The sequence below is a fragment of the Lactuca virosa genome, chromosome 5, assembly GCF_052849685.1.
Source record: "Lactuca virosa cultivar CGN04683 chromosome 5, Lactuca_virosa_CGN04683_v6, whole genome shotgun sequence".
Classification (NCBI taxonomy): Eukaryota; Viridiplantae; Streptophyta; class Magnoliopsida; order Asterales; family Asteraceae; genus Lactuca; species Lactuca virosa.
The window spans coordinates 386321653-386393741 of record NC_136430.1 but is presented as its reverse complement, the minus strand read 5'-3'; the positions used below and the strand labels follow the sequence as shown (position 1 = coordinate 386393741).

Sequence of the window (72089 nt, the reverse complement as noted above, 5' to 3'; positions counted from 1 at the left end):
TGTTATGCCTCAATTGTTTCCGTTTCCTTCATCTCGATGATCTTGTATGCCTCAACGAATTAAATAGTTTTGGGTTAGAATAAAAGTCAAAATCCGGGCAAGCTCGTCTTTTCAGATGCTTACAGATGGTCCTCGATGGATTTGAAGTGTCAAAAACAGAAACATAGATGGATCTAGGATTTGAAGGAACATGCTCTGCACAAGATCAAACATGCAATAATATTCACAGCAAAAGAAACACATGCAATCTCAAGGTGGGATAATTTTATGTGTATCACTCATTCATTAGAAAACAGAAAAATTATACATACACGTCCAACTACAACTAGGAGATAAACCCTACTCTATTTATACTAATTAACATCCTAAGAAGAAGGAAAACTAACAGCTAAGAAACCTTAAAGATAGGACTACTAAGTCCACGTTGATGAAATCCCACCAAACCAGGTCTTTCATTAGACCAAGTCCTGATTATCCAACTTGTGGATAAAGAAACTGGAGCGACCCATTCGAATCCGTACCATGAACAACTTAACCCATCAAGATTACCCAACATTTACCCCCGTAATCTTGATGCTTCTTGACCCGTTTCTTCACCACAACAAAGTCGGTTCTTGCTCTTGTCCTAATTCATGCATTTTCTGGTATTTCTTGCTAGAATTTCAAGTTAAAAAAAAAGTCAGTTGCTTGATCTCGTTCTTGCCTCTTTCGATATTCTTGCTTCTTGCTACCCTCTTTCTTGCTATCTAGTTCTTGCTTCTTGCATTAAGAACACACAGTTCTTCTATCTTGCTCAGACTTCTTGCTTCTTGCTATCTCATGCATTTTGTTTCTTGTTTGCTACCTGCTACAAACCCGAAACTCTCTTCTTGCTATGATTGTCTTTCCTGCTACTTGCTATAGACTATGCAACAACCCTTCTTGCTTGTTACTCTTGCAATTGTTCATACAGAAAAATTATGCTGCTTCTTTCTTCTTGCTTTCATTCTTTCATTCTTTATTCTTTCTTTCTTGCTTTCATTCTTTCTTCTTTATTCTTTCTTTCATTCATTCTTCCTTTCTTTCTTTCTTGCTTTCTTTCTTCTTTCTAATATGCTGTTGTGCAGCCTTTCTTCATGCTTTCTACTTGTCACGAACTTGCTTCTTTCTGTTAATCAGATTATGATCAACCCTTCTTTGACTAACCCACGCTATGAGCCTAGGGCTCTGATACCAATTGAAGGAACATGCTCTTCACAAGATCAAACATGCAATAATATTCACAGCAAAAGAAACACATGCAATCTCAAGGTGGGACAATTTTCTGTGTATCACTCGTTCATTAGAAAACAGAAAAATTATACATACACGTCCAACTACAACTAGGAGATAAAACCTACTCTATTTATACTAATTAACATCCTAAGAAGAAGGAAAACTAACAACTAAGAAACCTTAAAGATAGGACTACTAAGTCCACGTTGATGAAATCCCACCAAACCAGGTCTTTCATTAGACCAAGTCCTGATTATCCAACTTGTGGATAAAGAAACTGGATCGACCCATTCGAATTCGTACCCATGAACAACTTAACCCATCAAGATTACCCAACAGGATTTTGGTGAGGGAGAGATCTCAGACATTATAAGAAGCTTGCTAGTGAGGGTATTTTGAACGAGATGGAGAACAGTGATGATATGTGGGTCTGGTTCAGTGTCGACAAAGATAAGAAGAGTGGCATTATATGCATCAATGATTTAGACATCAGATCCTGAAGCATTAGAATGCAGGTGGTGGAGATCGAAAACGATGATGTTGGTAAAAGCCATCATCGGTGTTCCCGTCATCAATTACCATATATTACATTATTTCTCGTTTTCACTCCTCTGTCGATCGATTCTACAGTATCGCCTCTCTCTATCATGGTTGTAATCACCATACGTAATTATAATATTAGACGGGGTTAGCGTCTCTACAGTATCGCCTCTCTCTATCATGTGCTTTACTCACTCTATATAAGGCACAACTAACAAGTGAAAGTGTTGTTGGTGATCATGGAAACACACAAAACCGTAAATAAAAAATAATCCTTAGGGCATAAACTTGCTTTTGAATTTTTCAAGTGCTACTTTTCATTGTAACGCCGGACGGAATGGAGTGCGGGGAGAGGTGCGGGACTTTTCCCGCACAGGGGAACACCGCACCGTGGGTGCGGGAAGGTTGGCGCGGGAAGAGGGTGGGGGTGGGGATCCCGTGTTCTCACTCCTCACATGATTGGTCCGTTTATTTTATTTTTTTTATTGCAACGGTTGATTCCAACGGCTATATAGCCGTTAATATATATAAATTGTTTTTTTTATTTTTTTTCCTTTTCTTAAACTATAAATACCACAACATCCAATCATTTTTTTAAACCATACCTTATACTTCTCTCCAAAAAATATTATTCAAAATGTCATCATCTTCATCATCCGATTCGACGGCTGTAGAGGAGACTAAGTTTATTGGTTCCGTCATGGCGAAAACGGTTGCATACTATCAAAACCGACTAGGCGAAACATCACGTGCACGATCTAAGCTAAGAAAGCCGCGGTTGCGTAGAAATCACGAAGCCGGTCACGATCGCCTTATAGAAGATTATTTTGCAGATGACGCCATCTACGCTGTAAAGTTTCGACGTCGGTTCTGGATGAGGAAGGAACTATTCTTACGTATTGTTGGCGATTTGGAAGGCCGCTTTCCATATTTCCAATGGAAAATGGATCCAAGGCGGGTAAAAGGTTTCTCTCCCGTTCAAAAATGCACGACTGCAATTCGTCAGCTAGCATACGGCATGGGCGCAGATAAATGGGACGAGTATTTTAGGATGTCAGAACGTACCGTGCGGTAGTGTGTGTACAAGTTCTGCAAAGCGATCTGTTTGGTTTATGGGCAACGATATTTGCGCAAACCAACTATCAACGATATCCACCAATTGTACATGGTACATGAAGGCAAGCATGGATCCCTGGAATGCTAGGTAGTATTGATTGCATATTGGAGTTGGTCATTATGCCCCAACGCATGGCGTGGTCAGTACATGAGAGGCGACCACAAAGAGCCGACGATCATTCTAGAGGCTATCACATCACATGATCTTTGGATATGGCATGCATTCTTTGGTCCAGCTGGTGCAAACAATGACATCAATGTGCTAGACCAGTCGCCAGTATTCAACGATATCTACCTTGGAAAGTCGCACGGTATACCTTTTCAAGCAAATGGGGTAGCATATAAGCGTGGATACTATCTTACTGACGGTATATATCCTCCCTTGTCTGTTTTTGTGAAATCGTTTACATGTCCTAACGACCAGAAAAGGAAAAAGTTTAAAGAGGCGCAAGAGTCAGCTAAGAAGGATGTGGAGCGAACATTTGGTGTACTTAAGAGACGTTGGCAAGTACTAACGGTCGGGGCAAGGTCATATGAGGTGAAAAGGTTACAGCACGTAATGTATGCATGTATCATATTGCAAAATATGATTCTTGAAGACGAAGGAAGAACGATATGCCGGTACAACGAAAATGAAGTTTTACCAAATGTCGAAGGAGTAGCCGTTGGTACACAAGAGTATAGGGTGAATAGAAGAGAGGTACACAATCGCGACATTCATCACGCCCTCCGTGCTGATTTGGTGGAGCACATTTATAGGGCTCATATTCAGCTCGCGTAAGAGTTTCCTCACGATGATTTGTTTGACGAATCAGACGAGGATTCTGATATGTTCGTCGAGAGTGAAGATTCCGACGACGAGAGTGACGCTGGGGAGAATGATGAAGACGATCAAGGCGATGACGAGGACGATGAGGGCGATGACGAACACGATGATTCTGAGTGACGTATTTTGGTTTATATAAAATTAGGATATTAATTATTTTCTACTTATTCAATATTAGGTTTAATGTAATTTTTATTTTAATTAATGAAATGCTTTTTATTTTTAATTAAATTTTATGTTTAGTATTAATTTAAAAATTATAAATCATAAAAAAAATTAATTTTATTTAATAAAAAAAATGAGGGAATGGCTTCCCACCCATTCCTTGGGTTTTAGGTGAGAGGGAGGAGGATATGACCCACAAAAAGTAAGGAAAATTTCCCTCCCATACCCTCCGGTCTAATAGGATAGTAGAAGAATCACGTATGTTTTTTATTCCACACACTACAAACAAAATTACATTTAATAGCATATTTCTATTGTGTCGCACTATATTATGTTTGCAGTGGCACGATTTGTTTCCACGTTGCGGCTTCGATTTGCCCTGAAAGTTTTCAATTTCTAGGTTGCGGCTTCAATTTCCCCAAAAGTTTTCATTTCCCGCTTCTAATTCCCCAAAACTAAAAGTTTCGCGACACCCCCTAAGTTTTAGTTTTTATACGCCCACACTCAACTTTCCTTGCCCTAATTTTGTTTTTAGATCGAATATTACATTGAGCAAGAGAGATCGATAGGGAAGATGGGATTTCGGCAGCAATTAGGGCCGAGAAAGAGGGAAGACGGTGAGATTGTAAGGGGAGTCAATATAAAACACACGAGAGAGGTTCATCTTGTGGTCGATCGATCTTTGGTGGTACCGATTAACGAATCTGGAACAAGAAACAGAACATGAAACAAAGTTGATTTAGTTTCCATTTTCATGAGGTTTGTTTTGTTACTTCAAGGGTTTGCTGGAAATTGTGTTGTTGACGTTGCCAAAGAGTAATGTCATTGGAGGGTGCTAGTAGAGGAGGATGTGATGACCACCATTGAGACTCCAGTCGTACCCATGGCAAGAAATGATGCCATCGACATACTGTGAGAATAATAATCAGCTTCTTGTGGTGTGTGAGACTTCCACTAGTATTCCATTTATTATTTAGCATTTGGATGTGAATTCATTATTTTAATTTTTGATATCGTTTTTCTGGTGGGTAGTTGTAAATGTCCTCCCCCAAATGAGAAAAAAAAAGATTGCAATTGAGTCAGGAGTTGGGTTTGTCGCCTATACAGATAATGGTTTTGTTTCAAAATTGAAGAAATCAAATGAAGGTTTATTTTTTCCCAAATAATTTCTACAGAGCACTACAAAGTGTTGTTGTGACATATGCTTACAATTAATATATATATATATATATATATATATATATATATATATATATATATATAATGGAAGCTCTGGCTGACTTGACTATTCAAATCAGCCAATCAGTAATAAAATATATAATTTAACCCTGAATTTATCAAAAAAAGATCATATTATGTTTTAATTCATGTGAAATTCATGGGACAGTGCATGAAAAAATCGAAATGGTGGGTAATTCTTTGCTAAAGGTGGAGAACGATAAAATTCTCAGCAATTAAGTAGGTTTTTAATTATGCCATATGTTCAACTTGTATTCCATCCAACAAATCATTTTGAGCATTATTTATGTTCATACCTAATATAAAACAAATCGGAGATTTGAGAAATCTAGGTAGGATAATATTGTTGTATGTATTAAGGTTGTCAAAATCGGGACCTTACGTAAAATTGTTTTTGGGTTTACAAGATCGGGATTGGGATCTTAAGATTCTACAAAATAAAACACAATTTTGACTTATAATTTTAAAACATGAAAAATATCTCAAACATTTAGTTTTTCGTTTAAAAACTAAAAAAACTTCAAAATATTAGTCACAACTCACAATACAAAATGACAAACGGTAAACTGGTAAAGGTAAAAGACATAAAATGGTAAATTCATTTTATTTTCATTTTCAAAAACAAAATGAAGGGAAGGTAGGATTGGATCGGATCCCGATTCTATTATCCTACCTACGATCCTACAATCTTACCTGTGATCCTACCCAAATTGATCCATATACGATATGACTCATTTGTATACTTAGGATTGTAAGATCGTACAATCCTATGATCAATATCGTTATTTGTTTCATAATCTTTTTTCATATTATTACAACTTTTTCTTCAGGGAAAAGAATGCAATTCCAAAAGGGAATACTAAAAAAATCTGAATCTTAAGGTTAGTTGCCTTGATTTCAAATATTGATGCTACTATACATAGCATCATCATGTGGTGCACTTTTTACTGGTATGGACAGACGACTTCTTTAATATGTCCAGGGGCGGAACCATGATTTCAGAATGAGGGCTTATATCATAATATAATATGAAATATAATTTATATCTAAACCACGTTTGTGGCTAGTATAGCTTAAGATCATAAGTCGTTTTCATGTATTATGAATAAAATAAATAAATAAATAAAAAATAAAAAAATCTAAATTTATTTATTTTAAAATTTTCATTTCAAGTTAAATATTAACCGACTCTTGACTCTTCAATATTATTATGTCTTAATTAATAATTAACATAATTTATATGAACAATTTAGAAGATGGAAATACTAACTACATTGTTAATAACTAACTAGAAAGGTTACCCCCGCTACGCGGGGGCCAGAAGGTTTCAATGTTGTTTCCGAATTGATAAATATGACAGACATAGAAAGTGCAAGGATGAAAAGTCCGGGCTTTGTCCCGAACAAAAAAATGTAAAAGTTTTAACTGCAAGGACCAAAAGTGTGAAAATGGCTAAAGAATTAAAGGGGTAGGAATTAGCAACTTTTTAGAAAATGGATCAAAGTTGTCAAACCGTTAAAGTTTTGTGGCCAAACTTTAAATATTAAAAGGTTCCAAAAAAGTGTAAAAATATTGATTGTAAGGACCAAAAATGTCAAAATGGGTAAAGAATAATGAGCAAAGTTGTCAAAAAACATCCAAATTTAGTATTCCTAACTTCCAACAATAATACAGGGACCAATTCTGTCAAAAAAATGGGAAGTTGAATGGAACACAAACAAAAGGACATGAATAAATTAATTAAAGAAGTACAGGGACCGGATATGTAAATCAAGGGGCCAAAGCTGGACAAAGTATGCCAACTTTACTATTCCTTTCTTCCACAACTTTAATATATATATAACTAGAGGGTTACCCCCGCTCCGCGGGGGGCAGAATTTCAATCTCATCTAGCTAAAAATAAATCAGAATCGGTGCGAAAAATAAATCAGAATCGGTGCGACACTAAAGAGAGAAAAATGCTTGATTGGTTATTTCCTCAAATGTCCTTGTCTCCCCCTGTTCAATAAAAAAAATTGGCTTTGAAATTAAAAGGGAAAGAAACAAAGAAACTCACCGAAATTGAAATTGAAATTACCTAAACTCCCATTTGAAGATTGTTGTTGGTCAAATAAAGGTCAACAAATTTAAGGGAATTTGAGACACCTTCGGATATGGAGATATGATTGTCCTTTATCATCACCATATCAAATAAACCCATTATGTGATTCTTCCCTCGACCTATCAATACGTGTTGGCGTGTTAGTAAAAAGATCATATAAAAAATTAGGGTTTATGTAAATAAGATCAAAGGGTAAAAAAGTAAAAGAACACCGCCCGGTTATCCTCCAAACATAATGCTAGTACAGTTTTTGTTGTTTCCAATATGCATGCAGGGTTTGCAGCTTCTACCATCGCCTATAACAGTTAAAAAAAAACTAATATTTTTTTTTAATGGTTATAAATTATTATGTAGTATTATTAATTTTTATAAAGTTATGGAGATGTTATTGTTACCTTTGTGAGTGTGGCAATGCAACTCATTCTTTGCATAAGATTTTGCACAACTCTCTCGGCTAACACAATACAATATGCTCTTCCTAAAAATGATTAAAAATTAAAAATCAGTATATCATCTTGCTAATAGCAAGAAATAGCAACCAACGTGTCTTCTTACCTGCGTCGTTTGCTGGCGGACCCCGGTTTATGTACAGTCATTATCAAGACGCGCTTTCAATATGCAGGGTCTATGGCAATCCACAGTACTGTTTACCTGCGTCGTTTACTGGCGGACCCCGGTTTATGAAAATGCACTTAACAGACAACACATCGGCTATCAAGTCTAGCAAGATCGAACACATTTCAAGAGATTAAAAATAAAAATTCAAAAAAAAAAATTGGGCCTTAAATATCTTAACCAAAACAAATAAACGTCAAGAAAAATGGGGATTAGTATGTGCTAAACTGTTATATTATGAATCTAATAATTGCAGTGAATTATTTGTCTATTTGGAGATTTTTGTGTATCTGTTAAAAAATGTAGTTTTTCAGTCATTGGTTTGCTCACTACTTATGTAATTACTATTATGAGTGATTAAGTATTTAAAAATATATTTACATTATGATAAACATATATGTAGACAACATTTCTTGAGTACCTCTTCCCTCTTCCTGAAATTGGCTTCCCTAGCTTGCAGCTTCTCTGTTTGTTCTTGAAATCCTTCAAAAATAACCATAAAAAACCAACAATTGTTATTAAAAAGAAGCCACAATACTTCAGAAATAAACATATAAAGAGAACCTATAACCAAAATTATAGGTGGGTAGTGATTAAGCAAAGGAGGGAACAATGATCTAAGATAGTGCTATTTTTTTCAACGACTAAAATCAAAATACAATCTTTGATGTTTGCCTGCTCTAAAAGAAAGAAAGTACACTGGTAAAGTTGATTATTAAAACGTTATATTTAGGCATATTTTCAAAAAAAAAAAGTAAATAAAGAAAATAAAAGATGAAAATAAAATGTTATGTATAATTTTTTTATAAAAATCAGACCTTATCAGAATAATGTTTTAGTGTTGTTTTCCGGTATGCCATCTAGACTTCTGATGCATCAGCAGTGGAGTCAAGTTCCCTGGTGTTTTTTCATGGGTGGTCCAAATAAGAGGTAAAGATTTAAAGGGTTCCCGCAAAAGGCTGCAATAACTAAATTTATTAAGTTTATAACAAAGTGTAGGTATGATAAAACAAATATCCTTTTTATGCCACATTCTCAAAGGGGTGAATTCATACAAAATTAGACCCTATGACAACCACTTTCAAGCAGGTATTTGATGTGCCTTTTGAAAGTAATCATCTCCATTCTTACATGCGTCATTTACTAGCGGACCCCGGTTTGATTGAAATTTTGGATCTTTCCTAATTTACCCCTGTGTTTTGTATTATACTGTTTCCATTACAGAAAAATAACATCCACTTAATATGCTAATTTTTTTTCCTTTCCTAATTTACCCCTGTGTTTTGTATCCTACTGCTTCCATTTGATTCACCACGTCATAATTTATTCCTTTTTTTATATTGAATTTTCCTGTTGTAGTTCTCTATGAAAAAGTTTACTATTTGAAGGATTGGCCATCCTGTTATTGCTATTTCAACTGTCCTACTGATTTCTTTTTTCGTAATTTTTTTATCATTTCCTACAGATTAAACTTTCCACATATACCCCTCTCATAAAATAAGTTGTTGGATACTCTCATGCGATTGATTTATGCTTTTTAAACATTTCCTACTTTGTTGTTGTCACTAATAAGAAATTATTTAAACAGAACCCCCAATATTCTCCAAATGATTAAATAGGTAGTATACAAAATCATACCTTTAATGGACTGCAAGTGTCCTCAGAACAAAGAACAAAAGGCGAAGACAGAAGGTTGGGCGTAGCTTGAAGAATCAGTCCAATCAGTAGAATCCATTACAGGCGAATAAGGCAACCATTTATACCGTAAGCGGTGGTAAACAATTTGTTGATGCAATAAGGCAACCAAACAACATCAGTCCCGATATAAATGAAAAACCTGTCAAATAGAGTAATGATGCAATAACCGTAATGCATACACTATGCAACTACAGTAATGATGTCAATTTCATATAAGGAAAATCCCAGGCTAGCAGGCATCATATAATCAGGGAATTCTATCATGCAATTCCTGAAGATCCCTAACCTATCTCTAGCATGATGTTCTAACATATCACATAATCAAATAACTGTATGGCAATTTGGGGTCTACTTACTGGCTCCGACTGATCGTACACCCTGTATCCTCCTTTACTTATTTTGAAAAAAACCATTTTTAGAAATCATTTGAAAACCTTTCCTTGATTTGAGACTGGATTCACACGCATGTTCCTCCAATTCACTCAAACCAAGGCTCTGATACCAACTTGTAATACCCATAAATTTTTTTTTCCAAATTTAACTTTAAAACTCATTCCAAATTCATCAAAACATTACACACTGGTTTTCAAAATGTATAATATCAGAGTTTTCCCAGAAACATAAACAAAACATGAGGAGCTGTACGATCACGCCTTCGCCTTGTCGCGATCCCCTGATGTACCTGAAACAATAAACTGAAACTGTAAGCCCGAGAGCTTAGTGAGTTCCCCCAAAATACCGATACACTGCACATAACACATATATAAACAACAGCATGTACTGGGTCCACAGCTTTACAGACGATATACCCCCTGGGTCCACAGTGTTAGTCTGGATTGCCTTACGGGCTCGGAGCTCACATCTGGCTTGCCATCGAGCCCACAGTACGAGTCTCCCTCAGCTCGTAACTGGAATGCTCTCGAGCCCACAGTACGAGTCTCCCTTAGCTCGCATCTGGAATACTCCCGGGTTTGTTGGTTACCGCACGGAGCAGTATCACCTCAATCCATCCCACATAATATGTCCACATATAAACATAACCATTGTGCATGCAAATAATCATATAACAACACAGGTAGTCCTACAGATCTACCTAACTGGCATAACCACTAGCATGCAATACTAACTCATACTCAATATCTAACACTGCTAGGATAACATATCCAATGGGTCAGCCTTGGTGCCTTAGACCCCTTAGTATAGTGAGGATAACTCACCTCGCAACTGTCGTCTGAAACTAGAAAGCTTAACTCCTGGATCACCACCACAGACTCCACCACCTATATCCGACACATCACAAAGTTCATAGGTTTCCCAAGATACTTCCAGAAGTCCAATAGTCAACCCTTGCCCAAAGTCCAAGCCAACTTTCAAGGTCAACAGTCCATGTTGACCTCAACTCGTCGAGTACCCTTAGCTACTCGCCGAGTTTCTGGCATGACTCGCCAACTCGCCGAGTCACTCGAGTGGCTCGTCGAGTTCCTAGTGTCAGTGGCCGAAACCCCTTGGCCAACCCGCCGAGTTTTCCCTTTACAACTCGCCGAGTTCATACGTGTCCGAAGGTTGGGAAAACCCTAACCGACTCGCCGAGTCCTTCTACTGACTCGTCGGGTCTACGACAATCTTCAACGGACTCGCCGAGTTGTTCATCCAACTCGTCGAGTATAGGACCATCTTCATGTGGCTCGCCGAGTTGACTATGCAACTCGCCGAGTCCCTTCAGACCTTCATCCATACAGGTACTTTTTAAGCCATGCAACGACTCCATATTGCAGATCCAAGCTTCTAAGGCATGTTTATCACGTAAAGTTGCAAACTTTACGTGCATGCAAGGTCCTAGAGACTCTAAATGACCAATCTAAGCTTCTAATGGAGCTTTACACCTTAGGAGAGTCTCATTCTTGCAAAAGATGGAAACTTTATGGACTTAGAGACCCAAGAGAGTTCAGATCTGAGGTTGCAACCTCAGATCTTAGCTCAAACACAAGAAAGGCTTCCTAATATGCTAGAAAAGCCCTAAAATTTACCCAAAAGGGATCTATAAATGAAATGAGGTCAAGATAGCGATTTGATACCTTCCAGAAGATGCCAACTAAGAGAGATTTCAGATCCCACATGTTCCTTGATTCTGGATACTTGCTCTCCAAGCTCTTTTCTCCAAAATCCTCTTCCAAAGCTTAAGAATACACAAATGGGAGCACACTCACACGAATTAGGGTTTCTGGATTATCAAGAGGCTGTAAGGGGAGGCTGAGGAAGGCCAATGATCCTTTAAATAGGGTGCAACACCCCGAGATTTAGGGTTTCATCTGCCAGCTCCTACTCGTCGAGTCCCTTCTTGGACTCGGCGAGTAGGTCACTAAAATACGTGGACCAACCCGCTGCTACTCGACGAGTAGGGCAACCAACTCGTCGAGTAGACCTTGAAATCAAAGAAATTCTTATATAAATCAATACCTGAGAATCGGGGTGTTACATAGACAGGAGGTAATATCGTATTTTTCATAGAAATCTATTTATGGGCCTACTCTAATTGGGGGTGGCAATGGGTAAAATGAATATATGAAACTATGAGAATCTTATAGTCTAATTAAAAAGGATAAGGGGGCTGAACACCTGTTGGCCCTGGACTCCCTCCGCCGCTGAATATGTCAATGAATGTTTGTTCTCACATGGTAATTCAGGTCTAAATTTCATCATTTAAAGTTGCTATCTTTATCTTGAGATTGATAAATTGAAAGCCTTTAATAATAGAATTACTTGATGAGGAATAATTGTGGCAAATACACTTTACGCCTAGTATTAAAATATGAACATAAATTTTGTGTATATGTTTATTTGTAAATTACCATGTGGCCAATGTACTTTATGCCTTGTATTGAAATATGAACATGTATTTTGTGCATATGTTTATTTGTAAACTACTTCATGGTGCTAACATTTCCTTTTGCTTTTATTTACATGTTAGCTTCCAAAGTGATCAAGAACCAGGTTTGGAAACCGGAGTCGGTAGATTTTATGGTTATTTCCAACAAATCAGTCGCAAAATGTTCAACAACGTTGCCTCTTAAACAAAATGTACTGAACGCTCACTTCAACATCGTCAAATTAACTTTTAAAGCTTTTGAAGACAATTGTTGTAACGTTTCGATTTTCACCATAAACTTTTCATTTTTAAAACATACATATAATAACTCCAAAAGCCCATTTTCATTAAAAGATCAAAGTCATTACATTTATTAAACATAAAAGCGGAAGTCTAAAACATATTATTTTTTCGATGTGAGTACATTTTCGAGCCTTCCCAAGAGGAACATCCTGAAAATAGTTAATTCGTAACTATAAGTCAAGAGAGTTTCCCAAAATACCATGTATCACAAATACATATACAATGCATACAAACAATGGTTCACGACCTTTCATCTTTCCACCAATAACATGTGTACCTGGACTCACAGCCTATCACTGCTCTGTCATCAAAACGAGTCTATAGGCTCACGACCTTTCGTCGTTCCACCGTCAACTTTTCATATAGATATATCAACATATATATAACAGACAAACAGATAAACGGCCCAACCCAACAGGCAACTAAGGTAGTGTACTTGCCTAAAAGCACACTACAATATAACTACCTCCTAACGTATAGATGATACATATTGTAATATATCGTATAGTGAGCAAACTCACCTAAACAATCTCAAAACAACTAAGTAGGTAGTTTTGCAGACAGTTCATCACGAACATAACCTATAATATACTATACTTGTTACTGACCATTTGAACATAACAACTATATAATTAGATCCTTCACTAATATAAAAATATACTTTCATGGCTATCAAATAATAGTTGGGTAGGCAGGACCATTTCAACATATAGTTTTTCTGAAATCCAACAACCTCGACAACGTGTCTATCCTAGACACATCTCCCGTACGTAGACCATTTCGACATATAGCTTTTCTAAAATCCGAATATTCGCGAGCAGGACTTCGATGCCTACTTTCTTATACTTTTCTGAAACTTCCAAAGCTTCTCTACTGAACTACTAAAACTACAAAACGAGAAGTCGAATCACGACGGACCGAAATGCTCGAGGGTGAGAGAGAAAGACTCTTGAATCAAGAGAATGGTGCAAGAAATGAAGGAGGGGTGGGTTTGTATTTATAGGGGTGATTTGTGGTACTATTCACTATTCATCCGTCGACATTGGGTGAGCATGGTGATGGCTCGGAATCTGCTATTTTCTCGATATCTTCGGAGAGGCGTAACTTTTGCATACGAACTTCGTTTTCGACGTTCTTTATATCTACGGTTTTTTAATTTCGAGTACTATGACTTCCCTTTAAATATTAATAGCGAATTCGCAATCTGTTTCCACTTTATATATTATAAGGAATACATAATGAATGTTCTTACAAAATTCATAACTTCTTCAAGCGAGTTTCGTTGTCGACGTTCTTTATATCCACGAATTCGTATTCACGTGGACATCAATAGTTATTAACATTACTTTAGCTAACACATAATATATTTTTGTTTCGTATTTTTTAATAAATACTGACATAATACATCGTAACGCGTAACTTCAAAAAATCATAAATAGATTTCTATGAAAAATACGATATTACCTCACGGGTTCGTATATTGCAAAAGTGAAAATAAGGTGTCATATTTGTATTTTAAATATTGATTATATTGTTGTTAGACAAGTTAACTTTTATTACAAGTAATGATACAATGTTGTCTATTTATTATCTTAATTGTATTTTCATTATTTAAATTTTAATAAAAAAAAAAAGAATCACACCTAACTTTCAAATATAAATGTTTTGTGGTAAAACAATACCGTTTAAAAAATTCTTTTATTTTACTAATTATACAGTAGTATAGGATATATATATATATATATATATATATATATATATATATATATATATATATATATATATATATATATAGAGAGAGAGAGAGAGAGTGAAGTAAGTTCAATTGAGAAAATAAAAAAAGTTGAGAATGGGGAAAAAATCATCCTCAGTCACTCATTTATTTTTGCCGCAAAAACCTCCATCGTACCAGCGGAAATTGGAAAGGAATGCACATCTGTTTTCTAACAAAACATGTTTCCTTCAACTATGTTAATCATTACCTTAATATATACAAAAAACATAGTTTTTTTTCGTTTTTTTAATTTTTAAAAAACTATTTTTATCGAAAAATAATTTTAAATATACCAAAGTTCATGATTTTTTATTCTCTACAAATAGACATCAATATTGATATAGTTTTAGGATAAAATAAAAAATTTATTTTTTTATATTTTCAGCTATCGTTATTCATAAGTGAATAAAAATTCATCAAATTTTTGCTACAGTACATTCGTTATTCACTTATGAATAAAAATATATAATTATTTTTTTTTACAGTTTAAGTATCATTTATACTACTTATTCATATATGAATAACAAATTAACTGTAACAAAAATCTGATAAATGTTTTATTCATATATGAATATAAAATATGACGATAACTAATACACGTTTTATTCATATATAAATAGAATATATGACGAAAGATGATGTAAAAAATATATTTCAAGTAAGAAAACTTTATTACGTGTCATATTCATATATGAACGATACTTAAACTATAAAAAAAAAATTAAGCATACGTTTTATTCATAAGTGAATAACGAATGTACTGTAATAAAAATCTGATAGGTTTTTATTCACATTAATAACGAGAGCTGAAACTCTAAAAAAAATTTATTTTATTTTAAAACTATATTAATATGGATGTCTATTTATAGAGAATAAAAAAATTATGAATTTTGATATATTTAAAATAAATTTTCGATAAAAATGGCTTTCTAAAAATAAAAAAAACAAAAACAAAGTATGTTTTTTGTATATTAAGGTAATGATTAGCATAGTTTAAGGAAACGTGTTTGGTTAGAAAACACATGTATCTATTTCCGCCGGTACGCTTAAGTGTTTTGCAGCAAAATAAATGTGTGGCTAAGAATGATTCCCTCATTCTCAACTTTTTTTTTCCTCAATTGAACCCTCCTCTCTCTCTCTCTCTCTCTCTCTCTCTCTCTCTATATATATATATATATATATATATATATATATATATATATATATATATATATATATATCCCTAGCCTTTATGAATAGTGAACTTTGCTACTTCAGAATTTGGCCACCACAGTTTTTAGACTTAGTCAATCAGTCTCCCTCTGTTAATAAACAGACGTGCATCTTAACAACCACAATTCCGTCATTAGAGCACCACCCGTCTTTCTCCAATTGATTTCCGACACTGCTTTGTTCGTAGCTTTGTGTATGTCTTCCCCTCCAATCAAATACTCCATTTGCTGTTTTTTCTTCTATTTGCTCCAAATTTCGTTCAAACCTGTTGGGGAAAAAACAACAACATCGAACACCGGTGGAGAAAAAGAACCGGAAAAACCATCGGTACGTTGAAATTTGGAAAGCGGAAAAATACCACGACAAAGAATCGTGCCCTAATTTCCTATAGTAAATTTTGATTTAAGATGCTCTTTCTTCATACTCCTTTTTAGTGCAAATCAATTTGTTTAAATTCTTGCATTTTGATTGGGAACGAGAGTCATTCCGATTTTCCCTTTCGACTCGGCTCTGATTTATGCGTTACTTGGATAGTCGTCGTATTTGTTGCTCTTCAGGTTTGTTCTCAAAGTGTTGTTTCCAATTAAATGACTAGCATAGTGTCCAAATTCACCATAGCATCAATGACCAAGCGAATAAATAGTTTCTGATTCTTCTTCTACTTTTGGTATGTTTTTTTTGTTACTTTTGATTTTGGTAGGATGAGCAGCATATAGTCCAAATTTGCTATAGCATCAATGGCCAAGCGAACAGGTAGTTTCCTTTTCCGCTTCTACGTTTTTGACTTGTGTTTCATTCCACTCTTGAAAACCACTTACCATTTCTCATTTCAATATTTATGTAGCACTGTGCATCATAATTTGGCAGTTCTGATGATGAATTGGTCTTCTGATGAGGAGCCAACAAACCCTCAGGCTATAAAAAAAAGGTAGGTGGATTTTATCTTGCTCATTTTCTGTTTGTTTTTGGATTACAGGTTACGGGAAAACAAAGTGATGTTGAGGAGAAATGGTAAGGTAGAAGAGATAAATAGACCCTAACTATTTTAAAAATAGAGTAATTTGTTGCACATTTTTTTGTTTGCTTTCTGATTGTGATAGTTGGTGCTACGAACTTCTATTTGAGGTTTGTGTATGATTTTAGTATTTTTCACCATCTAGGGTTCTTCTATTGAGCAAGTACACAATATTTAGAACATGGAAGGTGAGGGGGCCAAAAGTGCCAACTCCACAAACTAATGTGGCAAAAACTTGAGGTGTTATATTTGGTAAATACGAGGACCAAAAGTGACAAACTCTTGAAACCTTTGTGGCTAGCAGTAGAGAATATCGAAGCTTGTGGATTGTGATACATCTTATAATGAAGGATGCAATGGTGGTCTCATGGACTATGCATTCGAATTCATTATCAAAAATAGTGAATTGACACTGAAGCAGACTGCCCCCACACTGAAAGATATGGCAAATACGACACCTATAGGGTTTGTTTGTACCCAATAACTTTCACCATCGTTACTTTTAAGTAAATCCGGACATACTTTATTTAACTTTGGGCTTTTGTTATGTATTTTTGGTTTATCCAAAATAATGAAAAGGTTATTTATGAACATGTTACTTTTAAGTAAATCCAGACATACCTAATTAATGTGGTATGATGCCAAAATAATTCCAAAATGAACAAAAGAAGTAAAATAGTTGGTAGAGATTTGAGGGTGTAGCCTCTTCCAATGTAAATGATACCTTGATAATAGACTTAAATGAAAGTGTGGTTCCATTTTGTAAGTTTCAGAAGATCTACATTGAAGATGAATGTTTGAAGGAACGAACACTGTCAACCCTGTTATATCGTTTCAATTGATGTTGTATCCAACCATAAAATGTTAAATTTGAAACTTAAAAAAAAATGAGTGTGTTTGTTTAGTTTGAGCAGGTTGTTATACTGGATCAAGTGACTACTAAATATTCAGATGTTTAGCCCTTACACTCGGTAACATCTAATCTCAATTTTTTCTTTGTTTGTTTTCATTTTTACAAAATTGTCTTCCACAAATTGGATCATTTTACATGGGAAAGGAATGAATGTTATGCATACATCGACAAATCATCCTCTTTACGATTAGCATTTGTCCAAGAGGTTCGATTTCTAATAATAATGAGACGGTAAATAATTTTGTAGAATCTAATAAGTTTTAAATTGTTGTTGTTGTTATTGTTATTATTATTATTATTATTATTATTATTATTATTATATGATAACTCTTTTTTACCACAAATCATCTTGAACTTTTTTTTCTTCTTAGAACATTTTGTGAAAATTGTTTTGTATAAGAATGATATTGCTATAATTTGGTATATTTCGAAAAACGCGATGCTATAATAGGGAAAAAATAAAAATATGATGTTATAATAAATAAATCGATTAACGTACAATAAAGAAAGAAATGATGACCGTGTAGGAAAGTTACCTACATGATCCATGTATAACAAAGTTACAGAAACGGTCCCTATATGTGGTACAAATTTATAGAAATACCGTCGTGTGGTTCACCACGGAATCACCACCTAGTATATATTAATTCTCATTGTCTTATGAAACACTAACTTTTCTATGCATTAGAGATTGGCCACAATATTTTCGACGCTTTGTCAACTTTCGTCCCTTGATTACGTTTATAACCAATCGTTCTTTATCCTGCTCAACCTTTCTATATCTTTCTTTCTCGATGCTTCCCATCACCATTATCTTCTTTCTACATCTTCTTCATCACTACGAGTTCATTGCAATATTCCGATGACGGAAGGACTCGACAAAGGCGGAGAAGCAACCCGGGAAAATCGTCGCAACATCGAAACGCCGACATAGGCCACCGCCATCGTATTTTTTGAACCTTTGCACGCCCTACTACTATCTTATTCTCTTTCTTTTTTATGGTTTTTTCATAAAGAACCCGGAGAATCGCATCTTAGACGGAAGAAGGATGAGGGAAATTGATGTCGGTGATCAGTTGTGTACACCGCTCCTCCTTCATCCAACCGCCAGGCCATCGAACCACCAATCTCACAACCATCACACCGCTCTGACTTTCAGTCTCTGTTTTGATTGCGGTTAAAAAACTGCAACCCATAACTACTTGAACAAAGTATACACGCCAATTGATACAAAGGTACATACTTCTTTTCATTCTCATACACTGTGTTTTAATTTGTCAAAATGTGTGTCTTTTGTAATTTTGGGTTCTAATTTTCTTATGCTTGCTTACCGTGTTCAATTAGGCACACAAATCCTGCCCTATTTCCATAAAATTCTGAATTTCAGTTCACCTGCTTCTATATCTACTGCTGATTCGTTTGATTCTCTTTTTTTAGGGATTTAGAAAGGCTGATGGAAGTGGATTTACAATATAGAGTGACTGATACATGCTGTACGTAATGGAACTATCAAAATACCCTAATTTTGGATATTCAAGCTGCCACAAATAATCATGATATTTGCCTTTTGTTTGACACTTTTTATTATAGTGAACAAGAAAGGAGAATTAAACATCAGGTATTTTTCTTCATATACCTGACATTTTTGCTAACTTTTACATATGAAGTTTCATATTATAATTTTTTTTTATTCTTTCTTTTAGTTTCATTCGATCAGGATTGGAGAACGACAATACAGGAGGACGAAAGAGACAAGCAACAATTGCAGGATCGTTGTCAATTTGGTGTTGCAATATAACTCTCAATGCGTGCGTCTATGATCTTTGTTGTGTATGATGCGGATGTTTAAGATTTGATGATGAGATTAAAGGAAATAAATGATAATATTGATGAGAAAAAAAATTAACGATATGTTGTTAAAATGTGTTGAAGCGTATCTTATTTCTATTTCTACAATTTCAAATTCAAATTTTTTCATGGTATGTTTTTTTTTTTTTTTATATTTTGCAAAACATTCAAATTCAAAGCTTATTTAAAGAATAGATAGTGAAAAAAAGTTGTACTCAAGGAAAGTAGGTTCATGCAAAAATATAAATAAGTTGCGAAAATGAAAAGAACCAACCAGAACAAGACACATGTAATTTTAAAGTAAAAATAATTGCTAAATTATGTTAATATTAAAGATGACACGTAAGGGTAAATTTGGAATTATGCATATGATATTGTTTTTATGGATGAGCATAACCGTCGTTAACCACTATAATCGTCGTTAACCACTTCTATCTTCTAGATGGGCCTTTATAGCCATCATCGCTCTTTATATTTGGGCATCATGAAGCAGAGGGCATAATTTGTAGCCCCAATGAATCCGTCGCTCCGAACAACCACTTCTACCCCCTTTTTCATCTTTTCCTACTCGCAATTCATCAAGAAATCGGTTTCCTCATTTCCTTTTTCATCACCGGTTAATAGCTACCTGACCGGCGGTCTGAAACGGCCTCCACCTTCACCAGGGCCGATCTAAGCACTAAAATTGTTACATTCGACTGAATTTAATGATAACAAGTTCGATTTTCCATGAAGATGGGCGATTGTACGTTTAGAATAAACCTTTCGGACTTCATCGACCATAGCTTGACTCAGTAGTTGCTGCCCCACCACTCATACCACAATCTTCCCCCAACTCGTCCATTGCCTAGTCGTCCTTTCGTATGCATTTGTTCTATATAGAATTTTGATGTTGTAGAGTGATGAACTTCTTTTACTTGTTGGTGGAGTTGTCAATTTTGGTTTTTTAGGTTTTGTGATTTTGTGTTTATCTACACGTGAAGGTATCGCTAATTTTGGTTGGTTGTAAGCTAGACTTACTTGATGAAGACTACCACATGAGTCGAGTACACGTGATGGTTCCAATAAATGGAATAAGAAGGGTGAAGTGGCAGATTTGGGTCCTTGTTCTTGGTTCAGGGTTGAATGTTCTGATGGAAAAGTCAGCTAGACTAAACCATCTTCATTGTAGGTTTCTATTCCTATACATTTATAATCTCTCCTGAAGTTATGGCATCCCTGCGACTCTTAATCAGTTCAAAACCTAAGACACAGTTTAGTCTGTAGAGGTATTGATTTCTTACATCTTCAATTCCTTTAAGATGGTCCTACATGCGTTTGATGAAATTCCCCCAAACAGACACAATATTAATTCTTTAGTAAACAAATTATGCTTTCTTTGTGGTGCAAAGTTCCTTTTTAATGTGGACCTATTATTAGTCCATCAATAAGGCTAACTACATGTTATGTAATGGATTTAGTCATTTCAGGTTCAAGTGAAATACAAATCCTGTTGATCTATTGCATTCTTGGAAAGATGGAACACTTCCAATCCAGCTAAGCTCTGTAATCAGGTAAAGTATGAGACTTTCAGTATGTTTATTTGCTATGATGATGATTCTTACTTTGACCAATATTGTATATTTGTATTTGAGCAATAATCATGATAGGGTCCCCAATACCAATGTGATGTGGTTCCTTGAAAGATGGAACACTTTCAGTTCATGTAAGCTCTGCATCAATGAAGCAATTGGTTTTGGTGATTTTACATCGATGAACCGGCCACCTTCTCATATACATCTAGGAAGTACCGCTGAAAGAGGTTAGTAGGAGTGTTTCGACAAGGGTGGCAGTGGATAATGGTGGTTCCACGAAGGCTAATGAAGCGGCATAACGGACGATATTGGCGCCAAAGATGTGACTGGATCATTTAAAATTATTTTGGATGTACGTATAAGCAATATATGAATAGAAGTGATGAAACATGCAAGTAAAAAATTTACAAATTCAATGAAATTAGCTTCAGCTAAAAATTATTACTTAGTTTTAAATTTTCTTGTGAACTTGGTTTTAGATGTATCATGATTTTTCTTGTAGAATTTGTGTTTAGATTAAAATTTAGGTGGCATAATGTCTAAATTAAATGGGTTTTCAAGATCTGTATAAAATTGTTGATTCCATAAATGGTTATTTATCCTGTTTCTCTAAAATTTCAATATGTGTGGAAGAGATATAGATATCTTAACCATTGAAATTATGTAAATTTTGAGTAAAGTTGTTTGATCATATGCTTTGAAACCTCTATACTCTTTGTTTGTTTATTCAAATACAATGCATTTTATATGTTTAAGAGACTGACAGGAGGTTATTGAACGGTTGGTTGATTTAGCATTAGATTTAAATTTAAATCTGATGCTCTACATATTAATTAGAAATCGACATATTAGTGAAATAGTGCAATAACATGTAGGAAAACCGATTCCAGAAGTTACAATGCGGTTTTTTTTAATGTAATTAGTTTAATAAATTACGTATTTATCCTTCATGTCTGAAATTAAATTTGAATTTTAATTAAAATATAAGGCTGAGGTGGCACAACCTCATTGGTTATCTTCATTTTCGTATTTTCGCAAAATATTTGTATTTTGTCTTATTGATGGTGCAAATATTTTCAGCTTTGTGAAATTGATCTTACTAGAATTTTGCCCTCGAGTTCACTTTCTCCATTTAAGGATGAACTAAAAAATAGGAAAAAGCGGAAGCGCGTTGCCAGAAAGGTGTCTATGTGCTCTTTTATCCTTTTAATCTTTTATACCTTTGTTTCATTTATTTATTGTTTTAATACACACAATATATCTATCTATCTATATATATATATATATATATATATATATATATATATATATATATATAGAGAGAGAGAGAGAGGTAGGTTCAAATGTTTCTCACATCTATTGTGTGTTAGAATGCACCAATAGGAATTTAGTATTAATTATATGTATATTAAATGCTATCCATACTTATAATTCATTTTTATGGAAACTAATTAAATTCGTCATTAATGTCAACAATAATATTCTTTGAGAATGAATTCATATCTAGAAGAATGAGAGTGTATTCCAGCAGATTTAGAGTGTATTCTAGTAGAATACACTCTCGTTCTTCATATTCCATGCAACTTTATTGTATTTTAAGCGACTGAGTCCTGAAACAAAATATGAATTCATATATAAAAACCTGGATGCGAATTCATTCTGAAAGAATGTTATTGCTGACATTAATGACGGATTTAATTAGTTTCCATAAAAAGAGAATTATAATTATGGATATCATTTAATATACATATAATTATGGAAATCATTTAATATCTATATTTATTTAATTAAATAATTATTTAATTAAATAATTATTTAATTTACTAAATTCCTATTGGTGCATTCTAGCACTCAATAAATGTAAGAAACAAAATAACCTAACCCTATATATATATATATATATATATATATATATATATATATATATATATATATAAAATCTAAAGGGGCTTGATCTTCAAAAAAAAATCTCTGATGGAATGTGGAATAGAATAAAGAAAAGCTGTTAATTTTCATTCCTTGATATCAGTTCAAGGTCATGACCATTGGAGAAGGGGAATGCAAGGTATGATCATGATCTTTAATTAACATGTAGTGGTTACAGCCCTAAAAGTGATGAATGAATGCAACCCCGGTCGATGATATACATTGCCACAACTTAGCAATAAAAAAAAAACAAAAAACAAAAAACAAATGTAATGTCCCAAAAATAAGACCCAAAAAATTCATTTTTAATTTTATAAAAACAGTAATCCAAACATTGTCATACAACCCAAAAAGACCAAAGTATGTCACTACATCATATCATATCAGAGTAAATCTCAAAATGCGGAAAAAGGTGGTGTGTGCTCTGCAATCATCTCGGGCTCTTCCCTTTCGATCTTGAAGTACCTGAACCATAAACTGAAAACTGTAAACCCAAAGCTTAATGAGTTCCCCAAAATACCACATATCATACATAAATAAACACATATTGGGCCCCGCCTGGCATCAGTCTCACTCGGCCTTGGGCCTCGCCCGACATCGAGCCCAACTCGGATTACAGATCTGTTGTTCATTAGGCCCCGCCTAACATCGGGCCCGCCCCGTACACATAATAAACGTATAAACATATAATCATGCTAACACATGCAATAATCACAAACCAATAGCATAGAATACAGTCATCGGGCCTCGCCCGACATCGAGCCTTGCTCGGTATACCAACACATAACACATGCAAAAGTCACGCCGACATCTAGCATCCTATCATAATAATCATGGGCCGGCATTGGTGCCTTCGACCCGCTAAACACAGTGAGGAAACTCACCTCAAACTGTTGAATCTCACAAAATAACATCCAATTAATAATTGGATCCCGACTCACACTAAGAGTCCAAACTAGGGTAAAAGACCTTTTTACCCTTTACCCAACTTGGCCCAAGGCCAAGGCCCAATCCAATCGTCCAAAAAGCCCGAATTCCAAAATAATCACCCAAAGCCCAAATATGGCCTAATTTTCCAAATTTGGCCCAAATCCTTTTCATGGGCCTTCAACCAAAAGAGTCTAATAAAATAGCATTAGCCCAAAAATAGATTTTTGATGGCCCAACAAGGCCCAAGACAACTAAGGTCCAACATGGCCTAATACCGAGAAGCCCACAAATCCGAAGCCCACTGCTGAGTACACAGGGTGTACTTAGCTTGTACGCTTAGCGTACTCGCTCTGGGGCTTGTACGCGCAGCGTACCAGCTTGTACGCCCAGCGTACCCCCAGTTTGGCCAACTTACCACGTTAAGCTCTTATTTGGTTAAGAGTTTAACCCAACTGTTGGGGGTCAGAAATGGCACAACGGCCATCGTACGAGGACTTGGTCGATGCCATTTCTGGGTCAGAAATGGCATCGACCAAGTCCTCGCACGATGGCCGTTGTGCCGCAATCGAATGCCTGGTCCTGGAGGGTTGAATGCACTATATGGTTTAGGTTGCGCCCTTTCTAACACCAATTGGTTTTAGATCAACCGGTAACGCTGATGTCCAACAAGACCAGACATTCGATTGCGGCACAACGGCCATCGTGCGAGGACTTGGTCAATGCCATTTCTGACCCCCAACACCAACACCCAGATCTAACTTCCTTAAGGTGGTTTATCACATAAAGTTGGCAACTTTACGTGCACGCATGGCTTAATGGGGTTCTATAGCTCAAAAGAACTTAATAAAGGGTCTTAACACATGCATGAGTCCATAAACACCTCAAAACTTGCATTTTTATGGACAAAGGGACCAAAAGAACCCTAGATCTACCATCAATCACCTCTAGAGTGAATCAAGAGGCTCAACAATCATTCCAAGGACTCAAAAATCACAAAATGGCACCAAAACTAGATCTAGCACCATAGATTAGCAAGATTGGAGCCTTTTACCTCACAAGGAAAGCAAATGATGAACGAATCCCAGATCCTCAAGCTCCAAGCACAACTTTGAATGGTTCACTTCTTCTTCTCCTTCACAAAGCACCAACAACCACATTTTATGTCTCAAATCTCTCAAAAACTCACTAGGGTTTCGATTTCTTGACAAGAGGGGATGGAGGTCATCTAGACATGACCTAGTGAGGCTATCACAAAGTTTAAATGGGGTGAAATACCCTAAAAATTAGGGTTTCATACTTGCTCACGTACGCCCAGCATACGTGGATGAGCTCCGCGACCATAACAGGCTAGTACGCTAAGCGTTCCTCCCAGTACGCCCTGCGTACTAGCTTAAGGACCAATTTGGCAAACTTTTTAATATGGAGGGTTAAACATGAAACTTACCAAAATCAAGTGTTACAATTCTCCCCCACTTGAATCAGACTTCGTCCTCGAAGTCCGCTGCTCCAAATAACTCTGGGTAGTGCTCCCTCATCTCATCTTCTGGCTCCTACGTCCATTCAGAACCCTTGCGATGCTGCCACTGAACTTTCACCAACTCAACAACCTTGTTCCTCATGGTTTTCGTCTTCCAGTCAAGAATCGCCACCGGTCTCTCAATATAATTCAGGCGGCCATCCACCTGAATATCCTCCAACAGTACCACTACGGAATCATCCACTAAGCACTTCCGTAGCTGAGAGACATGGAACGTGCTATGAATCTGACTGAGCTTATCTGGAAGATCCAAACGATATGCAACCCGGCCCACCTGAGCCAAAACCCTGAAAGGACCAATATACATGGGGCCCAGCCTTCCCCTCTTCCTGAATCTATGACACATTTCCAATGTGACACCTTCAGGAGAACCATGTCCCCCACCTGGAACTCTAAGTCTGATCAGTGTCTGTCGGCATAACTCTTATGCCTACTTTGAGCTGTCTGGAGCCTACTCCGAACCTGGTGAATCAACTCAGTGGTCTTGAGTACCACCTCTGTACTCCCCATAACCCGCTGACTGACCTCGCCTCAACAAATCGAGGTCCTGCACTTCCTCCCATAGAGCATCTCGAAAGGAGGTTGATGAAAGTTGGCGTGATAACTATTGTTATACGAAAATTCCGCTAACGGAAGATACGTATCCCAACTCCCACCAAAGTTCAAAACACACGCCTGCAGCATATCTTCTAGGGTCTGAATATTCTGTTCGCTCTGACCATCGGTCTGCGGATGAAATGTTGTGTTGAAATGGAGACGAGTACCCAACTCGTCATGGAACCTCTTCCAAAATCTGGAAGTAAACTTGACATCCCTGTCGGAAACCACGGAAACCGGCACCCCTTGTTGTGTCATAACCTCCCTGATGTAAACCTCAGCTAACTTCACAGAGATACTCTCCTGAATCGGGATGAAATGCGCGCTCTTGGTTAATCGATCCACGATGACCCAAATCGAATCCACTCTGCATGCCGTCCGAGGTAACTTCATGATGAAATCCATGGTATTATCCTCCCATTTCCATACGGGAATCTCCAACGGCTACATCTTACCGTGAGGTCATTAGTGTTCGGCCTTGACTTTCCTGCAAGTCAATCACCGCTCCACATACCAAGCCACATCCTGCTTCATGCAGGTCCACCAATAATCGGGACGAAGATCCATATACATCTTCGTCGCCTCGGGATGAATGGAGAACCTATACTTGTGCGCCTCCTCCATCAAAACCCGACGAACACCGCCCCAATACGGAACCCAAACTCGCCGATCAATAGTCAACAATCCCAGGGTATCATATTCGAAGGAAGCCACCTGACCCACAATACACTCACTCTTCTGGTGCTCTTCCTTCATAGCCTCGATCTGCCTCTCGAATCCGCTCCAATACCGGAGTAATCACTGTCATCCTCAAACATATATCTCTGATCGAAGCGGCGACCGCCTTGCGGCTGAGAGCATCGGCCACCACATTGGCCTTCCCCGGGTGATAAAGAATCTCACAATCATAATCTTTCACCACATCCAACCACCGGCGCTGCCTCATGTTCAGATTTGGCTGATCCATCAGATACCTTAGGCTCTTGTGATCAGTGTAAATAGTACAATGGACCCTATAAAGGTAATGCCGCTAAATCTTGAGGGCGAAAACCACACCCCCAGCTCCAAATCATGAGTCAGATAATTCGCCTCATGAGTCGGATAATTCGCCTCATGAGGCTTCAGCTATCTCGAAGCGTAAGCGATCATGCGACCCCTTTGCATCAACACTGCCCCCAAGCCCGTGATCGACGCATCACAATAAACCACAAAATCTTCAACACCCTCCGGCAGGTTCAAAATTGGTGCCTCATACAACCGTTGTCTCAAGGTCTCAAAAGCTACCAGCTGCTCATGCCCCCAGCGAAAAGTAACTGTCTTCTTTGTCAGCCAAGTCAAAGGAACAACTATCTTGTAGAAATCCTGGATAAACCTCCGATAATTACCTGCTAGACCAAGGAAACTCCGAATCTCAGATGGAGACCTCGGAACCTCCCACCGCATCACGGCTCGACCTTGGCCGGATCGACCCTAATACCATTCTGGTTGACAAGGTTCCCCAGAACTGCACCTCGCGCAACCAGAACTCACACTTGGAGAACTTTGTGAAAAGTGTCTCCCTCCTCAAAGTCTCCAGCACTTCCCTCAAGTGTTCCTCGTGCTGCTCCTGGATCATGGAATAGACCAAGATATCATCGATAAATACAATCACAGACCCATCCAGTATTGGCCTGCACACGTGATTCATGAGATCCATGAACGCGGATGGAGCATTGGTGAGCCCAAAAGGCATCACCATGAACTCGTAATGACCATAACGAGTCTGGAAAGTTGTCTTCTGCACATCCTCATCTCTAACCCTCATTTGATGATAAACCGATCGAAAATCAATCTTGGAGAACGAATATGCACCCTGAAGCTGGTCAAACAGATCATCAATCTTCGGGAGTGGATAACGGTTCTTCATCGTTTCCTTATTCAGCTCCCGGTAGTCAATGCACATACAATGAGACCCATCCTTCTTCTACACAAACAAGATCGGTCATCCCCAAGGTGAACTATTTGGTCGAATGAATCACTTGTCTAACAGCTCCTGCAGCTGTGTAGACACCTCCTGCATTTGAAGAGGAGACAACCTATACGGTGCTTTGGCTATCGGAGCCGCACCTGGAACCAGATCAATCCTGAACTCAACCTGCCTCTCCGGAGACACCCCATGCAAATCATCTGGAAACACATCCAGGTACTCCCGCACGATCGGTACATCATCCACAGTCTCCTTACCCTTATCTAGGGTATCTATAACACAGACGAAAAATCCAGAACAACCCTGGTGAATATAGCGTCTGGCCTTCGCTGCTGAACACAATATCGGCCCATGCTGAACTCTCTATCCCTTAACCACTAACTCTCCCCCACTTAGGGTTCGAATACGAAGTAACTGTTGCTCACAATCGATCACCGCCCTATTAGGGCTCAACCAATCCATACCAACGATAACCTTGTTCCCCCCGCAAAGGAATGGGAACCAAATCAATCAGATACTGCTCGCTGAACATCTGAAGAGTACATCCCCGATGAACCCTCGTCACCCAGACAGATCGATCATCTGCAATCTCGACATCTAAAGGACAATCCAGCTCCCCCGGAGCTCCAGCAAACCTCTTGCTAAGCGCAAGCGATATAAAGGATCGGGTAGCCCCCGAATAAAACAATACCAAAGAAGAAATACCGTTCACGAGGAACGATCCTAAAATGAAACACATAATATAAGCGAGCAATTTAATATAAATAAAGAGATAAGGAGAAGATACATACTCGTCACCACATCAGGTGTCGCGCGAACCTCCTTGACCGTCAACTGGAAAGCCATTCTCCTCACCACAAGTGTATCCGCCTTGCCCTGGCAGCCGTCAATGATCTGAAGAGTCATAGGACCGGGTGCTGACATCGTCCCTGCTGCAACCAAACTCGAACATTGGGCCTTCTTCTGGCCCCTTTGATTGCAATGAAAGCAAATCAGATCAGATCCTTGGGTGGTGGTGATAGCAGTACAATCCCTGCTATAGTTACCTGTACGACCGCACTTGAAGCAGCCCAAACCACCCACCCTGCATGGTCCCTCGTGCGTCCTGCCGCACTTCCCACAACGGCTCTGGCCCTGCTGCCCTCTCGATCTCGAATCCTGAACCTTGGGCCTCTTGCCCGATCCCCCTGAAACTTAAGCCTGACCCGACATCCTCTTCCTCTCCATCTCAATATCAATATCCCTCTCTCGGGCTCTCGCTATCATATTCTCCACTGTCTTGCAACTGGATCGACTCACAAGCTGTCGAATATCGCTCCTCAACATCTCGTGATACCTCGCCTTCTTCATCTCCTCGTCCGCCACATACTGCAGAACCAAAAGTGACCTCTCCCAAAACATCGTGGTGATCTCAGCCACCGTCTCAGTAGTCTAGCGGAGATCCTGAAACTCTCGCGCCAACTGTTGTACCTCGATCACTAGTGCAAACTCAGCCCTAAACCTAATCACAAAATCATCCCATTTCATGGAATCAATAGCCTCATCACCAACGGAGCGCCCAACCTCCTCCCACCAATCTCGTGCCCTGTCCTTCAGAAGACAGGATACAAGTCTAACATTTGCCCCCTCGGGAAAACTGTTGGTGCGGAAAGCGTTAGCAACATCTGCTAACCACCGCCTACTCGCTATCGGGTCCTTCTCCCCAAAGTAGTTTGGATCCCCACACGCCCAGAACTCCCTGAAGGTCAATGAACGCGCCCTTACCAAGGCCACCATCTCAGAACGTAATGAGCTCAACCGCTCATCCAAAATCTCAAGAATGCCCTCCTTGACCGTACCAAAGATCACAGGAGTCTGCTCAAGAATGCAACGCGTAATCTCAGATGAAATGAACTCCCTCGTCTGGTCATCCAACTACCCGACTCCAGAACCTGAGCCTGAGCGCTCCCCAACACCATAACTGCCAACCGGTCTGCCTCCCAGAGTCACCGTACTGAAAATAGACCTTATAAACCATCAGAATACGCATCAAAATATATCGAGGGATCACAAACTCTACAAGCTTTCTGGTTTCATCACAACTCTCCTTGATTCGAGTACGGATCTTCTGCTTCCAGTAGAACGGGCTCATACTACCTTCCACATCTATCCGTACTTTCCTCAAGGATTGCCTTGAATCCGCCAAGCCATAGTGAGGAAACTCACCTCAAACTGTTGAATCTCACAGATAAAACTCTGGCTGTTGGCCCGCTAAAATCCCCACGCTATCAATCACAAAATAACGTCCAATTAATAATTGGATCCCGACTCACACTAAGAGTCCAAAGTAGAGTAAAATACCTTTTTACCCTTTACCCAACATGGCTCAAGACCAAGGCCCAATCTAATTGTCCAAAAAGCCCAAATTCCAAAATAATCACCCAAAGCACAAATATTGACCAATTTTCCAAATTGGGCCAAATCCTTTTCATGGACCTTCAACCAAAAGAGTCCAATAAAATAGCATTAGCCTAAAAATAGAATTCTGATGGCCCAACAAGGCCCAAGACAACTAAGGTCCAACATGGCCTAATATCGAGAAGCCCACAAATCCAAAGCCCACTGCTGAGTACGCATGACGTACTCAGCTTGTACGCTTAGCGTACTCGCTATGGGGCTTGTACATGCAGTGTACCATCTTGTACACCCAGTCTACCCCCAGTTTGGCCAACTTCCCACATTAAGCTCTTATTTGGTTAAGAGTTCAACCCAACACTCAGATCTGACTTCCTTAAGGTGGTTTATCACGTAAAGTTGGCAACTGTACGTGCATGCATGGTTTAATGGGGTTCTATAGCTCAAAAGAACTTAATAAAGAGCCATAACACATGCATGAGTCCATAAACACCTCAAAGCTTGCATTTTTATGGACAAATGGACCAAAAGAACCCTAGATCTACAATCAATCACTTCTGGAGTGAATCAAGAGGCTCAACAATCATTCCAATGACTCAAAAAGCACAAAATGGCACCAAAACTAGATCTAGCATCATAGATTAGCAAGATGGGAGCTTTTTACCTCACAACGAAAGCAAATGATGAACAAATCCCAGATCCTCAAGCTCCAAGCACAACTCCAAATGGTTCATTTCTTCTTCTCCTTCACAAAGCACCAACAACCACACTTTATGACTCAAATCTCTCAAAAACTCACTAGGGTTTCGACTTCTGGACAAGAGGGGATGGAGGCTGTCTAAACATGACCTAGTGAGGCTATCACAAGGTTTAAATAGGGTGTAATACCCTAAAAATTAGGGTTTCATACTTGCTCACGTACGCCCAACGTACGTGGATGAGCTTCGCGACCATAACAGGCTAGTACGCTAAGCGTACCTCCCAGTACGCCCCGCGTACTAGTCTAAGGACCAATTTTGCAAGCTTTTTAATATGAAGGGTTAAACATGAAACTTACCAAAATCAAGTGTTCAAAATAACAAAAAGGCCGCATTCAAAAACTGAAATGAGGTTTAAGGATTCTTAAACAGATTCATATTGTGTACCCCATTATAAGTGTATAGGATAAATTTCATGAATGGTCCCTATGGTTTAGGGTAATTTGCACGTTTGGTCCCTAACTTAATTTTTTAACTCGGAAGGTCCCTACTATTTGTTTTTGTTACGCGCTTGGTCTCTGTCTTACCTAAAAAGACTATTTTGCCCTTGATTTTTTAATTTATTTAAATAAACACACTCACAACCCTACCCCTTACCTTACCTTACCTACTTCACCATTTTTCTCTATTTAAATAATAGTCTTTTTATGTAAGATAGGGACCAAACGCGTAACAAAAACAAACTATAGGGACCAAACGTGTAACAAAAACAAACAGTAGGGACCTTCCGAGTTAAAAAAATAAGTTAGGGACCAAACGTGAAAATTAACACAAACCATAGGGACCATTCGTGTAATTTACTCAAGTGTATAAGCACATAATGTGGTTACTTTTTTGATGATTTCATCAATTAAAATGTGAGATATTAACCTTTCATCGTTTAAAATGTAAGATATTAATATCTGAAAAAAAAAGTTTATCATACATACTTACTTTCATAATTCAGTTTAAACTTTGTGAAATATCTTTATGATTTAGCTAACACGAACAAACCCGCGTGCTGGGTTTTTTACTAGTTTAATATTGAAGTTTATTTATATACATTTAGTTATTAATTTAAAATAACTTAAATCATGAGATTCAAATATAAATTTTATTTACTAATCGTTAGGGGTGTTGATCGGGTAAAATTTTCGAGTTTTTGGGTAATTCGGGTTTTTCATGTTAAAAAAAATACATGTTACCCGACCCTAATTGAATTCGGATAATTCAGGTCTGGGTAATTTGGGTAGTAGGTCGGGTTTGAGTAATTCGGGTAGTACCCGAAAATAAATGTAATGAAGTAGATATGTTGTGCTCTATTAGTCTTATTTATATAAACAAACGAGGCATAAACGAAATTACTCAAACTTTGAACATTGAGATTTTTTAGTCAATAATACTTGAAATATCAAGTAATCTTTCACAAAAATAATACCATTTACAAGAAACCAAAATGCAAAAAGCCAATAACCTATTTTCGAAATCATTTACAAGAAAATCACTTACTTTGAAGTTTGAAGTCTAAACCAGTGAGAGTTTGTGATGACTTGATGACCGGTGACGACGAGTTAAGTTAAGTTTGAAGTCTACTGGAGATGTCTCTTTGTTTTCGTAGGGTTCGATACTTCAATGGAAGACTCAAGAAACAGACAAGGTTTTTTTTTTTTTTTTTTTTTTTTTTTTTTTTTTTTTTAAATCAATGATCGCGAATGAGGGTAGAGTCGTAAACAACATATAGATAAGTGTGGATATTACCCAAAGGGCCATTTATTTTTTAAATAAATCAGGTATTTCGGGTATACCCGATACCTTATACATATAATCAATACCCGGTCTAAAAAAATCGGGTAACCCGAATACCCGAAAATATATACCCGATTTACCCGAATTCAAAATGGGTTGGGTCAAGTAATCGGGTATCGGGTATTTTCAACAGGCCTATTAATCGTGTTAAGGTTTCAAATTATTCCAAACACGATGACAAGCAAGAATCATAGATCATCGTTCAATGGCCGGTGTATATACATGTAAATTAATTTAAAAAAGATAGTAGCTACTAGGTAGTAAGGTGCTAACTGGCAAATCCCCCAAAATCATCAACAATTGCTTAAAACAAACGATTATGGCCATAGCTATGAACGTGAGAAGAAGTACAAGATGCTGATATGTTGGGTTTAGGCTTCATCTCATAATAATCACCATCACCTCTAGTAATATTATTAGTACTAAAAATTGGCACATAGTTAGAATTCTCAAGGAAAAGCTTATTGACTTGTATAGAGATAGTCTTCTTGAGTTCCCCCATTGAATCCTTTAGTTGTTCAAGCTCATGGAGATTCAAGTCCTGAATTGGTGCTTCCCACCAGAATTGGCTCTGGCTAGCCTTTCTCATTTCATCAAGCGTCTCTCTTCTTTTCTTCTCAACTTCTAACTCATCCCGCATGTATGTTTGTTGCAAATTTAGATCGGGAATGGAAGCTATCCTATGCGCCTCTACAAGATGTAAATTTGTAGACACATGATTTTGTTTCCGGGTCAGAAATCTATCAACAACTGAGTCAACTTTTGGGTGGCCAAATGAATAGACTTTCTGAGCCGGAGAAAAGACCACGATAGCAATGTCAACCCCACACAATGTGCAAAGCTCACTAGCCTTCTTAAACAGCCCTACTCGTCTCTTTGAGAAAGTCACTTGCAGATGGGATTTTTTCTGAATTTGCGCCATTTTAATCGTTTGGCGACCCAAACTTCTCTTAGGCGCCATATCTTAAGATCTTCAACTAGAAACTTGATTAAAATGGATGGTCGTTGATACTAAAGTTTAGTGTAACATGCCTACTTATAGGTGATGAATAAGTATTAATTGCAGTCATTATTTGGAGGTTATAAAATCTTCTTTTTTAATACACGGATATCAATACAATCAATTTCTTGTTGTCAACATCATTATGCAAACTATTTGACATTTGTAAGTTACAAAGTCAACACCCTCTATTTGTGGCTTGCAACCTATCTAGGCTTTTTTTTTTGTGGCTCTATGCAGTATGCACATATGTACAAAACAAGAGGGTGGGAGACCCTTGACTTTATAAGTTCAATATTGGTGATTATTTGGAAAATGCTTCTTTCAAAAGAAATCCTCCATATATACTCACTAAAACTAGATCATAATATATAGTATTATAATAATAAAAACCTTGCTAAATAGCTTTGCCATGTAAAATTCAACTATTAAATCACCTCAAACTTCATGTGGTGATCAATTTGCATGTTCCATGAAATTTATAGACAACTTTTTTTATTATAAATTCACTTTGGTTTTCATAAGTTGCTTAATAATCATTTTATGTCCAAATTATTTTTGAAAAGGGCAAATGAAATAAAAGCCCTTAAGTTTTCACAAAAATATCGGTCTTACCCTTAGACGTCTTTTAGGTCTAGTAGAGTCGGATGTTTTGTTTAATTTGTTATTTATACAATTTTAGCCGGTTTCCAGGTAACCTACCTACCGGTTACCTATGCCAGTAAAGCCCTTGAGTTTTCAACATTGTTCGGGTTTATCCTTAGGTTTTCAAAAATGTTCAGATTTACCCTTACTTTGATTGTTATTTTGATTATTATTATTATTATTATTATTATTATTATTATTATTATTATTATTATATATTTTTAATACATTTTTAAACATATAAAAATATTTTATACACACTTTTTTAAATGTATAAAAATATTTTTATTAATATAAATATATTTTAAAAAAATATATATTTGTATTTAGTATTTATGTACATTTCAAAGCCTATTTATTCCATTAAAAATATATTTATACATAAAAAATGTATTTATTTGTATTTTGTAGGTATAAATATATATTTATTTTATATAAAAATATATTGTATACATATAAATATAGAAATACATATTTATAAGGTTTATATTGTATAAAATATATAATTATATGTATTTGTACATATTACTATGTATAAATATGTATTTAGTTTATATTTATACGCCTATGATAGTTTTTATACAAAATAAATATATATTTATATCTATCAAATACAAATAAAAATATTTTTAAATGTATAAATATGTTTTTATTTGTATTTAATAGATATATTTATTTGATTGTATTTAATAGATAAGTATGTATTTATTTTGTATAAAAATAGATATAAATATGTATTTATTTTGTATAAAAACTATCGTATGCATATAAATATGAAATAAATACATATTTATACTTAGTAAGCAAACACCAAAAGCTTTTTTTTGTTTTGGTTGATGAATCATCCAAATAATTAAAAAATATTTCGTTTATATGTGTTTTACAATATAAATATGTATAAATACATATCATATATATATATATATATATATATATATATATATATATATATATATATGAAATAATTACATATTTATACTTAGTAATATGTACAAATACACATAATTATATCTTTTATACAATATAAACATTATAAATAGATAGTTTTATATTTATATGTATAAAATATTTTTTTATACGAAATACATATATATTTATACCTACTAAATACAAGTTAATATATTTTTAATATATAAATATGTTTTTAAAGGTGTACATTGGTTTTCAAATGTATATAAAAACTAAATAAAAGTAAATATATTTTTAAATACTAAATACAAGTAAATATATTTTTAAATCTATAAAAATATTTTTATACATTTAAAAGCGTATTAAACATATATAATAATAATAATAATAATAATAATAATAATAATAATCAAAATAATCAAAATAACAATCAAAGTAAGGGTAGATCCGAACATTTTTGAAAATTTAAAGGTAAATACGAACAATTTTGAAAACTCAAGGGCTTTACTGGTATCAGGTAACCGGTAGGTTACCTGGAAACCGGCTAAAAGGGTATAAATGAACAAATTAAACAAAACAACCAGCGTTACCAGACCGAAAACACGTCGAAGGGTAAAACCGACATTTTTATGAAAACTTAAGGGCTTTTTTGTCATTTGCCCTTTTGAAAATTCTATAAATCATGACTGGTGGAATGTAAATATATATAATGTTGATAATCAATGCATGTATATTCTCAATATGTCGTATACATAGTGACTGATATTGTTTCTCATACACAAAGATATGATTATTAATCGAAAAAGGCATAAGTACATATAAAAAATAATAACTAATTGAATACGAAATTATGGACAGTCACCTTAGGTACAAATATTATTAAAAAAACATAATAATAATAAAATTCATTAATGTGCTAAATAACATTTATTTACGGGCAAAAAAAACATTTATTTAGACCATATGTGTAGCAAAATGCGAAAATAATTTATTTTATAGTTGTCAAATAATTCTTAATTTATGACATGAAGCAGGTATCTGGGGCGAGATAAAAAATTTATGCCCTTATATATGTACAATACGATACAGGAGACAAATGCATAAAAGATTTATAAAACAAAAGTGCAATAAATGTCAGAATCAAACAATTAATACAATAAAAAACCTAAAAAATCCCCTAAAATGATGTCTTTGTGCATTTTTTTTATGAGAAAACATCTCTTATTTTACAATATTCAATATTTTATAAAAAATCACTTTCGATACTTAAAATTACTAATCCATTCAATTTTTCTTGAGACATTATTCTTCGGAGATAAGAGATAGGATTTCAAGAGCTTCAATTTTGAAAAAAAAAATTCTACGGAATCAACGGTAACCAAGACCCCTCAACAATATCCTATATGCAATCAACACATTAGGGAACATATCAATTCTTCTTGCATACTCCATTATTTGATTAGATGTCCAAGGACTTTCACCTTTATATGCTTTCATCCGACAACTGCAAAATTGGCAACTCAATAAATAAACTAATTACATCAACATCATATTTTTCACCGTATGTAAAATTGGACTCAATATTTAAACAACATTTTTAATTCAATATCAACTAAACAAATTTATTTGGAACCATCAAACAAAAAACCAAAAATAATTTCAAAATATTGCATTTCATCAAATTGTTTTTCTATTATAAATATGGTTTTTAGGAAATTCAAGTTCATATTTGAGATATTCAAAATAAAATAAAGTCAAAAGTTTGGCTCTTACTTCACAGCAGATAACGAGCACTAATCAGATACAAAAATTAGATACCTTGACTTTTGATTCTTTTTTACTGTAACCAAATAGATAAGAAATAAAGCTAATTTTTGAAACAAACCTAATGAATAGATTTCGAAATTGAACTCATCCACTCCTGGTTTCTGAAGTAGGTATCGAGCATAAATAGAGGAGAAATCGGATTTCTGAAACTGCCAACAAAAAAGAATCACACCCAAATCAGTGAATCACTAAAGAAGAAATAGAGAGGAATTCAAATTTCCAACAAACCTTAATAAATAGATTTCGAATTTGAACTCATGAAACGATCCTAATATGATTTATGAATCAGACAACAAAAACAAATCACACCTAAATTAGTGAATCGGTAAAGAAGAACTAGAGAAGAAATCAAATTTCCAACAAACCTTAATAAACAGATTTCGAAATTGAGCTCATGAACTAATCCAAATCCGATTTCTAAAACAGCCAAAAACAAATCGCACCCTAATCAATAAATCAGAAATTCAGAATCAGCTTTGCTGTATCAGATTATAAAAAAATCAAACCTTCAAACCAGACCAGATAAAAGAAATCGCTGCTATATCATCACCGGTAAGAAATTGAGATTTGAGCATTGAGAGCTATGTATTATCGATTTATGGACTGGAGGTGAAAAATAGAGAAATTTGTTCTTACTTTTTATTTAAGGGTGACGTATTCTAGGTAGGAATTGATTTCTCCCATCGACACCAACGCCAACGGGTCTCTAGGAGGCAGGAGCAGCGGACGTTTGGTTTTTCTATGCGCGATTGATGATTGTTTGTCGCTTGCTTTCACCCATCTTTCTTTCTCACGTCGTAAATAGATAACAGATTTGGACGACATTCTTGGGCAATTTTAATATATACTATAAACTGGACTTTTTTGATGCCCCTTGATGCCATGGGCCTGAACCCAAGTCGCTCATGTATTGAGCCGGCCCTGACATGAAGTTATTTGTTTGTTTGTGGGAGTGTCATTATTTTTTGAAACCAATACGATTGCCAACTTTATCAATCAAAAGACAGTCACCTTAAATTAGGTATTTGGATCTTTTAGTCTTTGTTATGAATTTGTTGTTCATAAGGGTGGTCAACTTTATCAAAAAAAAAAAAAAAAAAAGATCATAACATAAGCATTCAAAATATATCAAAAAAGGTGGTCGTGAATTTGTGTTTTCCTTGTAAATATCCAAAATGAGGATTTTCTTTTAGTTCTATCCCCCGTATTGTGGGGATACTCCCACAAATAAATATCGGGTAATAGCATGAGTTCTTCAAAGATAAAAATAAAAATATATAAAGTAAGATACATTTTCAGTTTTTTGTGATTTATAATAGTAATAATAAGAGGAAGGAGAAGCCTTATTTTACTATTTCATAGCATTCTTTTTCGTTATCCACTTGGACATAGTTTCATAGTCCACAGGGTGATGAGCTTCTTCTATACAAAAAAGCTTTTATCATTCATAAAGTATAAACATAAATTAACCTTTTATAAAAAACTTACATAAAGATTCATATATAATACTCATATTCCAACAAAAGGTATGTTACATCATAGCCTCCATTTCTATGTTCAAATTCAATGGCACAATCAACAATAGTGCTAATATTATCAAGTGGATATGCTCCCAAAAAGCAGCTTCAAAATATACAAATCTACTATAATAAATGAATGTTTTTTTGTCATATGTCACACTCTCATTCAATTTGTTAAATGTCGTTTTATGGTTATTTTGAATTATTTTTTTCCACATGTCATTTTATGAGTTTTTTCTATTTTATTAAATTCCACATAATAATAATTGCAATAAATGTAGTAATAAATGGATATCAATTTCATTAATGAACTTACCTTTTAATTTCAAAATTCCCAAATTAAAGCTCATTGTTTTCTTTTATTTATTTATTTAAATTATTTGTTTAAATTTAAAAGATAAAAAACACTTCAATTATAATAATTCATTATTTTTCTTATTTTCTTATAAATTCAAAGCTCTTAAATATTTTGACTTTTATATTTAACTTTTTTTTTAAAAATTATTTGTTATAAATTCACTTCAATTAAATATTTTCTATTTTGACTTTTTTTTTAAATTTAAAAGATAAAAAAGACTTCAATTAAATATTTTCTTATAAATTCAAATCTCTTAAATATTTTGACTCTTATAAATTCAAAGCTCTTAATTATTTGTTTATATTTAATTTTTCTTATTTTCTTATAAATTCAAAGGGTTTATAAGGCCAAGCTTCTCACCCTGGGAGCTCCAGTCTTATTCGTAAAGAAGAAAGATGAGTCGTTTCGTATGTGCATTGATTACCGTTAACTCAACAAGCTCACCGTCAAGAATCGATACCCTCTTCCCCAGATCGACGATCTATTTGACCAGCTTCAAGGAGCAAGTTACTTTTCAAAGATAGATTTAAGGTCCGGATACCACCAACTACGGGTCCGAGAAGAAGACATCCCCAAGGCTGCATTCCGAACCCGCTACGGTCATTACGAATTCGTAGTGATGCCCTTCGGTCTGACAAATGCGCCTACGGAATTTATGGACCTGATGAACCGAGTCTGTCGACCCTACCTCGACAACTTCATGATTGTTTTTATCGATGGTATACTCGTCTATTCACGAAGTAAAGAAGAATATTAGTCAACATCTGTGGCAGGTTCTGGAAACATTAAGGGCGGAGAAGTTGTATGCAAAGTTCTCCAAATGCGAGTTTTGGATTCGAATGGTGGATTTTCTGGGCCATGTGGTTAGTGAGGAGGGAATACATGTGGACCCTTCCAAGGTCAAAGCAATTGAAGGTTGGGCAACCCCAAGAACCCCAACGGAGATCAGGCAATTCTTAGGCCTCGCTGGTTACTACAGGAGGTTCATACAGAATTTCTCTAAGATCGCCAAGCCGCTCACCTCCTTAACTCAAAAGGGTATACCCTTTATCTGGGAAAAGAAACAAGAGACTGCTTTCCAAACCTTGAAACAAGCTATATGCAGCGCCCCTGTATTGTCTCTTTCAGAAGGGACAAAAGACTTCGTGGTTTATTGCGACGCATCCAATCAAGGATTAGGTTGTGTACTCATGCAGCGAGGAAAGGTCATAACCTACGTGTCAAGGCAACTAAAGAACCATGTGATGAACTACACAACACATGACTTGGAGTTGGGAGCAGTCGTGTTTGCGCTAAAGATTTGGAGGCACTACCTCTACGGTACAAAGTGCACTATTTTCACAGATCACAAAAGCCTCCAACATATCCTAAACCAGAAAGAGTTAAATATGAGGCAAAAACGATGGGTTAAGTTGCTGAACGATTACGAGTGCGAGATCCGGTATCACCCGGGCAAAGCCAATGTGGTGGCTGATGCCCTAAGCCGGAAAGAGTAGTCAGGTCGCCGAGTAAGAACGCTAACGATGACCATCCATTCCCACTTGTCATCTCAAATCAAAGAGGCTCAACTGAAAGCCTTGAAACCGTAAAACATCGCAAATGAAGCCTTGCGGGGGATGGACAAGAATCTTACAATCAAAGAGGATGGAGCCTACTACCTCATGGACCGAATCTGGACACCAAAGTTCGGTGGCTTCAGAGACATGGTCATGAATGAAGCCTACAAAACAAAGTACTCCGTTCATCCTGGTTCGGATAAAATGTAGTTGTATCTCAAACAACATTACTGGTGGCCGAATATGAAAGCCGAAATTGCTACCTACGTAAGCAAGTGCCTGACTTGCGCCAAAGTTAAGGTAGAGTATCAGAAGACCTCGGGTCTATTACAGCAACCAGAAATACCCGAGTGGAAGTGGGAACGGATAACAATGGATTTCATAACCAAGTTGCCCAAGTCAGCAGGCGGACTTGACACTATTTGGGTAATCGTCGACCGATTAACCAAATCCGCCCACTTCCTGCCAATAAAGGAAACTAATAAAATGGAGAAGTTAACCAGGACTTATACAAAAGAGATCGTGAGGTTGCACGGCGTTCCAGTATCTATTATCTCTGACAGGGATAATAGATTTACCTCTCGGTTTTGGCAGTCACTTCAGAGGTCCTTAGGAACTCAGCTCGATATGAGTACTGCTTACCATCCCCAAACAGATGGACAGAGCGAGAGGACCATCCAAACATTGGAAGATATGCTAAGGGCCTGTGTGATAGACCTTGGCAAGGCATGGGATACCCACTTGCCACTGGTCGAATTCTCGTATAACAATAGCTATCACACAAGCATCAAGGTCGCTCCCTTTGAGGCTCTATACGGACGTAAATGCAGATCACCTCTCTGTTGGGCTGAGGTGGGGGATACACAACTGGAAAAAGAGCGAGTACCAAACAGCACACTCACCGGGACCGAGATTATCAGGGAAACAACTGAGAATATTGTTCAGATTAGGGAACGAATATATGCGTCCAGAGACCGACAAAAGAGCTACGCATACAGACGACGGAAGCCCCTCGAATTTCAAATCGGTGATCGCGTACTGCTAAAGGTCTCTCCCTGGAAAGGGATGATACGCTTTGGAAGGCGGGGAAAATTGAATCCAAAATACATCGGACCGTTCTAGATCCTTGCCAGGATCGGTCCGGTGGCTTACAAGCTGCAGTTACCACCAGAGCTCAATAATGTACACCCTTTCTTTCATGTGTCAAACCTGAAGAAATGCCTATCTGACGAAACTCTCGTTGTCCTGCTTGATGAGATTGAGGTGAATGAAAACCTCCATTTCATCGAGGAACCTATGGAAATAATGGATAGGGAGGTGAAATGAACAAAGCAAAGCCTCATTCCCATTTTAAAGGTCCGATGGAGTGCCAAACGAGGGCCTGAGTTCACCTGGGAACACGAAGACGATATGAAACAGAAGTATCCACATCTTTTCCCTAGTTCTTATAGGCCTCTCTAGAACTAATTTCGGGACGAAATTCCCTCTAACGGGGGGATGATGTCACAACTAGTAAAATTAGGGTCAAGATTGTATTCGTGTACAAAAACTTCCTCTATGTAATCTTGTTGTATTAGATTATTGAAAATTAAAAATGCTAATGTTATATGAGTACATAGATGCATACACTAAGAATCAAGTTGTAATAACCTCTTATAAGATCTAATAGCTAAAAACAAATCAAGTTTTTAGGCTTGTGCTTAGGAGTTCTCGGCCCAACTAACCCTAGGCCGAAAACCCATTTTCTTTGGACCATATTGAGGCCGAAAACCCTCCCTAATGGGCCATAGTAAACCCGAGATCCCACATCATCAAAACCGAAAACCTTGAGTAGGTGTTGAGTGTTTTCGGCCACCCTAGAACCGAGAACCCCACCCTTTGAGCTAGATGGTTCGATTTTTTGCATAAGACAAAAGATGGATGATCTTGTTGGTGACACCTCACCACTTTACTCCATTTAGACCATCAAACAACTATGAAAAACATGTAACAACCTTCCATGCCTCCACGCAATGCACTAGATTATCCACTATGCAACAATGCACTCTTCTCCCCTCTTCCTATTAAACTTGCGGCCGAAGAGTGGGATATCCCACTCTTGCCACTTCGTTTCTACTCCAAACTTCTCTTTCTCTCTAGAACAAAATCACCGTCTTCCAAGAACACTATCTCAAGATCGGTCCTAGGTTTTGTTGGTAAGTTTCTTCATGAATCTCAAGTATTTTCATACATTTGTTGTCAAATTCATATTGTTTACACACAAATTTTTGTGTGTTAGAACACTTACATTTTGGAGAAGCTCTTCCAAACTTGTGCACAAAACTAGGCTCGACACCACTCCTCTTTCCTTCCTACTACCACACGAAATAACCACGGTGAGCTTCATACCCCCAAGTTTTTCGTGTTTTTCATGCTTTTCGGGGGGGGGGGGGGATAGAAGTCAAGTTTTGTTTACCTAATGGATTTTTGCATGCACCAACTTGTTTATGGAATGTTTTGAGCATATGATGTCGAAAATCTCATACATACACACATGAAAATCGTGATTTACAAGCTTGTTATAAGTTTAAATGAGTTTGTCCATCGTACATTTACATGCATTATGATTATATGCCAAATATGAACCATTTCTTGTATAAAGTGGTTGATATCATTTGTTAACTACCTAAAAATCGTGATATAGGTGATTGTCTATACTTTAGTTACACAAAATCGGGTCTAAAAATAGATATACTCGAACATAACAAAAACATATATTTATGGAAGTTCCAAATATGTTTTGAACTTTGGGTAATTACATGTCCTACTTTTACAAGTTAAAATTTTATAAATATCAAAGTGTTGAGGTCATAGTATGATTTTTACAAAAATCATGACCCAACATAGTTGACCAAATTAAACTATTTTGGTGTTACAAATTTTTAACCGGTAAAATATGAAAATTACAACTACAAGTTCTTGGAAATTTTTACTAAAAATAACTTTCTAGTAAAAATGGTCGTAAATATTGTCATCACTATTTGGTGGGGGTTAAACATAAGAATATTATGTTATTTTACCAACATATATCACTACTAGACATATTCACTATTGACCATTTATATAAAGTGTTATAAATAGTTTACACAAAATGGTATACAAAACAAATTGATGACAGTATAGTTCGCGTGTCATAAGACACAAGTCATAAAACGTATGTCATGAAACTCTTAAAATGCGTGTCGCAAAACAACTGTCATAAATTTTCAAACAGTGAAAATCATTTCGTTATACAATAAAAGTGAGTCGTAGTTCGTGTAAATCCGTTAATGCTCTAGTGAGACATTTACTTCACCGTACCTACTTAGCGTACACTCCAAGTCCTGCATTATAACCAGAGTCTCCTGGAGGGAGAGCGAGATAGTTGTGTATAGATCTATACGGGGATTGACAACCCGACACCTGAGCTTTTTGCTACAGCTAGACGGGCCAGTCTAGGGTGACAAATATCTTACCAATTTCGACGCCTGAAGAACGTCGTACAGGCGTAACAGTCACATTTAGCATGGTTATAATAACTCATTTAGGGATTAACAATACTATCTTGATTTACGAGAAGCTTATACATCACCGGTTTTATTAAAATATAAAACTACATATCGTTTTTCAGTACACAATCACCTACATTTCTGGTCTTAGGGTTTAAGACTATAGTTTACTTATAAGAAAATATTGGATTTTCTTGGAACATACATACATACACTATCATTTTACAAGGAAAGATACAAGAGTCATACATACATTTTCATTAGTTTTGGATATAAGACTAACAATACAATTTATAGAAAATATTGGATTTTCTGAAAGTTTACAAAAACCATTTTAAACAGTTACAAATCCATTTTTATACAAAAATGCTTATGAACTCACCAACTTTTTAGTCGACGCTTTTCAAAATGACTTGTATTCTCAGGGAACCAGTAACATGTAATCAACTCTGTTTTGAGATCGAGTGATGCAGCATGATGGAATTTTACTTTTATCACCTTTGCGTAACTTATGAACAAGTACAATATGTAAACTATGTAAGATTGTATTCTCAGTGTATGCCGCTTGGGTTGCTATGTTTCATTTATATTCAATTGTTATGATACTATACAATGACGTCATCCACCCCCGGATGTTTCCGCCATCCTGGTTCGGGGGTGTGATAGGATCTAGTAGTCTTCAAGAGAAAGTGCTTAACGGGCTAAACCAAGTTAAGTTCTTTTTGCTATATTTAGATCTAGAAATTGGATCACTATCCCTTAGAGAGTCTAAAGGGATAAAGTTGGAAAATTTATCCACTTTGACCTTATAATGGACCATATTTGGGCCTTAGATCCGTTAAGACCAATAAAAAATGACTTAATCCATTAAGTTGTTGGGAGCACAGTGCCCACAGTGTGGCCTAGGTCTCCACTGCATGGTGCATGGGCTGAGACTCACATGTTTTATCATTTAGTGGCCACTGCATGGTGACCTGCTGTAGTTGACTTTGACCTTTGACCATGGTTTGACCAAGTTTGACCTAAGGGTATTTTGGGTATTTAGAGTGGTATTTAAGATTTGGTCATTATCTGATGAATAGGTTACTGGTTGAGCTGTCATTCGGAGCTTTGTCCTGTTCAGAGATCTTTTTCAGACTGAGAGGTGAGTTTTTCTCACTGTACTTATGGGTTGAAGGCACCAATGCCGGCCCACTAAGTTATGTATCCAGTTGGAGGATCTTGTTATGATGAATTGATATGTTAGTATTGATCCCCGGTATATAGGATGTTACGTAATAGTGAACTATAGATCTACCTGTTAGTATGTTGACTGGTTATATGATTATATGTTACTATTATATGTTATATGTTATGTATATGTCGACATAGTATGGTTAGGTTGAGGCGTTACTGCTTTGTGCGGAAGCCAATAAACTTGGGAGCAAGCCAGACATAAGTTGTGGGCCTTATATTGTGGGCTTGAGAGTAAGCCACACATGAGCAGTGGGCCTGAGAGTAAGCCACACATGAGCAGTGGGCCTGAAGGCAATCCAGACTCATGTTGTGGACTCAGGGGTAATCCATTCTATTAGTTGTGGACCCAATATGCATGTTATTATATGTTGTGTGGTGGTACTTTTGGGGAACTCACTAAGCTTTGGCTTACAGTTTCAGTTTTATATTTCAGGTACTTCGGATTACCGGTGCAAGGTGAAGGCGTTATCGTACACATCCTTCGATGATATGTTTTGGGATATTTTTATGATGCATTGATCTTGGGAGTATTTTTATTTGACACTTGATTTGATATGGTTTTGGGTTGTAAACAATGGTTTCTTTTAAATTAAAAATGAAATATTTTATCGTGATTTTGGAACGTTACAAATCCTATCTAGGATCCCGGATCTCAAAGATATCTAAGTATCCTTAAACCTATTCAGAATCCCGAATCTTAAAGGAGTCTTAGGATCCCGAACATACATCAGGATCCTGAGCATCGCCATTATTATTCCCTAACAATTTTAACGGCTATATTCTTGTTTATTTTTAACATGTGCAGAAATGGTCAACATAAGACTCATTCACAACGAAGAATCACTTCAACCAGGCTTAAAACTCGGGATACCAAGTCAAAGCACGTTGCAAATACCAGTTCAACAGGATCCCGGAAATATCATAATTTTAGTTACATAAACTAGAGTATATATACACTTGTAACATTTACACAATGAGACAATTTTCTGACACAATACCCATTTAGACTCACTTTATCATTTGTAATCGTATTATCAAGTTTATCTTTGTAATTCATTCTTCAATCAATAAAATCAAACAAGGCAGGTGATGATTATCACCTCCCAAGGTTTTATGTCGGAGATCCTAACAAAGATCAAGGGCTTTCCTTGTAAACCAATCTTGTCATTTTAACTTCAATCCAATTCTTATATTAGCTACGACACCATAGCCTCTCATACAACTTGGTTGATCTTTGTTTGATCGATTTTTGGCAAAAACAATTTGGCGCCTACCTTGGGGCTGTGGTGTTCATAATTCTTGAAATATCATGTCCACATAATCAACCTTATCTTCTTCCTCTATTCCTCTTATTTCTTCTAAAAATCTTCCACCACCTCCAAGTGGACCTCCCAGTCAGAGGAAAACTCTGGATACCTCTAAAAAGAACACCGCTCCATCTGCCATGGGAATCCAGGGATAGATTCCAGGATCCTCCTGTTCCGATCTTTAACAGTGAATTCTTATCCATGGTGAAGATGGTAACACAACAACTGAATCAACAACAGTAGGACAACAAAACATTTCTTAAAGAAATGGAAAGAAAAAGAGTAGAGATACATAAATTGCATGAAACAACACCTTCGATTTTGCAACCCAGTATCCTCGATTTCGACAACGCATGATCCTTAGGGAATCGTCAAGATACTACAACCTCGGAACCTGCTGCTGCTTCAACTTGGGGAGCAACCCCAAATAATCAAACCCCTGTGATGCAGTATCCTAATGAAAACTTCACTACCCGTAAAAACCAATACACTGGTATCTTCCTAAATAAAAATGCATTTAATACTAACTCTGTGGATCTTGACGTAGGCATAAGTCCTATCATGGCTAGGGAACTTCAACAAATGAGACAGATGATCTCAAGTGTACTAGGAATAGTCGAACCTATACCAGAAGCATCCCCCGCAAGCCACAGGATCCCCAAATTTTCTCGCACAATAGTCGATGCTGAAGTTCCAAAATGCTTCTAGACTCCCAGCACGAAGCCTTATGACGGAACTATGGGTCCTGTGGAACACGTAGCACAATACAGGGAAAAAATGGAAATCATTCCCATCCCATTACACTTAAAATAAGCTTGTTTGTGCAAGGGTTTTGGTCCAACTCTCACAGGATCTGCCTTGAAATGGCTTCTTAATGTTCCTCCCTATTCCATTACTTCCTTTGCTCATTTAGTTAAACTTTTTAAAACCCAATTTTCTTGTAGCAGGACATTCAAACGGATCACTAGTGATCTCTATCGAATAGTCCAGGATCCTAAGGAATCCCTTAGGGATTTTGTAAACAGGTTTGACAAAGAAGCATTAAATATTCCTAATATCGACATGGCCACTACCATAGAAACCTTCAAGATGGGCCTAAATAAAGACTTTCCCTTCTATGAAGATCTCGTAATGAGCCCACGTAGGAAAATGGACAAAGTCAGAAGTATAGCCTTGAGGTTCATCAGAATGGAAGAGGATAAGGAGATCCATGAGAGGACCAACTCCCCAAATTCATATGACAATCCTAATAGGAAGACTGATTCCTCAGCCCAAAGATCCTATAAATCCAAACCGTATCCCAAGCCTGATCATCATAGGGTTAATGCCCTTGACGATAAAGGGGAAGAAGATAAATTCCCCAAGATCACTGACTATTGGTTTTTTGTTGACGTTTTAGGTCTAATCTTTGCCATGCAGGATCTTGGCGAGAAAGAAAGGTGGCCAAGGAAAGGAAAGAAATCGAGTGGCTGAAAAGACAAATCTAAATGGTGTGCATATCATAAAAATTTCAGCCACATCACAGAGGATTAAATAGCCCTCAGTAAGGAGATTAGTTATCTCCTGAGCAAATGACATTTCAAAGAAATCCTAGGAAGACGAAAAGAAAGATCGAAGGAGAAGGATCAGAATCCTACCAAGATCTTGGAAAAACCAGGATCCCCTCCTCATGATTCTAAGGTAATCAATTTTATCTATGGGGGTTCTGACATTTGTGGAACTTCTTACTCTGCAGCAAAAAGACACGCTAAGATATCCAAGGCGAAGAAAGAAGAAAGACCCCAGAAGAACACATCGATTACAAGCAAGAAAGAAATCACCTTCGATGAATATGACAAAAAGAACATTCGAGATCCTCACCATGATGGATCGGCAATAACTTTCTACATCACCAATCACTTCTTCAGAAGGATCTTGGTAGATGGAGGATTCTCAATGAACATCATACTCTTAGATGCTCCAACTAGGATGAACATCCCACAATCCGAGACAATCAAAAATCCTCAGTGTTGATAGGATTCAACAATGAAACGAAGCATATGGTGGGAGAGATTAAATGGCCTATCTACATCGAATGGGTAAAATCTATGCAATACTTTTGTGTTATTGATGCTTTCTATAATGTTATAGTAGGTAGACCCTAGATCCATGGCATGAAAGCAGTCCCATCAACATACCACCACTGTGTCATGATGCTTACCCCGTGGGGGACAGTGAAGATCATCGGTGATCAACAAGAGTCCAAAGAATGCTATAAGACATCAATGAAATCTGCAACAGTACCACAACAAGCATAACAATTAAAACATGGGTCTTGAGGCATTCTAGAAGAAAGAGGGCAAGATGTAAAGGAAGTGCCCCTAAACCTTGAGGATCCTGACGCTAAAGTACTCATAGGATCCTCAATACCAAAGGAAATCGAGCAGGACCAAATAAAGTTCCTACAAAATAGAAAAAAGACCATCACATGGAAACATGAAGATATGACAGGGATAATTAAGGAAGTCAAGTTCCCAAGGTGGTTGGCCAATACGGCCGTAGTGCAGAAGAAGAATGATAAATGGCAAGTGTGTGTGTGTGGATTACACGGATCTTAACAAGGCATGTCCTAAGGATTCTTTCCATTTTCCACATATAGACTCTATGATAGATGCCACGGCATGCCATGAACTATTAACATTCATGAATGCCTTAGCAGGGTTCCAACAAATTTGAATGGAACCATCTGATCAAGAGGATGCCACCTTCATAACTCTCACATGTATATATTGTTATACTGATATGCTATTTGGTCTAAAAAATACAGGTGCAACATATCATAGACTGGTGAATTGGATGTTCAAGGACAAACTGGGGGACACCATGGAAGTCTACATAGATGACAGGGTGTTCACGTCCAAAAAAAAGTTTAAGATTACCTTAGGGATCTTGAAGAAGCCTTGAATATACTAGCTGAATACAACATGAAGTTGAACCCATCCAAATGTCACTTTAGAATGAAGGCAGGTGAGTTCCTTAGTTACATGGTGACCAAAAGGGGATTAGAAGCGAGTCTTGGCCAAGGATATTCGAACGGGAAACACTCCTCCTATATCTTTTAGTGTCTTTGAATGATGTAAGTGTTATTCTGACCAAAGATCTTGACAGTGAACAACATCCTATTTACTATGTAAGTAAAAGTCTCTTGGCTCCTGAAACCAGGTACTCTCACCTTGAAAAACTAATACTTGCACTAGTTATAGCTTCCACCAAACTAAGACATTATTTTGAGACTCATACATGTCAAAAGTAACTATCTTGTTAAGAATGTCATGAGAAAACCAAAAATTTCAGACATAATGACTAAGTGGTTAGTGAAGCTCATTACATATGACATCAAATATGATCCAATATCCCCAATAAAATCACAGGCATTGGCAGATTTTGTGGCTGATTTTAGTGATAATCTACAACCAAAGGTAGAGTTAGAAATCCAATGATTTCAAAAGAAGAAAACATGGGGAAGTGGATACTCTTTACAGATAGAGCATCCATCTTTAGAGGAGTAGGCCTTGAGATCATACTAAAATCACCACAGGGTGACATCCTACCCCAGGCAGTTAGTTGTGAATTCAATGCAACTAACAATGAAGCAGAGTATGAAGCACTGATCATGGGGCTACAACTGGCCAAGGATCTTCATATTAAGTATCATCAGGTATATGTCGATTCGTTATTAATAACTAACAACTTTAATGGATTCTATGAAGTTAAAGGCGAAAGACTAACACTATACCTTCAAATTCTTTGAAACCAGCCTCCGAATTTGAAGCTTTTAGTCTGAATCAAGTTCCTAGAGAAGATAACACCGAGGCAGACACATTAGCCAACTTAGAGTCTTCCCTCAGGATCCCAATAACCCACATAATGATCCTGGCGATAGAAGATCCCTCCAAGAGACCAGACGACCCCGACGACCATGATCAGACGACCAACATATTAGAAATCGGAGGCACCATTCCTCGATCCTCTGACCAGGATACCGATGTTTTGGATCCCTATCCAAACAGTCAGGATCCTCAGAGACATTTGCGATCCTAGACACAACCCATCATAGAGAATCTCCAGAATGGTACAATCCTAAAATAAGAAAAAAACGATAAAGCGTTCAAGATGAGGATCTCATGCTTTGTGATGAGCAATGGAGTATTATACAAGAAATCCGTAACATGTCCATATCTAAGATCAAGAAGTCATGGAAGTTCTAAAAGACAAACATGAAGGGGATTGTGGCAACCACACTTGTGTTCTAAAGTTTTAAGAAAAGGATACTATTGGCCAACCATGAAGAAAGATGCCTTCCTATATGCTCAGAAGTGTGATGCCTATCTTATTGATTCAGAAGCAGGAATAGAGACATATTGGCTAGCTACCCTAGAAGGAAGCATCTTGCCAAGATCCTAAAATGCTATACAACTTGAAGCGCACTTTATGTAAGTCAATTTAGTCAAAATTCATCACAACCGAGTCGAGGTACATACCTACTCCTTACCCTCATTTATTTTCTTTGTTTATTTTTATTCTAAGAACACTACTGACTTAAGCATCAGGGGGACGTTAGCCAAGCTGAAGCCTACCCCAAGCTAACGTTTGCAACATGCAGAAACTCAAGGATCCTAGCCACTACGAATAGAGACTGATCATCTCTCCTCCGATTAAGGGTACTTAATCCCCTCTAAGATTTAAAGAGTTAATAACCTCTTTCATCCGTGTTTGGGTTTCCACACCCTGCTTGGACGCACGATATCTTACTATGGGATGTAAGTAAGGGGATCATTTCATGCTTTAATGACTTGGCAACCCTCTTATTTCTGAACATATGTTAAGATCCTAAGGTTTAAAGAGTTAATGACCTCTTTCTCACGATTTTAGGTTTCTACACCTTGCTTGGATACACGATATCTAACTATGGGATGTGAATAAGGGGATTATTTCACGCTTTAGTGACTTGGTAACCCTCTTATTTCTGAACATATGTTAAGATCTTAAAGTAAATTTCTAAGGTTTATAACATTATCATGTTATCCTAAGTTGGGATCCTCCCCGGTAAATTTCTAAGGTTTATAACATTATCATGTTATCTTACGAAATGGGATTTTCCCTAGTTATTATCTAAAGTTGGGATTTTCCCCAATTATTATCTGAAGTTGGGATTTTTTCCTAATTATTATCTGAAGTTGGGATTTTCCGCAGTTATAATCTAAGTTGGGATCTTCCCCAATATGATCTGAGTTGGGATCTTCCCCAGTATAATCTAAGTTGGGATCTTCCCTAGTATTTCTTAAGTTAGGATTTTCCCCAGTAAAACTCTAAGTTAGGATCTTCCCCAGTGAATTACTATGTGGGATCTTTTCCAATATTACATGAGTTGGGACTTTTCCCAGTAAATTCTAAAGTTGGGATCAACTCCCAAAAACATATTCAGAGGAACTCTCTTCAAGATGATAAAACCTACCCAAAGAAATGTTCAGAGAGATCACCGAAAGATCAATTGGAGTTTAAGTTGACATCAGGTTCTATCTATCCTTAGACCTAAGTTTTTCATTTACATTTCTTTTTCTTTGAAAAAATTTTGCAACAACTTTCAAGATTTTTTTAAAATAAAATTTAAGGATCCCGGATATCACAGGATCCCAATCAGATGGTTATTTATTTCAGATTATTAAGATCCTAATAGTTTGTATAAACTCTAAAATTCTTCGGATCTTAATTATCCGGAAAGATTTTGAAAAATTCATTACCCTATTTCTACAACCAAAGCATAAAATTTAAAAGGGGCTGCCCTCCAACCCAACAAAAGAAAATATTGTTTTACATACCGAAAAATTAAAATTGTTTTAAAAATTAATGAAACCTAATTCAAGGTTTGATCACCCCCATCCGGGGTATCCTCTGTCTCCTTCTTCTCTTCTTCCCTTCTCTTTTTTTTCTCTGCAGGATCCTGAATGGCATTAACATGCCTACCAGTCAACTTAGCCAGAGCTTCATGCCAACCAGCCATATTCCAAGATCTTGCATTCGCCACATCCTTCGCTAACTTAATCTCCGTCTCCCAGATGGCTTCGACGACACTGCTCTTAGCCTCTGCAATCACCTCCTTGATCTCCGAGGCGTGCTCCAGGAGGATGTCTTCTCCTTCTTGGCCATGAGCTGACCGCTATACATGGCCTCGTTAAGTTTCGGGAGGGAGAAGCAAGCAATAGAATGTGTAGCCTTGGATCCTGAAAATTGCAAAGAACCCTCATCGGTTCGAGATCCCCAAAATGAAACAAGTAAAAAGAAGGATCCTTACCAGCAGACATCAAGTAGTGGTGGAAGAACCTTCTTGGAAGCTGGAATGGTTAAACTTGAAGGATCTTTCAGCCTCAGGCAAAGCGAGAAAGCTTTCAATCTTCTCCTCAGTATCTTCAGCAGCCGGAACAACTTCCTTGAACTTGGCGTCAAAACAAACAAAATAAGGAAGCATGAATTTTGGGATCCTTATCCTAATTAAATAAAATCCTACCATTTTTAACCCAGTTTATTGGCAGGAGATCATCGTTGGAGATAGAGTTGTGTTTCACAAAGAAAAACCTTTCTTTCCAGGCCCATCTTTTTGTTTTGATTTCAAAATTAAATGCAATTTGTTGGTTTTGACTTTTAGCAGGAAATAAGAAGATCTAAAAGTTTGAAGATCATAAACATTGGCCAATTCAGCTAACCCCATGCCAATGTTTTTAGACTGATTCATCCGATCGATCCAAAAAAGGATCCTCCAGATCACAGGCATAGTTTAAAAATAAGAATTTTTTGTAACTTCAAAGAACTCAGAGATGATGCCAGAAAAAGGGTATTTCAAGCCCAAGGAGAAAGCATATTTAGGAAAACAAACCCAAGTAGGAAAGACGAATCCAGGTTTAGCCTTAGCATCAAAAGGATTGAAAATGACACCGGCAGGAAAAGCTCTGATCGATTTCAAGGACTCAGTGTCGTTATCAACAAAAATAGCAATCTCTTTGTAAGACAGGATCTTTTGATCTACGAAGTCCTCGTCGGGAAGAGTAAAGATGCTCGAGCGAGAACGGAGTGCCTTTTTGCCCATGATCATCAAACAAGAAAAATGAGAAGAAAGGAAAAGGAAATTTACCTTCAAGATAACCGATAATGCTTGAAAGAGAGCTAAAATAAGTAATAGAATATCGATAACCATTAACCCATACTTATGCGGATCGTAGAGGATAAAGAAGAGATTTGACAACATAATCATATCTTTTAAACGGATACAATTCTATCCAGTAGAGTTTGAATTTCAAATCCTTATTTCCAATTAATTAAATTATACACTTTAAATACTTGAAATTAATTCAAATATTTTACAGGTATAATTTGGGGGCAATTTTAAGGCCAAGATCCTTAATCCTATTCAGGATCCCGAATCTCAAAGATATCTAAGGATCCTTAAACCTATCCAGGATCTTGGATTTTAAAGGAGTATTAGGATCCCGAACATACATCAGCATCCTGAGCATCGCCATTATTATTTCCTAACAAGTTTAATGACTATATTTCTTGTTTATTTCTCACATGTGCAGAAATGGTCAACGTAAGACTCATTCACAACGAAGAATCACTTCAACCAGGCTTAAAACCCGGGAATACCAAGTCAAAGCACGTTGCAAATACCAATTCAATAGGATCCTTGAAATATTGGACTTTAAGTTACATGACCTAGACTATATATACACATGTAACATGCACACAATGAGACGATTCTCTGACACCTTACCCATTTAGACTCACTTTATCATTTGTAATCGTATTATTAAGTTTATCTCTATAATTCATTCTTCAATCAATAAAATCAAACAAGGCAGGTGATGATTATCACCTCCTAAGGTTTTATGCCGGAGATCCTAACAATGATCAATGACTTTCCTTATAAACAAACCACTCTTGTCATTTAAACTTCAATTCGAGTCTTGTATTAACTACAACACCACAACCTTTCATACAACTTGGTTGATCTTCATTTGATCGATTTTTGACCAAAACACTTCTTTTTTGTAAATTAATAAATTTTTACAAATCTTGGATTAGTCATTACGATTTTAAATTATCAATAGTTTTTTTCTCAACCGTGATTTTTATGAGTATTAACCTAATATAAGTATTATAAAGTATTATAAAATAAGTTTATAACCCTAATATTATAACCATTCCAAACTTTTGGATTTTTTTTTAAAATATCTCAAGAAATGTACTAAGTTTATATCGGAGGGACCAAAATGTTAATATCTAAAACCAACCGACACTAATTGTTACTTGATAATAATTAAGACACCACTTGTGTAAATTCATATGTGGATATCTTAGAATCCATAAATAGCGATTCAAATGGCCCAATTGACTTGCAGGCCAAATCCTACTTCAATTTAAACTATATCGTACCGACGACGATACTCTCTATAAACAAAACACCCACCGGAGAACGATGTTTTAGGCTTTTCGTTACAGTGACTGTTGACTTTTGACGGAGATTATAATGGCCGGCGGAGGAATGGTGAACGGCAAGGGCGGTGCTAGGGCGGAGTTGTACGAGCATAAGATCACCCCCTACTTCATTTTTGCTTGCATCGTTGCTGCTCTTGGCGGATCTTTGTTTGGATATGATCTTGGTGTCTCCGGTCAGTCTCTCTAGTCTCTACTACTCATTTTTTTACTTAATTTTCTGATCGGAAAAACACACAGTCGCCGGAAAATCGCCATTAACACGTATTCAAATTAGAAATTGTTAAAGGGTTATGATGGTCTGACTGGTTCTCGCATGGGTTTGGGGTTAGTTCAGTAAATTTGATTTTTAAAGGGTGATGGGTAGTTTAGTAATTTTGGTATTTACAGATATAGAATCTTGATCATCAAGCATGAAAAAAAAAGAGATTGTTTTGCATGGGTCGATATGGTCCATTAGATCGTAAAATTGTAAATTTATTTGACAATTTTGATAACAAAAATGGACTTTAAAAAATAGGCACTTAAAAGTTAAAACCAACCATTTAGCATATCAACTATTAATAATTAGTAATTTTATAATACGATAGTTTCTCATTTCAAACTGGATCCCTTTTATAAATCCTAAAGTAGGTGTAATGTAGTCAGTTTTATAATTTTTAAATAGTTGCCAATTTGGATTATTTTCAAATTGGTCAAACTAGCCAAGTGGCTTTGATAGTTTGATATTATCTGTTTACTTGGTTTGACCAAAAACAGCTTATGGGTAGTTTAGTAAATAGGGAATTTTTAAAACAATGGTCTTGTAGTCGTAGAAAATATGATAAGAATTTGCACCTTTGGTTGTTGCTTGTGGTTAGTTTGGTAATTTCACATTTATAGACCAACTTGGTCTGACCAATCATCTAATTATTTTGCTGCCTACGTTTATTATTATTTATATCTTAATTATATTTATGTCCGCACATATAAAAAACATTAATTTAAATATTAACTATAAAAAATATTATCATAATTAAATCTCATAAATATTAATTATGCATAATATTATCATAATTAAATCTGATAAATATTAATTATGCATAATATTACCATAATTAAATATAAAATATATTAATTATAAAAAATATTATATATAATTAATATTATCATAATATTTCTTATAATTAATACTTATTATATGTGTAGTACAGATATTAGAAAATCTCATATTTATAAACCACATATTTATTATTTCTTTTTTAAGTCAATGAACATAAAAAACAAAAATAAACAAATTTTATAGAATAATATATTAAGCAAGAGAATCAAAATCATACAAATATCCAATTTTAGTTAAACATTATAATAACATAACAGTTTTATTGTTTATTTTTTTATTTTATGACTAAGATTCATGTATTTAAAAATGCTTAATAATATTTGTCTAAAACGATGGATTACATGTGAGATTTTATATAAGTATATCTATTTTTGGGTCAATATGGTCCAGATTAAAAACATATGTTCACCTTATATTTTTCAATTTTTTTTCGAAATAAACCACTATTTTTTTTTTTCCAAAAAGAGCCATATCAGAAAAAAAAAAGTGTTTTATTCAGAAAAAAAAAAAAGAAAAAAAAAAGTATATACAAGGTTTAAACTTTTATATTGCTAAGTATAAGTCAAAATTAACACTAAAATAGTCAAAATTAACTCCATTGATGATCTTCAGGTGGAGTAACATCCATGGACCATTTCTTAAAAGAATTCTTCCCAAAAGTTTACAGAAGAAAACAAGAACATCTCAAAGAAACCGATTACTGCAAATACGACAACCAAATCCTCACCCTTTTCACGTCGTCGCTTTATTTCGCCGCCCTATTCTCCACCTTCTTCGCCTCCCATGTCACCCGGAACAAAGGCCGGAGAGCCAGCATTCTCTGCGGTGCCGTCAGCTTCTTTGCCGGAGCCTCAATCAACGCCGGAGCTCAAAACATCGCCATGCTCATCATCGGCCGATGCCTTCTTGGTGTCGGAATCGGATTTGGTAACCAAGTAAGTGCATTTCTCCAATTTACACTTCCATTTTTAATGTCAGCAGTAGCCGGCAAGTCTCCAACCCTAATTTCTTGATTATGCAGGCTGTTCCTCTTTACTTGTCGGAAATGGCACCGGCGAAAATCAGAGGGGCGGTGAACCAGTTGTTTCAATTGACAACTTGTTTAGGCATATTCATAGCCAATTTTATCAACAATGCAACGGAGAAACACAAGTGGGGATGGCGATTATCATTAGGGTTGGCTACAGTTCCGGCGTTCTTGATGTTCGTCGGAGGGCTTTTCTTGCCGGAAACGCCGAACAGTTTAGTCGAACAAGGGAAATTAGAAGAAGGAAGAAGGGTTTTGGAAAGAGTTAGAGGTACCAAAAACATCGAAGCAGAATTTCAAGATCTGGTTGAAGCAAGTGAAGCTGCAAAAGCCATTAAACATCCTTTCAGGAACCTTCTGAAGAGAAAAAATCGACCACAATTGATCATCGGAGCTTTGGGTATACCTGCGTTTCAACAGCTTACAGGGATGAATTCTGTGTTGTTTTATGCGCCTGTGATTTTTCAGAGCTTAGGGTTTGGTTCTGGTGCGTCGTTATGGTCATCCACCATCACTAGTGGCACTCTTGTTGTTGCTACCTTCATTTCAATGGCGTTTGTTGATAGATTTGGCCGGAGAGCATTCTTCTTGGAAGCCGGCATTGAAATGATCATCGCTATGGTAAACCATCCCGCTCTAAATCCAAATAACACCAAAAGAAAAAAGTTCTTAAAAAAATTGGAAATTTGACCTTTTGTTTTAATTTTGATTTATATCTTATTAGATATTCACAAATAACACCAAAAGAAAATTTAAAAACAAATGAAAATTTTATTTTTAAGAGAAATTATTAATGGGATTGAGATTTTTTTTTTCATAAAAGAAAAGATGAAAATTGAAATTTTGACCTTTTTGTCTCAGTTTTGATATATGCTTATTAGATATTCACAAAAATGACTAATATTCCCCCAAAATGCCCGGTTGAGATATAGAATTTTATAAAATAGGTTGAAGGTTGAAATACTACACCCCCAAAATATTATTAGTAAATAGGTTGAAGATTGAAATATTACACCTCCAAAATATTATTAGTAAATAGGTTGAAGGTTGAAATACTACACCTCCAAAATATTATTAATAAATAGGTTAGGTTGAAGGTTGAAATATTCCACTTTCAAAATATTATTAGTACTATGTGCAATGCGACTTACCATTATTTTTATGATAACCAATATTTTGTTTTGATATTTAACAATTGAGCATATGTTTTTCTGATCACAAAATGACCATCAATTCCAAAATGGATAAAGTTGCTAATTGTGAAAGTGTTCGTCACAAAAATAAATAAATAAATAAATAAATTCTAAATTGTAAGAACAATTTCTTAATTTTGAAATAGATTTTTTTTCAAGTTTTTCTTTTCTAATTTTATGTTATCTTTTGTAGTGGGGAACAATTTACAAATTTATTAGTATCCAACTAACAATTGTGAAATTAATGATATTTTTGTGATTTGTGAAATAAATGACACGTCAAAAAGTGGTATATTTTGTGAACATGCCATCTTCTTATTTTTCAAAATAATAAAAGGGGATAGGACCATTTTTAGTTACAACCATTAAATGATTGTGTCCTACAACGGGTTTGTTTCTAATTGAAACATTAAACGGGTTGAAAGATTACAATCTTTGTCACATTATCATCAGTCTTAGTCTAATGTAAGTCAAACACAATGCAACATGTTCTGTTTGTTCTGAAGTGTACTTCTTGACTTTCAGGTATGTGTGGCCGTAACCCTAGCTATCAAATTCGGACAAGGAGTGGAACTATCAAAAGGAATTGGGATTTTTCTAGTGGTGATGATTTGTATATTTGTTTTGGCTTATGGGCGTTCATGGGGTCCATTGGGATGGCTAGTGCCTAGTGAATTATTCCCATTAGAAACAAGGTCGGCAGGTCAAAGCATCGTGGTTTGTGTCAACATGTTCTTCACAGCATTAGTTGCACAATGTTTTCTTGTGTCACTATGTCATCTCAGATATGGCATATTTTTGTTGTTTGCTGGATTGATTGTTGTTATGAGTTGCTTCATCTTCTTCTTGTTGCCTGAAACAAAACAAGTTCCCATTGAAGAGATACATTTGCTTTGGCAGAAACATTGGTTGTGGAAATCTTATTGTGAACCAGAAGAAGAAAAAACAGGAATGAAACCTGTGCAAGTTGTGTAGAATTTGTAATTAGTTTTACAGATGTTCGATTTGTTTTCCTTTTTGGTTATATGTATTAAATAATTGTAAAGATGCTTTGATCTATGTTTTGGAAGTGATGATCTGATTGTGTAAGTTTAAAGATATTATATTATAAGTTTTTAATGTTTGAATAACATGTCGTTGCTTTTGATTATGTGGTTATTTATGGTAAAATAATTATTTTAATACCTGTTATGATTGAAACATAAAAAATTATTATATAACTTGAAAATCTTTTATGGTCATTTCATAAGATGTTATCCAAAGATTCTTTTTACATAATATGAAACGTAAATTTCAACGATTGCTACTAGTTATTTGATTATAATTTTGAAACTAGTGTGATGGTTCACGTCGTTGCGACGAGTTAATCTTACATTTTGAAAATCATTTATGTAATTGTCTTTTACATAATTTTACATAATTTTAATTTCTGACATTTTTATGAAAAATCTAAGTTTCATCATATAAGGCGGAACTTTTAAATAGGGATTATTTCTGTAATATTATGGAACATAGGGACCAATTATGTAGTTTTCTTATTAGACAGAGACCATGTTTTTAATTTTTTAAAACATAAAGACCGTATTTGTAATTTTAGGAACTATTTCTGTACTTTTGTAAATACATGGACCTTTTCTGTAAGTTTACTATTAAACAGAGACCATTTTTATAATCTATAAAATATAAGGACCAACTTTGTAATTTCCGTATGAAAGCAGGGAGAGTTTATGTAAACTTGACACAGTCACACAGGTGTATAAAGTTACATAAACAATACTTGATGGACTCAAATTGTAACTCATACAGAAACTAGAAATTACCCTCCGTTGTACTCTTTTCCCCCAGAAACACACACTATTACACATTGCTGGGAACTTCAAATTAGAACTCAGAAAACCAGTTTTTATGATTTTCTGTATAAATCCTTAGTGGGTATTTCTTTAATTATTCTGGAAAAAACTGTTCTTTACTCGCACTCATCATCGATTCATCGGGTAACTTCAGCTACTTACTCATACCTCATAGGATTTTCTTTTTCGAATTTATGTTGTCAATCTATTTGGGTATTCTCTGAATATGCATTGTTTGATCGTGTTATTATGCTTGTTTAATGTCAATCAGAAATTAATCAATCGTTTCAGGAATAAATTTGAGTTCAATAGTCAGTTTTACACTTGGGGTAATTTTTTAAACATAAGCTGTGAATCTATAAGTCCGAATCCGAAATATGATTTGATGAGAATCCGAGAATCGGAACTTCCAATTTTTCAAGATTCGTATGTGATTTGTTGTAAATTCGCGTTGAAAAAACAGTATGAATATGTTGACTTTTGAATTTTGACCCATAAATATGAGATTGGGGTTCTTGACCAGGTTCATAGATTTTTATATTTTCTGCATTATCATTTGAAGTTGCAATCATCAGTTTATCCAATGGTAGAGTGAAATTACTTATATAACCTTATGTATCTGTCATTTCCGTTGATAGTCAGAATTTAACACTACCTTTTTTGTTCCAACATATTATCTGAATCTAATTATGCAATTTCACATTAATCCATTTCTAGTAATACCTCTTATTGTCAAATATTATTTATCACAGGTCAAACTATTAATCAGCAACATGGCATACATAACAAGCTCCACAGAAGTGTACTTGATGCAGTTAATTACGTAAACGCCCATGGAAACCGGACGCCCATTACAAAGATTATGTCAAATTCAAATCCAAAGACTTCTTATTTTGGTCATAAGCCTTGTGGTTGTTCTCATAGTTCTAGCTCAATTACTCGCGTTCCCATATAAGAACGACACATCCATTCTATCCCCCATCACCAAGGGTATTTTGGTCCACAAAGTGTCTATTTACAATAACGCCTCTATTACACACGAGGGAGTAGTTCAAAATGAGTCGATAATAGAAGAAGGGTGCAAAGGGTATGATCGTAATTCCGAATCCTTAGTCTCAAAAATTGTAGCCAAAGTAAATGATTCCGGTCAAAATGTTACCATTGCTTCACAACCAACACGACTTTCTTACATGATTTCGGTTCTTGAATCGGTTCGTTTCAATGTAGGGACTCACTCGTTATTATGTTTTTGTTTTCCAATTTTTTGTGTTTTTGACTTAAAATATATTTTTTTTCTTATGATAGAAAGCCAAGGTGCTATATAAGTCCTAACTTTCTCATTTATTTTTAAACATCATTTATCCAGACAACACTTAATGGGAAAAATAAGGAAGCAGGGTTTAAGTTGTCCTCTGTTTGTGAGCGACAACTTCAACATGCACGAATGCAGATTGAGAAGGGGCCCACATTAGCAAGCACTGGTGGACTTCATGCGTCTCTTTATCGCAATGTTTCACGGTTTTTAAGGTGAAAATTTATGCTTGTATATTGATAAAAAGAGTAAATTTAGTAATTTACATTGTTGTTTCCTACAATTTGCCTTTATTTTTATCTATTACTTATGCGATCAAAATTTGTCAAACACTCTACTATCAAAAGGGATTATTACAACTTCAATTAGCAAATAATCTTGTTTTCTTGATTACAGGAGTTACAAATTGATGGAAGACACTTTGAAAGTTTACATCTACAAGGAAGGAAAGAAACCAATATATCATGATCCAAAATTAAGAGGAATCTATGCTTCAGAAGGATGGTTTATGAAACTAATGGAGAAAAATAGACACTTTGTTGTGAAAGATCCCAAAAAAGCACACTTATTTTATCTACCATTTAGTTCACTAAAGCTAAGACTTACGTCTCAAGAGCATACTCCTCAAAGCCGTAAAAATTTAGAACTCCATTTAAAAAATTACACCACTTTAATCTCCCGAAAATACCCTTTCTGGAACAGAACTAATGGAGCCGACCACTTTCTTGTTGCTTGTCACGATTGGGTATGTTTTATTTTTGTATCTTTGCTATTGTTTCTTTTTTACTTAATGGACTTAATCTGATAAACTATGTCACTTAACATAGAAAAAACGACTTAATACAGAAAGTCAGAGAAGCGAGGCTTTCCCCATTAACCCTAAATTTATGTCATGTAGCGTGAATTTCCTAATTACTAAGATTGATGAATCTTTTTGTTTGATAAAAAATTTATAATGCTATAGGCGATGAAGCTAACAAAAGATGATATGGGAAACTGCATAAGATCACTTTGCAACTCGAATCTCGCCGGAGGGTTTAAGATTGGAAAAGACACGACACTTCCGGCGACTTACATCCGTACATCAGAAGATCCGGTGAAAGATCTTGGTGGAAAGCAGCCATCCGAAAGACCAATTCTTGCATTTTTCGCTGGAGGAATGCACGGAAACCTCCGGCCAATTTTGCTCCGGCAATGGCACGATAAAGAACCCGACATGAAAATCTTTGGGTCAATGGCTCGGGATGTTGAAAGTAAAGCTAAATACCGAATGTATATGAAGAGTAGCAAATACTGTATTTGTGCTCGTGGGTATGAAGTGTTTACACCACGGATTGTGGAATCGGTTTACTATGAGTGTGTTCCCGTGATTATATCGGATGATTATGTCCCGCCTTTTTTTGAGTTTTTGGATTGGGAGGGGTTTTCTGTGTTTGTTTTGGAGAAAGATGTGGGGAATTTGAGTGGAATTTTAAGGGCGATTTCGGATGAAAAGTATCGGGAGATGTGGGAGAGAGTGAAGATGGTGCAACGGCATTTTATTTGGCATAAGACGCCTGTGAAATTTGATTTGTTTCATATGATTCTTCACTCGATTTGGACTAATAGAGTTTACAGGACATGACAGATTGTATTATGTTTGACATATAATTGACTGAGACCTAGAACGATGTCAATTGTATTATGTTTGACATATAATTGACTGAGACCAAGAACGATGTTAGTAATTTTGTCTCAATCTCAGAAAGTTAAATTTTGATCGGTCATCATGTAAAAGATGTAAATGTTGCTCCAACCAAGCTTGTCTAGTACAATTCAATCCTGTCTTTTCTAGTGTTGTATGTAATGTTTGTATATTTTTTATTAGACAAAATGGTTGAAAACGTCATTGTATATAACTATGGTGTAGAATTACCACAAATAATTGCATTGAAATCAAGGTTTTTTGTTTGTTATCGACAATTGAATATTTTAATCATTTTTTATATGAATATGATTGGAAACGGACAAGACCATTTTTACTCAAAAAAAAAAATGAATGTTGAAATATTTGGACCGACAATTTAACCTGTTGAAAAATAACGACCAAAAATGGCTTAATTTGGGGAATTTCGAGGAGTTGAGGACCCAAAATTGATATTTTCTCTTGGAAATTGAGTCTCCATGGATCAAAGTGAACTATTTCTTCAATATCCCATTTCTAATCCAGTCGGATTTACAGTCGGATGAATGTAATGTGAGAATCTGTGTGTATGCTGATGGGTAGTTCGACCAATTCCAGTGAAGGTTTTTGATATAGGTATCTAATAAGGATCGATTTCAACTGTCTGAGGCTGTAATAAGTGATTTTTCTCACTTATTTCACTACTTCTTTGTATAATCTCTGGGCAAGACATTCAGGTATGAAGAAATACCGAATGCCATTTCACTTTGTTCATCAAATAGAGAAGAGACGATGGCTTTTAGTACTGGTTTTAGTAGCTGCAATCCATTTGTTTTGTCAAACCCTAATGCTTCCTTATGGAACTGCTCTTCTATCTCTCCTACCTGGTCACAACAACACTTCGTATTTCATATCACAGTTTAGTACTCTTAAGCACGAATTACAAGAAGACAACCTTGAATTCGAAGAAGACATAGAATTAGGCGAAGTTTTTATGGAGGAAAGTAGTGACGCCAGTGCTCAAAATCAGCTGGAAAATGATCGAGTTGTGCTTGGAGATCTTGGTGAATCAAGGCATGAACTATTGTCAGTAGACCTAAGTACATATCTTCCAGATACAGTTTCTGTAAATAGTAGTATTTCTAAAGAAGAAGTAAAAATGAAGATCATGGAGGTTAAATCTGTACCTGGATTAAAAGCTCAAATTCTTCCAATCAATGAGAAGTACGCTTTGTTCCAAAGTGATGATAGAAAGCAAATGAAGTGTTTGATGCCACCAAAATCAGTCATGTACAACGATCAAATGAACCGTTTGTTACTTCGTCATCGCACTTCCTCTCGAGCCATGGTATGAAGTCAAGTTTCTTGAATCTATCTTTTGCAAATTCATCTCAATTTCATGGTGTAATCGTCTTTTCAAACCAAATTGTTTTTGCAGAGGCCACGATGGTCTTCACCACGTGATCGGGAAATTCTTGCTTCAAAGATACAAATTACCAAAGCACCCTCCCAAACAGGGGATCAAGAACTTTATGCTCCTGTTTTTCGTAATGTATCCATGTTCAAGAGGTTAAAAATTAAAACCCTAATCTCAATTTGTGATTGAAAAGACTCGAGTCCCTTTGCCTTTGCATTATTTGATTTGTTACATTAACAGGAGCTATGAACTCATGGAACGTACACTTAAAGTATACGTATACAAAGATGGAGAAAAACCAATCTTTCATCAACCGATTCTTAAAGGGTTATATGCCTCCGAGGGGTGGTTTATGAAACTTATGGAGGGTAATAAGCGATTTGTTGTCAAAGACCCTCGAAAAGCTCACTTGTTTTATATGCCATTTAGCGCACGAATGCTAGAACATACGTTATATGTCCGTAACTCCCATAATCGGACAAATTTACGACAATTTTTGAAGAATTATGCGGAAAAAATCGCTGCTAAATACCCTTTTTGGAATCGAACTGGTGGAGCCGATCATTTTCTTGTTGCTTGCCATGATTGGGTAAATCTCTTAAGCTATGTTTGTTAGCCTGACTGGATCATGACAAATTTTCTAAAGTTATTTTCAATGATGAGTATGAGAAGGGCATTCTCGTCTTTTATATATAGTCCTGCTCCACCTTTTTGGTAGAATGAAAATTTGCAGCTTTTGTCCCTTGACATAGTATAAATCTTGTTTATTACCTCATTCTAGAATTATTCAATGATGATCATGAGAAGGATATTATCGTCTTTTGCACAGACAAGAGATCACATCATAGTCTTTTCCCATCATGTTCCATCTTTTCTAGTAGACAAAACAATGCAATTAGATCACATCATAGTCATTTCCCATCATGTTCCATCTTTTCAAGTAGGACATTGCAACTTTTTATGGTTATTTTAAAAAATAAGGGCTTTTATGTCTTTTTCACTGACAAAAGATCTAGAGCATGGTCCTCTCGCATCTTGTTCCACCTATTTTGGTAAGACAAAAAGTGCAATTTTTGTCTCGTCGACATTAGTACCGATCTAGTTCATGTCAAACGCAGTACAAGACTGTCTTGTTTGATATGCATGACATTGTAGGCTCCATACGAAACAAGACACCACATGGAACACTGCATGAAAGCACTCTGCAACGCCGACGTGACCACCGGATTCAAAATCGGCCGTGACGTCTCCCTGCCCGAATGCTACGTCCGGTCTGCCCGAAACCCACTCCGGGATCTTGGCGGGAAGCCACCTTCGGATCGCCATATCCTCGCATTCTACGCGGGAAACATCCATGGGTATTTACGTAAAATCCTCCTCGAGTATTGGAACAACAAAGACCCCGATATGAAAATCTTGGGCCCCATGCCGCCCGGGGTAGCTAGCAAGATGACCTACATTGAATATATGAAAGGAAGCAAGTATTGCATCTGCCCGAAAGGGTACGAGGTGAACAGCCCACGGGTAGTTGAGGCGATATTTTACGAATGTGTCCCCGTGATTATTTCGGACAATTTTGTCCCCCCGTTTTTTGAGGTGTTAAATTGGGACGGGTTTTCGGTTATTATTGCTGAAAAGAATATTCCCGATTTGAAGAATATACTCATGGAGATTTCTGACGATAGGTATCGGGAATTACAGTTTGGAGTTAGGAAAGTTCAGAGGCATTTTTTATGGCATGTGAAGCCTGTTAAGTATGATTTATTTCATATGATATTGCATTCAATTTGGTACAATAGGGTTTTTCAAATTAAGCCTAGATAAGAGGTATTTTGGTATGTGAGGGTATGCTTTGTGGGGTTGTACTTTGTGTTTTGATTGGTGTATGTTAACACTCTTCATGTTGTGAATATTTTGTATGTTGTACGAGTGTAGGATTGTAATTTGAGAGAAAGAAAACCATAGGTAGTCTCCTTAACAGTTCTCAAAAGAAAGTCCTAAATTTCACATGCTTCTCAAACTAGCCACATGTTTTGTAGTGGTCGAACCTTGCAAAAGATGTGGCCACTGCGAAATATATTTTTTACATTACATGTTGTCGTTTTGACTTTTTGTATATTTTGCATTATTATTTGTGAAATGGGCCCCAATGCAAAAAGAGTCCTGCTCCGCCTCATTGTAAAATAGCCCCAACTGCAAAATTACGAGCCCAATGCAATATTGGCTGAAAGGTGTTTAGATAAAAAAAAATTCTCACATGTTATAAAATGAAGAACAAAGTAGGAAATGAAATTGTAAAGAACTTTATTTCATTATTTATGGTAAAAACAGCCAAACTTTACAATGCATACTACTCATTATTTATATTAGATAAAGAAGATGAAAGGTGATGTAAGTTATGAATGCTTGTTATAGTGGTGCATAACTACACTCGTAAAACTCATAATAATGTTTCTTATAATGCTTACTACTTATGGAGAGTGATGGAGGAATATAGGGAATCCAATAGTCATTCACTAAATAATAATTCATAACACTCTCCCTTGAATGACGATTATATTATGCCTCGTTAAAACCTTAACAGGTAAAACCTCATGGGAAAAAACCCTTTATTAAGAAAAAAGAGTACATGATTAATAATAGATATTTGGAACAGTTGTCTCGTTAAAAACTTTGCTAAGAAAACTCAGAGGGAAAAACATAGTTAAGGAAAAGAGTACAATATGTTTCCAAATCCTCATGATCATTACATCACTTGATTTCCTTAAAGCGCCGCATGTCAATGTTTCGTATCATCTTTTCAAATTTGGATATAGGAAGCGCTTTAGTGAACAAATCGGTCAAGTTGTTACTTGATTGGATTTTCTAGATGTTGATGCAAGTGGCATTTTTGAAGATCATGAGTGAAAAAAACAAAAGTTTTGTGATATATGTTTGGTTTTGTCTCCTTTGATAAACCCTTCCTTGAATTGGGCTATACAAGCCGCATTATCTTCATATAGTATGGTTGAAATGTCCCTGTTAGAAGTGATACCACAATTCTCATGAATGCGATGAATTATATTTCTTAACCAAATACATTCACGGCTTGGCTCATGAATTGCTATAATCTCTGCATGGTTAAAAGAAGCGGCAACTACAGTTTGTTTAACAGAACGCCAAGAAATTGCGGTACCACCACAAGTGAATAAATAACCTGTTCGGGATCGAGCTTTGTGTGGATCAGATAAATATCCAGTATCTGCATAACCAATTAACTCTGTATTTGATGATTTTGATTAGTATAAGCCCATATCTATTGTACCTCGAAGATACCAAATAATATGTTGGACAAGAACTATATCTTGCTAATAATTTTACACCAAAATATATATCATGTCTTGTATTAATAGTAAGATATATTAGTGCATCAATAACGCTAAGATATGGTACTTCGGGACCAAGAAGTTTTTCATATTTTTTACAAGGTCGAAATTGGTCCTTTTCGGCATCTAAGTGCCGTACCACCATCGGGTTACTCATGGATGTGAGTTATTCATACAAAAACTCCCTTTTGGCGTGCTCAATTTGAAGACCCAAACAAAATTTCGTCTTACCAAGATCTTTCATTTCAAATTTTTTCTCTCAAATAATAAGTGGCATTTTCCAATTTTTTAGGAGTTCCAACTATGTTCAAATCATCTACAATAACAACAATTATGACAAATTTTGATCCGGGTCTTTTTATGAATACACATAGGCTTATTGGATCATTTTTGTAGCTCTTTTTCAACAAAAATGTACTTAAACAATTGGTCCACATATTACCAGATTTGTAACATCCCAAAAATAAGACCCGGAAAATTTTCATTTTTAAATTAATATAACAGTAAACCATATCATTTTCATAAAACCAAGGTAATCAAATTTTATCAATACATCATCATTATCAGAGTAAATCACAAAATGCGGAATCGAGTGGTGTGTGCTCTGCAATCATCTCGGGCTCTTCCCTTTGGAACCAGAAACACCTGAAACATAAACTGAAAATCGTAAGCACAAAGCTTAGTGAGTTCCCCAGAATACCACATACCATACATAAATAAACACATACTGGGCCCCCGCACTACATCGGGCCTCGCCCGATATCAAGTCCCACTTGGCCTCGGGCCCTGCCCGACATCGAGCCCCGCTCAGATTATAGATCTGTCATTCATTAGGTTTCGCCTGACATTGGGCCCCGCCCGGTACACATAATAAACATATAAACATATAACCATGTTAACGCATGCAATAATCACAAACCAATAGTATACAATACAGTCATCGGGTCTCGCCTGGCATCGAGCCTCGCTCGGTATACATACCAGCACATGACACATGCAAGAGTCACACATACATCTAGCATCCTATCATAATAATCATGGGCCGGCATTGGTGCCTTCGACCCGCTAAATACAGTGAGGAAACTCACCTCACACTGCTGAATCTCACAGATAAATCTCTGGCTGTTGGCCCGCTAAAATCCCCGCGCTATCAATCACAAAATAACATCCAATTAATAATTAGATCCCGACTCACACTAAGAGTCCAAAATAGGGTAAAAGAACTTTTTACCCTTTACCCAACTTGGCCCACGGCCAAGGCCCAATCCAAATGTCCAAAAGCCCAAATTCCAAAATAATCACCTGAAGCCCAAATATGGCCCAATTTTCCAAATTGGGCCCAAATCCCTTTCATGGGCCTTTAACCAAAAGAGTCCAATCAAATATCAACATCCCAACAAAAAATTCTGATGGCCCAACAAGGTCCATGTCACACCCCCGAACCAGACGGCGGAAACGTCCGGGGGCTTGGGTGACTTCATTCTTGTAGTATCATCACAGAGTATATAATTGAAACTTAACATCATCATCATCACACATGTAAACAAAACATAACAAAATGGGTGTGGGCCGTGAATGTCCAAGGGATGATGAAAACAAAACATAACAAAATGTCCAAGTATTCTTGCTGACCGACCTGCTCAACGATTTCCTGAGAATACAAGTTAATTTAAAAGGTCAACATATATAATGTTGGTGAGTTCATAAGCATGTTTGAGAAAATGTTTTGTATTACTTTGTAAACACCAGAAAATCCGATATTTTCTGAAAAACAGTTTGAAATGTTTGTGCCCGATCTTGTATTAATGCATGTGTGTTAATGTTCGTGATAGTATAAAGAGAATGACCCCAGACAAACCGATGTTGTCTGCTTATGAGAATGTTGGAATCTCAACACCCGAGGTTGAGTACCAGCGCGTGTAGGTTACCGTTTTTTCCAATAAAAGATGGTTTCCCGTAAATTTTATAATGTTAATTCCTCAAAGTGAGCCGTTATAACCATACTTGATAATGACAATTTCGCCTGTCATGACGTCTACTAGATGCCGACTTGTTTAAGGTACGGTTTGTCACCCTAGACTCGCCTAGTCTAACTGTAGCGAACAGCTCACGTGTGGGGCGTCACCCGCGTATAGATCTATACACAAACTCACGCTCTCTCTCCGGGAGACTCTAGTTATAACTACAAGCTACGTTTGTACACTCATTTGGTGTCAAACGAAACGTCTCACTAGATCCTTAATCGAATTTACGCGAATAAACATATATGGTATATTCCAGGCCCAATAAACATGTAAGTGGACAAATAAGGCCCACTAATCATGTATATTATTTCTAGGCTCAACAGGAATGCGAATGTATATCTCGGGCCCCATATACATGTAAAAGGACAACTAAGGCCTATTAAACAGGTATATTATTTCCAGGCCCAATAAGGATGTGAATGCCGAAATTGATCCGTGGTTTGTTACGTTGGTTGTTTAAGCTTCGTGGTTTACCAAAATGACATAAAAATCCCACCTTTTTGTAAAAGGTCATTTTTGGTCCTAAAAAGCGAAAATTTACAATTATGGCACATTTTTGGTAAAAATGACATCTTAGGTCCTTTTAAGACCAAAGTTTGCATTTAAGGCTAGTTTTAAGTAAAAATAACATTTTTAACTCACTTTTGTCAAAAATATCATTTTTGGCTTAGTTTTATAAAAATGTGCATTTTCGGCCCATTTATAAATAAATTCATCTTTTTGACCCAAGTTTTAATAAATTCACATTTTCAGTTCTTCTTATCAAAAATTTACATTTTTGGCACAACTTTGTTGAAAATGACACTTAAGCCCACAAAAGTCCAAAAATTTACAATCTTGGCCCAAAACTCGTAAAAGCCCAAATGAAGCCCATTTATGAACATTTACACTTCTAGCCCTTTTAAGATCACAAATACCATAAAGATTCATATTTATCAAAATAAATCCTTTTTGGTCCCTTAAAACCGTGAGTCACATAAAAATACCTCATTTTTGGTTATTTTGTCATTTTTGGCCCTCTTATGCAATTTTCTTAGTTTTAAGCAACTTTGAAGTATTTTAAAACCTTTCTTTACAAAATAAGTTTGCAATTGATGTTATGTTCTATAATTATCATCATATTTTAACATGTCTTCAAGTTCATGGAGTTTATAACACATAATCACACATATATCATGAAAAACACACAAAATCATGCATACACACATAGATCTACACAAAACAACTTGTATTCTCCCCCAAAACATAGTAAAAACCAAAAATAGGGGGTATGAACTCACTTTGCTTTGGAGATTTCGGTTTTTGATGAAGGGTGGATGAGATCTCGGCCCTAGAAGCTTCTTATGTGGAGTTTTTTGAACTTAAGAAGATCTAAGATCATAATTCACGAAATGGAGTGTTAAGAGAAGTAAGTTTAACATAACATGAAGTTAAACCTTTTTGGTGAAAGTAGCTTACCAAAAGGATGAATCTTTGATGACAAATTGTTGAAAAATCTACACCTCCTCACGACTTTCTTGAAGTAAATGTGGGGGGGGGGGATTCTTGAAGTTTTAGAGATGAGTAAAGCTTGAATGAATTTGGTAAGGAAAAATGGCCTTAGGCCGAGTTTAAGAAGAGAGGAGGAGAGTGATTTGTAAGGAGGTCATTACATGGAGGATTAATGCTTAACTTGGATGTTTGTGGTGTAATTAGCCTAGATATCCAATAAATAAACATGAGGTGTCACATGCATGTTTAATCCTCATCTTTTTTTTGTATGGGTGTGGGCCG

At 36.1% G+C, this 72089-nt stretch overlaps 4 protein-coding genes, 2 long non-coding RNA genes and 1 pseudogene across 8 annotated transcripts; 5 read left to right on the top strand and 2 right to left on the bottom strand.

The window, feature by feature from the left end:
* The first annotated feature begins 3058 nt into the window (after positions 1-3058).
* Positions 3059-3856, top strand: LOC145113734 (uncharacterized). The gene is made up of 2 exons (XM_079049788.1): positions 3059-3578; positions 3726-3856. The coding sequence occupies exons 1-2, from the start codon at positions 3059-3061 to the stop codon at positions 3854-3856; spliced, it is 651 nt and encodes a 216-aa protein (XP_078905914.1).
* Positions 3857-18446: 14590 nt separating this feature from the next.
* On the top strand, positions 18447-19506 carry LOC145110922 (uncharacterized). The gene is made up of 3 exons (XR_013710120.1): positions 18447-18872; positions 19075-19255; positions 19341-19506. It is a non-coding gene; the product is annotated as an uncharacterized LOC145110922 (long non-coding RNA).
* A 13724-nt stretch (positions 19507-33230) lies between these two features.
* Positions 33231-33943, bottom strand: LOC145115220 (agamous-like MADS-box protein AGL62 pseudogene; annotated as a pseudogene).
* Positions 33944-36592: 2649 nt separating this feature from the next.
* On the bottom strand, positions 36593-38158 carry LOC145115853 (uncharacterized). Its single transcript, XR_013711740.1, has 5 exons — positions 37970-38158; positions 37699-37777; positions 37562-37601; positions 37392-37482; positions 36593-37010 (listed from the first exon to the last, which is right to left on the bottom strand). It is a non-coding gene; the product is annotated as an uncharacterized LOC145115853 (long non-coding RNA).
* A 17088-nt stretch (positions 38159-55246) lies between these two features.
* LOC145117664 (sugar transport protein 14-like) lies at positions 55247-59815 on the top strand. Its single transcript, XM_079053969.1, has 4 exons — positions 55247-55539; positions 57078-57400; positions 57487-58113; positions 59211-59815. Exons 1-4 carry the CDS (start codon positions 55398-55400, stop codon positions 59658-59660), a joined length of 1542 nt encoding a protein of 513 aa, XP_078910095.1. The 5' UTR covers positions 55247-55397; the 3' UTR covers positions 59661-59815.
* A 662-nt stretch (positions 59816-60477) lies between these two features.
* LOC145117663 (putative glycosyltransferase At5g03795) lies at positions 60478-63669 on the top strand. Of its 3 annotated transcripts, none has more exons than XM_079053967.1 (5): positions 60478-60679; positions 61288-61746; positions 61902-62062; positions 62244-62592; positions 62812-63669. In XM_079053967.1, exons 2-5 carry the CDS (start codon positions 61369-61371, stop codon positions 63469-63471), a joined length of 1548 nt encoding a protein of 515 aa, XP_078910093.1. In that variant the 5' UTR covers positions 60478-60679; positions 61288-61368; the 3' UTR covers positions 63472-63669. The 3 variants fall into 3 exon arrangements, with proteins under 3 accessions (XP_078910093.1, XP_078910092.1, XP_078910094.1); XM_079053966.1 differs by having other exon boundaries at positions 60479-60679; positions 61288-61758; XM_079053968.1 differs by lacking the exon at positions 60478-60679 and having other exon boundaries at positions 61535-61622.
* Positions 63670-64249: 580 nt separating this feature from the next.
* Positions 64250-67018, top strand: LOC145117662 (putative glycosyltransferase At3g07620). Its single transcript, XM_079053965.1, has 4 exons — positions 64250-64858; positions 64949-65079; positions 65168-65516; positions 66083-67018. The coding sequence occupies exons 1-4, from the start codon at positions 64250-64252 to the stop codon at positions 66749-66751; spliced, it is 1758 nt and encodes a 585-aa protein (XP_078910091.1). The 3' UTR covers positions 66752-67018.
* Positions 67019-72089: the final 5071 nt, after the last annotated feature.

What these genes read in the sequence shown, in the direction of transcription:
- LOC145113734 (XM_079049788.1), top strand. Translation starts at nt 3,059, where the DNA reads ATGAGAGGCGACCACAAAGAGCCGACGATCATTCTAGAGGCTATCACA. An exon ending in TGTCGAAGGAGTAGCCGTTG is followed by an intron (nt 3,579 to 3,725) that starts GTACACAAGAGT and finishes TTGACGAATCAG; the next exon opens with ACGAGGATTCTGATATGTTC.
- LOC145117664 (XM_079053969.1), top strand. Translation starts at nt 55,398, where the DNA reads ATGGCCGGCGGAGGAATGGTGAACGGCAAGGGCGGTGCTAGGGCGGAG. An exon ending in GAATCGGATTTGGTAACCAA is followed by an intron (nt 57,401 to 57,486) that starts GTAAGTGCATTT and finishes TTGATTATGCAG; the next exon opens with GCTGTTCCTCTTTACTTGTC. An exon ending in TTGAAATGATCATCGCTATG is followed by an intron (nt 58,114 to 59,210) that starts GTAAACCATCCC and finishes CTTGACTTTCAG; the next exon opens with GTATGTGTGGCCGTAACCCT.
- LOC145117663 (XM_079053966.1), top strand. Translation starts at nt 61,369, where the DNA reads ATGGAAACCGGACGCCCATTACAAAGATTATGTCAAATTCAAATCCAA. An exon ending in TTGAATCGGTTCGTTTCAAT is followed by an intron (nt 61,759 to 61,901) that starts GTAGGGACTCAC and finishes TCATTTATCCAG; the next exon opens with ACAACACTTAATGGGAAAAA. An exon ending in TTGTTGCTTGTCACGATTGG is followed by an intron (nt 62,593 to 62,811) that starts GTATGTTTTATT and finishes ATAATGCTATAG; the next exon opens with GCGATGAAGCTAACAAAAGA.
- LOC145117662 (XM_079053965.1), top strand. Translation starts at nt 64,250, where the DNA reads ATGAAGAAATACCGAATGCCATTTCACTTTGTTCATCAAATAGAGAAG. An exon ending in AATGTATCCATGTTCAAGAG is followed by an intron (nt 65,080 to 65,167) that starts GTTAAAAATTAA and finishes TTACATTAACAG; the next exon opens with GAGCTATGAACTCATGGAAC. An exon ending in TTGTTGCTTGCCATGATTGG is followed by an intron (nt 65,517 to 66,082) that starts GTAAATCTCTTA and finishes ATGACATTGTAG; the next exon opens with GCTCCATACGAAACAAGACA.